The sequence below is a fragment of the Hemibagrus wyckioides genome, linkage group LG24, assembly GCF_019097595.1.
Source record: "Hemibagrus wyckioides isolate EC202008001 linkage group LG24, SWU_Hwy_1.0, whole genome shotgun sequence".
In the NCBI taxonomy this organism is placed as follows: domain Eukaryota; kingdom Metazoa; phylum Chordata; class Actinopteri; order Siluriformes; family Bagridae; genus Hemibagrus; species Hemibagrus wyckioides.
The window spans coordinates 19,002,456-19,062,455 of NC_080733.1; the positions used below are offsets into that span (position 1 = coordinate 19,002,456).

Genomic DNA, 60,000 nt, shown 5'->3' on the forward strand with positions numbered 1-60,000 from the left:
CCTGACCTGTCTCACACACACCCCTGACCTGTCTCACACACACCCCTGACCTGTCTTACACACACCCCTGACCTGTCTCACACCCCCCCCAGATATGTCTCACACACACCCCTGACCTGTCTCACACACACCCCAGATCTGTCTCACACACACCCCTGACCTGTCTCACACACACCCCAGATCTGTCTCACACACACCCCTGACCTGTCTCACACACACCCCAGATCTGTCTCACACACACCCCTGACCTGTCTCACACACACCCCAGATCTGTCTCACACACACCCCAGATATGTCTCACACACACCCCTGACCTGTCTCACACACACCCCAGATCTGTCTCACACACACCCCTGACCTGTCTCACACACACCCCAGATCTGTCTCACACACACCCCTGACCTGTCTCACACATCCCCCCGATCTGTCTCACACACACCCCTGATCTGTCTCACACACACCCCTGACCTGTCTCACACACACCCCAGATCTGTCTCACACACACCCCAGATCTGTCTCACACACACCCCTGACCTGTCTCACACACACCCCTGACCTGTCTCACACACACCCCCGATCTGTCTCACACACACCCCTGACCTGTCTCACACACACCCCCGACCTGTCTCACACACACCCCCGACCTGTCTCACACACACCCCCGATCTGTCTCACACACACCCCTGATCTGTCTCACACACACCCCTGACCTGTCTCACACACACCCCAGATCTGTCTCACACACACCCCTGACCTGTCTTACACACACCCCAGATCTGTCTTACACACACCCCTGATCTGTCTCACACACACCTCAGATCTGTCTCACACACACCCCTGATGTGCCTCACACACACCCCTGATCTGTCTCACACCCCCCCCAGAACTGTCTTACACACACCCCTGATCTGTCTCACACACACACCCCTGATCTGTCTCACACACACCCCTGATCTGTCTCACACACACCCCAGATCTGTCTCACACACACCCCTGACCTGTCTCACACAAACCCCTGATCTGTCTCACACACACCCCAGATCTGTCTCACACACACCCTAGATCAGTCTCACACACACCCCTGATCTGTCTCACACACACCCCTGACCTGTCTTACACACACCCCAGATCTGTCTTACACACACCCCAGATCTGTCTTACACACACCCCTGATCTGACTCACACACACCTCAGATCTGTCTCACACACACCCCTGATCTGTCTTACACACCCCCAGATCTGTCTTACACACACCCCTGATCTGTCTCACACACACACCCCTGATCTATCTCACACACACCCCAGATCTGTCTCACACACACCCCAGATCTGTCTCACACACACCCCTGATCTCTCACACACACCCCAGATCTGTCTCACACACACCCCTGACCTGTCTCACACACACCCCAGATCTGTCTCACACACACCCCTGACCTGTCTCACACACACCCCAGATCTGTCTCACACACACCCCAGATATGTCTCACACACACCCCTGACCTGTCTCACACACACCCCAGATCTGTCTCACACACACCCCTGACCTGTCTCACACACACCCCAGATCTGTCTCACACACACCCCTGACCTGTCTCACACACACCCCAGATCTGTCTCACACACACCCCTGACCTGTCTCACACACACCCCAGATCTGTCTCACACACACCCCTGACCTGTCTCACACACACCCCAGATCTGTCTCACACACACCCCCGACCTGTCTCACACACACCCCCGACCTGTCTCACACACACCCCAGATCTGTCTCACACACACCCCAGACCTGTCTCACACACACCCCCGATCTGTCTCACACACACCCCTGACCTGTCTCACACACACCCCTGACCTGTCTCACACACACCCCAGATCTGTCTCACACACACCCCAGATCTGTCTCACACACACCCCTGACCTGTCTCACACACACCCCAGACCTGTCTCACACACACCCCTGATCTGTCTCACACACACCCCTGACCTGTCTCACACACACCCCCGACCTGTCTCACACACACCCCTGACCTGTCTCACACACACCCCCGATCTGTCTCACACACACCCCTGACCTGTCTCACACACACCCCTGACCTGTCTCACACACACCCCAGATCTGTCTCACACACACCCCTGACCTGTCTTACACACACCCCAGATCTGTCTTACACACACCCCTGATCTGTCTCACACACACCTCAGATCTGTCTCACACACACCCCTGATGTGCCTCACACACACCCCTGATCTGTCTCACACACCCCCCAGAACTGTCTTACACACACCCCTGATCTGTCTCACACACACATCCCTGATCTGTCTCACACACACCCCTGATCTGTCTCACACACACCCCAGATCTGTCTCACACACACCCCTGACCTGTCTCACACAAACCCCTGATCTGTCTCACACACACCCCAGATCTGTCTCACACACACCCTAGATCTGTCTCACACACACCCCTGATCTGTCTCACACACACCCCTGACCTGTCTTACACACACCCCAGATCTGTCTTACACACACCCCAGATCTGTCTTACACACACCCCTGATCTGTCTCACACACACCTCAGATCTGTCTCACACACACCCCTGATCTGTCTTACACACCCCCAGGTCTGTCTTACACACACCCCTGATCTGTCTCACACACACACCCCTGATCTGTCTCACACACACCCCTGATCTGTCTCACACACACCCCAGATCTGTCTCACACACACCCCTGATCTCTCACACACACCCCAGATCTGTCTCACACACACCCCAGATCTGTCTCACACACACGCCTGACCTGTCTTACACACACCCCAGATCTGTCTTACACACACCCCTGATCTGTCTCACACACACCTCAGATCTGTCTCACACACACCCCTGATGTGTCTCACACACACCTCAGATCTGTCTTACACACACCCCTGATCTGTCTCACACACACCCCTGATGTGTCTCACACACACCCCAGATCTGTCTCACACACACCCCTGACCTGTCTCACACACACCCCTGATGTGTCTCACACACACCCCTGATCTGTCTCACACACCCCCAGATCTGTCTCACACACACCCCTGATCTGTCTCACACATACCCCAGATCTGTCTCACACACACCCCTGATCTGTCTCACACACACCCCAGATCTGTCTCACACACACCCCAGATCTGTCTCACACACACCCCTGACCTGTCTTACACACACCCCAGATCTGTCTCACACACACACCTCAGATCTGTCTCACACACACCCCTGACCTGTCTCACACACCCCCAGATCTGTCTTACACACACCCCTGACCTGTCTTACACACACCCCAGATCTGTCTCACACACACCCCAGATCTGTCTCACACACACCCCTGATCCTGTTGTGAAGAGTTCCTCAGAGAGTTCAAGAGCTGAGGAGACTCAGACTTACACAGACACATACAGACTCAGACACAGACTTACACAGACACAGACACTCACAGACTCAGACTTACACAGACTTACACACGCACACACACGCACACACATGTACACACACGCACATACACGTACACGCACACACATGCACACACGTACACACACGCACGCACACGCATGCACACACATGCACACGCACACACACACGCACACGTACTCACACGCACACACACGCACACACTCGTACACACATGTATCCCTCCGGAATGTTCCATTTTATTGGCAAGAAAACTGATCTGTTGTCAACTGGAATGCTAGTTGCTCCACCCACTAATAACCATTATCACTATGGCAACCAGCAACAACTTACACTGCTTAAGCCCAATAAGACTAGCTGCTCAAAAGTAATGGCGCCCTATAAAAGGATGAAGAGTGTGTGTGTGTGTGCATTAGCGGAATGCTGCATTGCTGGCTGAGTTAGCGCATGCCGTGCTAAGGAGGCGCTCTTTCAGCTGTTTTCAGCTCTCTGTGAGCTTCGGCTTTTATGAAGTCTTGTGGGCGTGGCTAAATGTAAATGAACCGTCCTGTGAAGAATTGAACGGTTGATTCTCATTCATCGATATAGACGCAGAAGTGAGTGTGCAGTCATCAGAGCTGCCATGCTTCTGGATGTCTGGCATTAATTAAATGATCGAGGTTTGAAAGTAAGTAACCTCGTTACTAAGTTAAATGATCATGCGCCTAAAACAGAGCCTTGAGGAACACCATACCAGAAAATCTCTACTTCTGTATGATAACAAACTTGTATTGTTCTGTCAGGTCATGAACAGAGAGAAGACGGAAAAATACACCACCACCCCCTCTCGTCTGTGTGTGTGTGAGTGTGTGTGTGTGAGTGTGTGAGTGTGAGGTCATGGAGGTGTTGACAGAAGCGGACCATGGCATTAACACCTGTGCTGCACCATTCTTAAGCTCTGTCCCTCTTTCCAATGTTAGAAGTGTCAAGTTGCACCCGACAAATGCTTCACACACACGTGTACTGTCTAGACGTGTGTGTGTGTTTGTGTAGAGGTCAAATACAGGGCGTACATTCTTTCACTGTGACAGACACAGCCATTTCACATGGGGAGGTGGGGAGTGCTCTCTCTGTCTCACATTCCTACACACACACACACACACACACACACACACACGAGAAGCAGTCTAAACATCTTACTTCAATTGCAGGGGCTGAGATAAACCATGCCTTTCCTAACACTAGCACTGGACACACACACACACAGATAAACGTTATACATAAACATTTACACAGTAAAAGGTACAAGTTTACATTTAGAGATCAGATGATGAAAGGAGCGTTACGTCTAGAAATGAAATGTACACACTTTACTCCAAACACACTCCATCAGCAGAGACGTGCTCACTGTCTAAAGTATAGCTGCGGCTAATCTATATGTGTGTGTGTGTGTGTGTGTATTAAACTTTCTAATAAAAAAATAAAGCCTTATTCAGACTGGATTAGTTTTAATTTTTCCCTTCTAATAAATGAGTAGCAGAAATAAAGGTATAATATATATTGTGTGCTATATCTTGTGTGCTCGCTCTTTTTGATCGTCTCCAAACAAAACCAAAAACTTTAAAAAGGCAGAACAATAAATTATAGCTGACGTGTAAAAGGGTGTGTCAGAGAAACTTCCGGAGGTTTTAGGACAGTTTATAGCACAGACACACACTATAGATGTGCCATGATCATGTGACCTATTGATAATTGAGTGGTTAGAATAGAGGACAGAATGATGGGTGTATTAAACCAGGTGTGTGTAGCACACATGGAGCGTTTGGAGTGATGTGCTAGGCGTGTTTCATGAGGACACACCCATCTGAAGCTCAGAATTACTCCACACATCATCCTGGAAAACTAATCCCATCTGAATAATGCTGCATTCTGATATTTTGTGTTTATGACGATGCTAAACTGGAGGCTATTAGCTTCCACAGTCTGTTAGCTGTGTTAGCCTTAGAGCTCCAAAACCTGAACTCGGTCATTTTTGGTCAAATGGCTTCTTCAGTTTGACCGTAAGCATGACACCTAATGAAGTGTGTGTTCAGTTCTGGTGAATAATGTTTCTGATTTGTTTCTCAAAATGACTTTGTGACTCTTCGAACTTCCCGGTGTTTAGACTAACACGGCCGGATGACCGGAGACAAACAGGACGTGAGTGACCTTGAAGTTTAATAAAGACCTTCGTCATGTGAGACAGATTTACTACACAAACTGTTTATCACTCGATGTGTGTGTGTGTGTCCTACATGCTTCCCCCCTGACGGGAGTTTAATTGAATAGATCCTGGGACCTGGTATGTGAGTGTGTGTGTCTCTGTGTGTGTGTGTGTGTGTGAGGAAATAAAGAAATAAAGAGTGGAAGATATTGAAATGACTAGTATCTGCTTAGACCAGGGATTAAATTATTTACCTGATTTACCTAGATGAGACAGACATAAAAAAAATTATGATAAACAATCATCATTTATATTACAGAGATGAAGCTCAGTCTGATCAAATAAAAGAGTTTTATTTCATAAGGGATTTGAGGTTCTGGATTAGAAATTAGGAAGTAAGGGTTAGGTAGAAGATGTAGGGATTAGGATATAGTATGTAGGGATTAGGGTATAGTATGTAGGGATTATGGTACAGGGTGTAGGGATTAGGGTATAGTATGTAGGGATTAGGGTACAGGGTGTAGGGATTAGGGTATAGTATGTAGGGATTAGGGTACAGGGTGTAGGGATTAGGGTATAGTATGTAGGGATTATGGTACAGGGTGTAGGGATTAGGGTATAGTATGTAGGGATTAGGGTACAGGGTGTAGGGATTAGGGTATAGTATGTAGGGATTATGGTACAGGGTGTAGGGATTAGGGTATAGTATGTAGGGATTATGGTACAGGGTGTAGGGATTAGGGTATAGTATGTAGGGATTATGGTACAGGGTGTAGGGATTAGGGTATAGTATGTAGGGATTATGGTACAGGGTGTAGGGATTAGGGTATAGTATGTAGGGATTAGAGTACAGGGTGTAGGAATTAGAGTATAGTATGTAGGGATTAGGGTACAGGGTGTAGGGATTAGGGTATAGTATGTAGGGATTAGGGTACAGGGTGTAGGAATTAGAGTATAGTATGTAGGGATTAGGGTACAGGGTGTAGGGATTAGGGTATAGTATGTAGGGTTTAGGGTATCTGACATAGGGATTAGGATATAGTATGTAGGGATTAGGGTATCTGACACAGGGATTAGAGTATAGGATGTAGGGGTTAGGGTACAGGGTGTAGGGATTAGGGTATAGTATGTAGGGGTTAGAGTATCTGACATATGGATTAGACTGTAGGATGTAGGGATTAGGGTATCTGACATAAGGATTAGGGTATAGGATGTAGGGGTTAGAGTATCTGACATAGGGATTAGGATATAGGATGTAGGGGTTAGAGTATCTGACATAGGGATTAGACTGTATGATGTAGGGATTAGGGTATCTGACATAGGGATTAGGGTATCTGACATAGGGATTAGTCTGTAGGATGTAGGGGTTAGGGTATCTGACATAGGGATTGGGGTATAGGATGTAGGGGTTAGGGTATCTGACATAGGGATTAGGCTGTAGGATGTAGGGGTTAGGGTATCTGACATAGGGATTAGGGTATCTGACATAGGGATTAGTCTGTAGGATGTAGGGGTTAGGGTATCTGACATAGGGATTGGGGTATAGGATGTAGGGGTTAGGGTATCTGACATAGGGATTAGGCTGTAGGATGTAGGGGTTAGGGTATCTGACATAGGGATTAGGGTATCTGACATAGGGATTAGTCTGTAGGATGTAGGGGTTAGGGTATCTGACATAGGGATTAGGGTACAGGATGTAGGGATTAGGGTATAGAATGTAGAGGTTAGGGTATCTGACATAGGGATTAGGCTGTAGGATGTAGAAGTTAGGGTATCTGACATAGGGATTGGGGTATAGGATGTAGGGGTTAGGGTATCTGACAGGCAATAGGATATAGGATGTAGGGGTTAGGATATCTGACATAGGGATTAGGCTGTAGGATGTAGAGGTTAGGGTATCTGACATAGGGATTGGGGTATAGGATGTAAGGGTTAGGGTATCTGACAGGGAATAGGGTATAGGATGTAGGAGTTAGGGTATATGACATAGGGATTAGGCTGTAGGATGTAGGGGTTAGGGTATAGAACATAGGGATAAGGGTATAGGATGCCAGGGTTAGAGTATATGACATTGGAATTAGGATATAGGGGTTTGGGTATAGATCATATGGATTAGGGTATAGGATGTAGGGGTTAGGGTATCTGACAGGGATTAGGCTGTAGGATTTAGGGATTAGGGTACAGATTGTAGGGGTTATGGTATCTGGCATAGGGATTGATGTAGGGGTTAGGGTATAGGACATAGGGATTAGAAAAATGTAGGGATTAGGGTGCACAAGAAAGGTATTATGGTACAATATGTAGGGATAAGGGTGCATGATTTATGGGCTGCAGATTATGGGACATATGGATTGAGGGAGTAGGGTACAGGTTATTAAAGATACAATGTGTTGGTAACAGTTTAGGGATCTGAAGATTAGAATAGAAGATTAGAGTTTAGGGATTAGAACTGATAGATTAGGTTGTAGGTGGTGTGGATTAGAGATGAGGCATTAAGGGTTAAAGATTTGGGGATTACAGATTTGTGTATTGGTTTAAGAATATAAGTTTATAAATTAGCCATGAGATATTGGGATTAGGTGTTGGGATTAGTGTGAATGCTGGGATTAGGGTGTAGGTGTTGGGATTGGAGTGTAGGTGTTGGGATTGGGGTGTAGGTGTGGGGATTGGGGTGTAGGTATTGGGATTGGGGTGTAGGTGTTGGGATTAGGGTGTAGTTTAAGTGTTAGATATCAGGGATTAGGGTGTAGGCATTAAGGGCGAGAAACCAGGGATTATGGATTTAAAATAAAATCAAGAGGAATTTAGGAAAAAGTCTATTTGATCATCACAGAGAATTTATCAAAAACAAACATCCTGCTGGTGCATGGGAAGAGGAAGAGACATCACTCGCGCTCTGCGTCCTGATTGGACACAACGGCTGCGTATCGGCGGTGTAGCGGAGGCGGCTGCTGCAAGTGTGTGTGTTCTCCTTCACATGTCTGCTCGAGGAGAGAGGGAGGGGGGAGGAGGTGTGCCAGTCTGGGCGGGGCCAGGTGGGGGAAAAAATATCTAACACACACACACACACACACACACACCATGTTAAGGAGAATCTCCTCTCGCTGACACTGGAGACTCCTTCCACAATCCTTAAATAAACGTCTCCTTTAATCTGTTTACGTAGAGGCTCCACCGCCCGAGTCCCTGTGAATGAGCTGTTGCTATAGAAACAGTACAGCAGTAGACGGAGCACATTAATAATTAATGCTGCAGTGTAATACTACTGAGACTTACGTTTCTGTAACTAGTCTCTGACTAAATCAAACTAACCATCAGACACAGCAACAAGAAAACTGTAAAAGAAACGGCATATGTTTCGGATTTAATACGAATTTTCCTCCCAAAATGTTGCACTAACATTCTATTCATAAATTCATAAATAGTGATCTTTTTTTTATCACATACAGGAACAAAAAGTATTAAAGCCAGTACATTATCTACTCAGTGAGGTTTGATCTTTTTATATAACACACTATAACACCATGCTACACACGGGTGCAGAGACGTCAGGTTTAGTGAACACGCCTCATGCTGTAATCACAACACAATCTTTATTTTCTGCACACAAACAAAGCAACAAGCCAAACAATACACAAGGGTTCGGTTGTAAACATATCAGGTACTGATGATGGACCGGTGTGGGACTGACCACCGGGCGTGATGTGCTCTGGGGTTCACCAGTTATGATGAGGGTAGAGTCAGGGTTTAGCAGATAAGATGCATGGGGTTAGGGGTTAAAGGTCAGGGGGTTAGGAATTAGGGGTTAGGGATTAGGGATAAGAGACTAGGGATAAGGGGTTAGGGATTAGGGATAAGAGATAAGGTATAAGGGGTTAGGGATGAGCGATTAGGGATAAGGGGTTAGGGATAAGGAGTTAGGGATTAGGGATAAGGGGTTATGGATAAAGAGTTAGGGATTAGGGATAAGCGATTAGGTACAAGGGGTTAGGGGTGAGCAATTAGGGATAAGGGGTTATGGATAAGGAGTTAGGGATTAGGGATAAGAGATTAGGTATAAGGGGTTAGGGATTAGGGATAAGGGGTTATGGATAAAGTGTTAGGGATTGTGGATTAGGGGTTAGGGATAAGGGGTTATGGATAAAGTGTTAGAAATTAGGGATAAGGGTTTAGGGATTAGAAATTAGGGGTTAGAGATTAGGGATAAGGGTTTAGGGATAAGGGTGTGTGAGTTATTGTGGTGTGAACCTCAGACTTCCACATGATACAGTGACAACATGATCTCATAATGCAACAATTCATTATTTAATGAAAGGATTCCATTCATTAGGTCATGATGTAAACTGATGATTTTGCTGAATCTATATAATGATTTAGATTTTCAGAGGCACTGATTCTTTATTCAATGAACTCAACTCTCAGATTTACAGAATAAAATCCTCTGATCAATACATGACTAATATTGTTCAGAATCTGGAGCAGCCCACAGTGATGATGTAACGCTGGATCTTCGAGCTTGTGGATTACACACTGCTGTGTTACATCATCATCATCATCATCACAAGCCAGGGTGACTGCAGGCTGTTACACAGGAGGCTCAATTAAGAGCTGATGGAAGCCCAAGATGATGAAAATGATGTAATAATAACTGATTTATGATTCTTGGAATTAATAGATGTGGGGATTAAGAATAGAATGAAAGAGTGAATTCAGGGTCAGCTGGAGGACAAGAACTTCAGGAAATAAAGGACAAATCTCTGTGGGGTCTGCAGCAGATCCTCAGGTACAGATTACACACTCACTTCTGGAAAGTATCCAGCAGAAGGAAGCTGACCTGAGACAGCAGGAGAGGTCAGAACATGAGGTCACTTCCTGGTCTGATGAGTGACATGGAGATGCGAGTTGTTTAAAGAGAACTGAACAGAGATGTGTGTGAGACTGAGTGAGAGAGAGAGAGAACAGGTATAGTTTAATTGTGTGTGTGTGCCATTAAGTTTAAGGCTCAGGCAGACACACTGATATAAAGCCAGTGTAGTATGTGTGTAATTAGTATTAAAATTTAATGGATTATTCCAGGGGAGTAAGGAGTGTTGAGGCTGTACAGTGTGTGTGTGAGGAATGTTAAAGCTGTACATTGCTTGTGTGTGTAAGGAGTGAAAGCAGGAGATGAGATGAGCTCAATGTTTCCCTCTGCTGTTAGTGATGAATAACAACAACATAGACCACAGCAGGAAATCCAGCCACACTGCAGGGTGAGGATGAGGGTCTGGGTAACGGTGAGTGAGGATGTGGCTGAGGGTCAGGACAAGGATGAAGGGTGGTGGTGAGTATGAGGGTGATGGGGAGGATGATGGTGAGGAGAGTCAGGATGATGGTCATGGTGATGAGGGTAAGGGTGAAGATGAGGATGAGGGTCAGGGTGAGGATGAGTTTACACAGTAATAAGTGGTACAGAATCCCACAAACACATGAACAATAAAAACAGAGGGGTTTTGATATTTACTGCACCCTAAAAGAGACAGAAATAAACAAAGCGAGTGATCCTCACAGCATCTCTCAGCCTCAGTAAACACAATACCCATGCTCACATGGCTTTGTTAGTAATGTGGTGATGTAACAGAACTGTCTCAACTTCATCACTTACATTACATTTATTATAATAATAATAAACAGATTAAAAAAAATAAAGCACTGAGGAGTATTATTCCTCCAGCTAATGCATTCTTGAAATTATGAATCTTGAAATATTTTGACTTCATTAATTGGATTGTAATTTAAAGTATGAAATAAATAAAATAAAAAAAAGTATGAAACATTTCTTTATAAAGGGTCTTGAACATTTTAATTTTAATGAATTAATTTATGACTTGATTAACAAACAGGTGACAGGAATGAACAGCACAAATGAGTATTTACTCTGGAGTCTTTAAACATTTCCATCAGTGTTAGTGGAACAGTATACACACACACACACACAGTAACAGTGTATGCTCTCATTATTCACGCTCAGCAGTCGCCTCTGTTGGATTAGTGGAGTGAGGATTGAGAATGAGGTGCGACTGTGGAGGGGAATGAAGGTAGGTGTGTGTGTGTGTGTGTGTGTGTCATGCAGCAAACAGTCAATCCCGGTTAGCCTGGCATCAGCTGAGTCTTTTTTCTGTTAAAACAAGACAGACACACAGATTAAACATGGTGTGATGTTAAACACACCCCTCACACATCGCTCATGTTACAGTGAGTCACAGCCTCACTCTCTCCTTCATTCAGGACCGGATTTATTAGTGGTTTCTGCCCTGGAACTGGACTTCCTGGATTTTCTGGACTATAAAACACATTTTTGGTTCTCCGTGAAGAATTTCAGCTTCTACAGATAAAGTGGGTTTGTATCACTCAGTGTTAGTTGTCATGGTGACCAGACACTGTTGTGACACTGGTAGCATCCTCACCTCACTCTCACACCCACTTAACCTTACTCACCTACCTCACCCCACCCCCTCACCTACCCCACCCCACCCCCTCACCTACCTCACTCACCCACTCCACCTTACTCACCTACCTCACCCCACCCCCTCACCTACCTCACCTTACTCACTCACCCACTCCACCTTACTCACCTACCTCACCCCACCCCCTCACCTACCTCACCTTACTCACTCACCCACCTCACCCCACCCCCTCACCTACCTCACCTTACTCACTCACCCACTCCACCTTACTCACCTACCTCACCCCACCCACTCACCTACCTCACCTTACTCACTCACCCACTCCACCTTACTCACCCCACCCCCTCACCTACCTCACCTTACTCACTCACCCACTCCACCTTACTCACCCCACCCCCTCACCTACCTCACCTTACTCACTCACCCACCTCACCTTACACACTCACCCACCTCACCCCACCCCCTCACTCACCCACTTCACCCTACTCACCTTACTCACCCCACCCCCTCACCTACCTCACCTTACTCACTCACCCACTCCACCTTACTCACCCCACCCCCTCACCTACCTCACCTTACTCACTCACCCACCTCACCTTACTCACTCACCCACCTCACCCCACCCCCTCACTCACCCACTTCACCCTACTCACCTTACTCACCCCACCCCCTCACCTACCTCACCTTACTCACTCACCCACTCCACCTTACTCACCCCACCCCCTCACCTACCTCACCTTACTCACTCACCCACCTCACCTTACTCACTCACCCACCTCACCCCCTCACTCACCCACTTCACCCTACTCACCTTACTCACCCCACCCCCTCACCTACCTCACCTTACTCACTCACCCCACCCCCTCATCTTACTCACTCACCCCACCCCCTCACCTACCTCACCCCCTCCTATTGACTAAAGCTGCTGTGCTTCTCATTAGCATAAAATTAAAGTCTGTTTCTGATGACCTGCTCATATACATAATTTCATTCCTATATGAATATCTTTTCTTTTCCTCCTTGTTCTCCTCTGAAGAGCTAACCCCTTATCTGGCAACAGGCTTCAGGATTTTTTCAGATTGTAAAAGTGGTTTCCTCTCTGCATTTGTGTGTGCGCGCTGGGGTTCAGCATCAGAAACATTTAATCACATCACATCACAGGGAGCTTTCTGCAGTTCTACTAAAGAGAGAACCTCGGGAACCTTGGACCACACTAAATGTCTGTTTTTAAATAAACTGAACACGTCTTATCTAACGTATATGGAGAATTATTTGCACCGAGACTCTGAATGCCATCAGCAGCACATGCCTGTCACTTTAGGAAAATCTCATGCTCTTATTTATTTATTTTCAGATATGTCTGTGCATTATAAAAAAACACTTCATGCTTACAACAGCAAAATAAACATGCATCAAATTTAGCACACACACTTCTGAGAGTTCATGCCAGAAGGCTGTCCTACCTGCCCGCACTGGCAGCTCCCACGGTGCTGTTCTGAGCTCCTGATGCCGCGGCGGCGTTCAGAGCTGCAGACGAGATGGAGGAGCCGTTCACCGGACTGCCATCACCACGCAGGATTCCTGTGCACTTCCAGTTATCCATGTAGTTCGCTATAAACACACACGCACAGTAAACACTTAACTAGCTAGCAAATTATCTCACTTCTTTATCATTATCTTACTCCTTACATATTAGCTCTGGAACCAGACCCGAGATGTTCAGCTAGCTCTCCTAGCAGTTCGCCCAGTGCTAGTACTGGTCAGTAAATATTGTCTGGGTGTTTAGCTTCTGAAGTGGTAACTCCTCATGTAACACTATCCAGGCGAGTGAACTTTAACTTCATTAGGATGGTTAGCATGTAAGCTTTTAGGAAACCTGACCTTTCCAGAGTCGGACACAGCCGTCGTCCCCGGACGAGGCGAGCAGCGTGCTAGTGATGTTCCAGCTCACGCGCCACACCTGAGAGTTGTGACTGTCGAACTGAGCCATTAACTGCACCTCGAACTTGGTGGGGCCCGAGCTGGTGGAGCTCTCTCTCCTGGTGGAGCAGACAGAGGAACACTAAACACAGCGCTTCAGAAATATGAGTAGCTGCTAGTCTGTGCTGTGGAGCAAAGAGCTCAACACCACACATGTTCATATCAGTTTAACTCGCTCACCGCAGAGGGACCAGCTTGAATATGCGCACATCTTTGGTTGCTATGGCGAGGACATGGAAGGACCTGCCGAGGTTGGGGGCGAAGGCGATGTCGTGGACCGGATCTGTGACGGTCATCAGGGTCTCTGCCTTAGCGTACTTCCTGTTAGGAGGGACATCAGTAACGACAGTCACAAACACTATTGGGGAAAATATCCCTGTGAACACACTGTACTGAGCTGAGGAAGACACGATGGGATGGTGCGTGCGTGTGTGGGGTTTGGTGTGTGCGCGCGTGGGGTTCGATACGTGCGCGCGTGGGGTTCGGTGCATACGTGCGTGTGTGGGGTTCGGTACGTGCGCGCGTGGGGTTCGGTGCATGCGTGCGGTTTGGTGTGTACGTGTGTGGGGTTCGGTACGTGCGTGCGGGCGGTTTAGTGCATACGTGCGTGCGGTTTGGTGCGTACGTGTGTGGGGTTCGTTACGTGCGTGCGGTTTAGTGCATAAGTGTGTGCGGTTCGGTGCGTACGTGTGTGGGGTTCAGTGCGTGCGTGCGGGCGGTTCAGTGCATATGTGCGTGTGGTTCGGTGCATACGTGTGTGGGGTTCGGCACGTGCGTGCGGGCAGTTCCGTGCATACGTGCGTGCGGTTCGGTGCGTGCGTGTGTGGGGTTCGGTACGTGCGTGCGGGCGGTTTAGTGCATACGTGCGTGGGGTTCGGTACGTGAGTGCGTGCGGTTCAGTGCATACATGCGTGCGGTTCGGTTTTCTGTAATCTGCTTGTTATATCACATCACATATTACAGAGCAGGGTTTATTCTGCAAGAAGCTGCTGTGTGCAGTGTGAGTGTATTTCAACACTATATAATCTTTGATGACATCAGACTGCTCATCTTTATCTCTTCTTCCTTTGAACATCCTAAAGTGTCAAGAAAAACATGATTTTGATAAACCTCTCTCTCACCTGGTGTTCTCGTTGTACTCATAGATCTGGACTTTTCCGGTGTAGGTCACATTGCTGTCATCACTGCCGACTGCGATCATAGGAGAATGTGCGCGTGAGCTGGAACATGAACACACACACACACACACACACACACACACACACACACTAAGAGCATGTAAAATGCAAAGCTCCTGAAAGTTAATCACTCTGACTAATCCCGGTTAACCACCCCGACTTATCACAGTAAATCTCTCCAACTAATCCTGTTAGGTGTGTTTTTTTTAATGGTGCCATTTAATTCCACTGTCCCGCTTTGATGAGTGTTCTAACTGAAAACAACGGCAAGATGTGCATTTACACTAACGCTCACACACCTGGAGGGGTTCCAGGAGATACAGGAGCATGAGAGTTTGCAGGAGATCTCGTGCTGGAGGCTCCACTGGCTCAGGTTCATCACATCTGGGGCTTCATAGATACGAACCACACCATCAGCCGAGCAGGTGGCCAGGACCAGCCCCATGTGCTTCGGAGCGAACTTTACATCAGTCACTGACGTCCTGCTGTCCACCAGCGTCGTCCTCTTAATCTACACACACAGATACTCTTAAGACTTTTTAATGGTACAGGATAATAAACACAAACAAACATTCTTCAGCATTTACTTCAGGTAGCCGTAAACACCTGTGTGTGCGTGTGTCTGTGTGCACATGTTTGATTAAAATGCTTCCAGCTCACCCAGTGACTGAGGCCACGCTGTTTATCGTTAGACTCGCCGACGATCTCCTCCCAAACAGCGGCGGTGCGGTCGAAGGAACAGGACGCTAAAACCTGTCCGAACTCGGGGTGAGCCCACGTCACACGCCACACGGAGCCACTGTGAGTCTGAAAACACCACAACATTAACACAATCATATCACACACCAACAACCACTACCATCACATGGAATTTTCTTTATTGAGGAAAGTAGCTGACCTTCCAGCTCGCAGTGCAGTGCCACTCACCACTGTCACTTTTATCCCAAACCTAGGACAAGAAGAAAACATATGCACATGGGGCTGGTTCATTTCATGCTAACTCCAGACATTGATTTATTTCTGATTTATACCAGTGTTGAAGCTTACGCCATGCTTAAACAAAACCTTGTGACAAAATTGTTTCATTTTCTTGGCTTTCGTTTAAAAGGTCACGAAAAGAAAACCATTTTCTTGCTTATTTCAGAAAAACACCCGGCTCTTTCCTGGGGTCTTAATTTGTTTAATTGTTTAAAAAGCCATCAGGTTGCTATGGCTGGAGCGTCATCTACAGATAAGCGTAATAACGAATGTAGCTCTGCGCATGCGCAAAAAAGCCAGTCAGTTTGCTATGGCTTGCGAGTAAAGACGCCGATTTTCGTTTAAACGTAACGATTAGCGTAGTTTAATTTCCATGTCGACAATCTAACTTTTAACCATCTCCTTTCGCAGTTATCATTTCTAAAGTATTATTTACACATTATGCTCGTGTTTTCCTCTTTAAAAAAAAAAAGCTAAAGCTAGTAGCTACTTCACATGCGCGTGCAGTAGAATTCCGGGCGAGTTTGAAATAACGGTCATTCTTTTAAGTGAAATATATTACTGAAAAAAAAGCGTTGTGTGCTTTATCTCTAAATTAATTCTGACTCTAGATTATATCTATATATATTACTATGAAACAGCTAGGATGTGCAGAATAATAATAATACCTTGACACTTTGGTCACTGGAGCATGTAGCCATCCTGCGGCCGTGGAAATCATACGAAACATCATGAATGAGATCTTTATGATCCGCCGCAATGGTTTTCGCCACAAACATCCTTGATTTCTACGCTTAGAATTCTACAAATGTCACCTTAGCTTGAAGCCAGTTCAGCTACGATGGGAAATAAAGCACATAAATCATGGATATTTAGGGAAACTTTTCATGGGCGCGTGAATTCAAGTCAACTCAAGACGCGCCATTTTGTTCTCTGCGATCCACTGCTTTAAATCCAAATTGGCTGATTGTTAAAGACGGAGTGCACTGTGTAGGGTGTAAAATACAGCGCAGAAAAGTGTGCTCATGAAGGGAGCGAGAGGTGAATCGGAGTGGGTCTTGTTTCTGCGTTAAGTCGAATAATGAGCGTTAAAGAGTTGACTGTTGCCACCTGCTGGTTCGGCGGCGCAATAACAGGATTTCAAAATACTATATAACGTGTCATCGCCACCAGAGGGCGCTCACAACCCGAATTTAGACGCCGGTCACGAGGCTGAATTTAAAACATTAAAAATCTTGTAATTTATGAAAAAAAAATTTGTTGCTATTTTGTTGTTTCTTTCCATTTTCTTATATCATATATGCTTTATGACAAACTTGATAATTCATTCAATAATAATAATAATAATAAGAAAAAGTCACCGTTTATAATTAATATTTATTTATTCGGTTTCAGTCATTAGACATTTAAAGGCGTATACATACAAAGACGCAAACAACTGTATTTAAATAAGATAATTAATTAATTTGTTTATAAATAAATAAACTACTAGGAAAAAATCATGAGAATACATTTATTTTACATTAGTGAATAAAACAATCACCATTATTAATAAAAAACATTCAGGTAAATGTTTTTAAAATTTCAGAAATTTAATTTTAGTTTTTTTGTTTGTTTGTCTTTTAGTGTCAGTGTTATGAATAATTTATAAACATTTCGGGTTAAGTTTCAGTTCGCTTGTTTTTGTCCTTTGTAGGCAGCCTGAAGGACCTCCGCAAATGCGCATGCGCAGATCTTCAGTTTAAACAGACTCGCGCCTGCGCATTGACACGCAGCGTCCGCCGATCTCCAACTCATCGTCTTCCGGAAGTGAGGCGTGTTCAATGTTTGTGGATCTGCGCTAAAGTCTGCGTTAGTCAAAACTCCAACGCCGTCGCTTTTTTCACCACAGATGTCAACTTGGATACGTTTGTTTTCCAAGCTCATGGCTGAAAACATGAGCGGTCATTTTGTATAGTAATGTGTATATTTTACTGGTAATCGATCAAGATAACTGACAGAAGTCCCGCAAAGGGAGGAAGGGGAAAATGGACCACGAATTTGAGGACATGGATTCAGAAGACCGGTGGCAGAACCTCTACCTAGTAAGTTAGCTGGCTAGGCTAGCTAGTTAGCCTTGCGAAAAGCTGTTTGCTGTAACGTCGGGAAGACTCGCTGTTTGGGCTGAGTCCATTTTTAAACCTTTTTAAACCACATGTGTCGTGTTTTACTGTCTCGCAGCTTAGCCACGGCTTCGCTTCTCACATTAACGTGACAGTTGGGCTTTGGAACGGCGTCGAAGTGTGTAGCGGCGATCTGCGCATGCGTAAACACTAGTAACGCACCGTTAGCAGAGGAGCCGACTCTTTGAATTGGCTCTTTTGGTCCAACGTTGAGAATCGAGTCGCTTATGTGATTCAATTTATTATTATTCTTTCTTTTTTCTTCTTTTTTAGTTTACTCTTGTAGAGTGATTTAATATCAGCCTTTTTTAATGGGAATTATTTTTTATTTTAAATTAAGCATTTTGCTGTGTTAGTGCATAATAATACTGCCTTGAACACGTTATCCTTATTTAAATAGATTTAAAAAATCATAATTTCTTAATTATAGGTAGAGAAAGATTTCATGAAGCAATTTCAGCTGAAGGAGAACAATCAGTGGATAAAATTTTGGCATTGATAGCGATGAGCTGAGTGGGAGTCGACTCTTCTTGTCGTGCTGAGTCGAATGATCCGACTCGCTAAAAAGATCCGGAATACCCTTTACTGTCAAACGCTGCTGTGAAAATAATCCTAGCGTCTCAGCACGGGTGATGATGGAGTTTATAGTTTTCCACACTGACAGTAACTAAAGCAGCAATGTGGAAAAAACAATAGGTGAAACCTAAAATTAAAGGGGTCTCGTGGGCAGTTTTGGTTCCTTCTAGCATGCTGTGTGTGGAATTCATCATCTGCAGTTTGCCTGACTGCTGATTCAGTGAAGAAAATGAAAACAAAAGAGACTCTTCTAGATAAATGCCATTTCCTGGAAGTGATGGTCAGGCCTTCTGGGAAAGTGGTCCCTTTCAAGGCGTCAGTGTGGGATGAGCCTCTGACTGTCAGCAGGTCAACAGGACTCGAGTGTAGGGTGAATTTCTGGCTGGAAATATCGGACACGTAGGAGTGAAGGGCTGAAGAGCAGACCGCTGTAAACACGGGGTCTGTTATAGCTCTGACCTCCTCACTGATGAACAGAAACACCTCTGTAATTGTGATGATGATGAGGTGTAAAATGAATCTGTTGTGGTTTTTTTCTCTGTAGGAAATACGTAACCAGTCTCAGGAATGTCCGTTCAAAGTGGCGAAGTTTCCTGAGAACCGCAATCGTAACAGATACAGAGACGTCAGCCCCTGTGAGTGCACACACACACACACACACACACACATACACACACAGTGTCTACTCCTCTGAAAGTGATGGAGATTTTTAAAAAAAATGAGGTAATGGTATTAATGGAGAGAAGGAGAGATGAAGTCACAGTAAGTCCTGAATAGATGAAGAGGGATGGGGGATAGAGGGGTCTGGGGTTAGAGGGATAGCGGGATTAAGGGGTTTGGGGATGGGGAATAGAAGGTTAGAATGTTAGAGGGATGGGGGGTCTGCAGATAGAATGTTAGAGGGATAGAGGGGTCTGGGGATGGCTGAAAGAGGGATAGAAATATAGAGGGATAAGGGGGTCTGGGGATGGAAAGGTAGAGGTATGGGAGGATAGAAGGATAGAGGTCTGGGGATAGAAATATAGAGGGATAGAGAGCTCTGAGGATAGGGGGATAGAAATATAGAGGGGTCTGGGGATAGAGAGATAGAGGGGTCTGAGGATAGAGGCATAGAGGGGTCTAGGGGTAGAGGGGTCTGAGGATAGAGGCATAGAGGGGTCTAGGGGTAGAGGGGTCTGAGGATAGAGGCATAGAGGGGTCTAGGGGTAGAGGGGTCTGAGGATAGAGGCATAGAGGGGTCTAGGGGTAGAGGGGTCTGGGGATAGAGGCATAGAGGGGTCTGAGGATAAAGGGATGGGGTCTGGGGATAGAGGCATAGAGGGGTCTGGGGATAGAGGCATAGAGGGGTCTGGGGATAGAGGCATAGAGGGGTCTGAGGATAGAGGCATAGAGGGATCTGGGGATAGAGGCATAGAGGGGTCTGAGGATAGAGGGGTCTGGGGATAGAGGCATAGAGGGGTCTGGGGATAGAGGCATGGAGGGGTCTGGGGATAGAGGCATAGAGGGGTCTGGGGATAGAGGCATAGAGGGGTCTGAGGATAGAGGGGTCTGGGGATAGAGGCATAGAGGGGTCTGGGGATAGAGGCATAGAGGGGTCTGGGGATAGAGGCATAGAGGGGTCTGGGGATAGAGGCATAGAGGGGTCTGGGGATAGAGGCATAGAGAGGTCTGAGGATAGAGGGGTCTGGGGATAGAGGCATAGAGGGGTCTGGGGATAGAGGCATAGAGGGGTCTGGGGATAGAGGCATAGAGGGGTCTGGGGATAGAGGCATAGAGGGGTCTGAGGATAGAGGGGTCTGGGGATAGAGGCATAGAGGGGTCTGGGGATAGAGGCATAGAGGGGTCTGGGGATAGAGGCATAGAGGGGTCTGGGGATAGAGGCATAGAGGGGTCTGAGGATAGAGCGTGAGTGTGAGTGAGTGTGTGTGTGTGTGTGTGTGAGTGTGTGTAGAGAGATAGAGGGGTCTGGGGATAGAGAGATAGAGGGGTCTGAGGAGAGAGGGATAGAGGGGTCTGAGGAGAGAAGGATAGAGGGGTCTGAGGAGAGAGGGATAGAGGGGTCTGAGGAGAGAGGGATGGAGGGGTCTGAGGAGAGAGGGATGGAGGGGTCTGAGGAGAGAGGGATGGAGGGGTCTGAGGAGAGAAGGATAGAGGGGTCTGAGGAGAGAGGGATAGAGGGGTCTGAGGAGAGAGGGATGGAGGGGTCTGAGGAGAGAGGGATGGAGGGGTCTGAGGAGAGAGGGATGGAGGGGTCTGAGGAGAGAGGGATGGAGGGGTCTGAGGAGAGAGGGATGGAGGGGTCTGAGGAGAGAGGGATGGAGGGGTCTGAGGAGAGAGGGATGGAGGGGTCTGAGGATAGAGGGGTCTGGGGATAGAGGCATAGAGGGGTCTGGGGATAGAGGCATAGAGGGGTCTGAGGATAGAGGGGTCTGGGGATAGAGGCATAGAGGGGTCTGAGGATAGAGTGTGAGTGTGAGTGTGTGTGTGTGTGTGAGTGTGTGTAGAGAGATAGAGGGGTCTGGGGATAGAGAGATAGAGGGGTCTGAGGATAGAGAGATAGAGGGGTCTGGGGATAGAGAGATAGAGGGGTCTGAGGATAATGAGATAGAGGAGTCTGAGGAGAGAGTGTGAGTGTGAGTGTGTGTGTGTGTGTGAGTGTGTGTAGAGAGATAGAGGGGTCTGAGGATAGAGAGATAGAGGGGTCTGAGGAGAGAGGGATAGAGGGGTCTGAGGAGAGAGGGATAGAGGGGTCTGAGGAGAGAGGGATAGAGGGGTCTGAGGAGAGAGGGATAGAGGGGTCTGAGGAGAGAGGGATGGAGGGGTCTGAGGAGAGAGGGATGGAGGGGTCTGAGGAGAGAGGGATGGAGGGGTCTGAGGAGAGAGGGATGGAGGGGTCTGAGGAGAGAGGGATGGAGGGGTCTGAGGAGAGAGGGATGGAGGGGTCTGAGGAGAGAGGGATGGAGGGGTCTGAGGAGAGAGGGATGGAGGGGTCTGAGGAGAGAGGGATGGAGGGGTCTGAGGAGAGAGGGATGGAGGGGTCTGAGGAGAGAGGGATAGAGGGGTCTGGGGATAGAGGCATAGAGGGGTCTGGGGATAGAGGCATAGAGGGGTCTGAGGAGAGAGGCATAGAGGGGTCTGAGGAGAGAGGCATAGAGGGGTCTGAGGAGAGAGGGATAGAGGGGTCTGAGGAGAGAGGGATAGAGAGATAGAGGGGTCTGGGGATAGAGAGATAGAGGGGTCTGGGGATGTAGGAGTCTGAGGATAGAGAGATAGAGAGGTCTGAGGATAGAGAGATAGAGAGGTCTGAGAATAGAGGGGTCTAGGGATAGAGGGGTCTGGGGATTGAGGATAGAGAGATAGAGGGGTCTGAGGATAGAGGGATAGAGGGGTCTGAGGATAGAGGGGTCTGGGGATAGAGGCATAGAGTGAGATGAGAGTAAGAGAGTGGGAGTTGTCAGAATGCTGTGCGTAAACTTTAGAACTGAAAGGACATCACACACCTCACAACACATATAACACACACACACACACACCTCACAACACATATAACACACACCTCACAACACATATAACACACACACCTCACAACACATATAACACACACACACACACCTCACAACACATATAACACACACATACACACACCTCACAACACATATAACACACACACACCTCACAACACATATAACACACACATACACACACCTCACAACACATATAACACACACACACACACCTCACAACACATATAACACACACATACACACACCTCACAACACATATAACACACACATACACACACCTCACAACACATATAACACACACACACACCTCACAACACATATAACACACATACACACACACCTCACAACACATATAACACACACACACACCTCACAACACATATAACACACACACACACACCTCACAACACATATAACACACATACACACACACCTCACAACACATATAACACACACACACACACACCTCACAACACATATAACACACACACACACACCTCACAACACATATAACACACATACACACACACCTCACAACACATATAACACACACACACACACACCTCACAACACATATAACACACACACACACACACCTCACAACACATATAACACACATACACACACACCTCACAACACATATAACACACACACACACACACCTCACAACACATATAACACACACACACACACCTCACAACACATATAACACACACACACACACACCTCACAACACATATAACACACACATACACACACCTCACAACACATATAACACACACATACACACACCTCACAACACATATAACACACACATACACACACCTCACAACACATATAACACACACATACACACACCTCACAACACATATAACACACACATACACACACCTCACAACACATATAACACACACATACACACACCTCACAACACATATAACACACACATACACACACCTCACAACACATATAACACACACATACACACACCTCACAACACATATAACACACACATACACACACCTCACAACACATATAACACACACATACACACACCTCACAACACATATAACACACACACACACCTCACAACACATATAACACACACATACACACACACCTCACAACACAACACATGTAACCCACACACACACACCTCACAACACATGTAACACACACATACACACACACCTCACAACACAACACATGTAACCCACACACACACACCTCACAACACATGTAACACACACACCATAGGTGTAGTTAAATGTTTAAAGGTGTATGTAGTATTTGTAAAGCTCAGTGTGTTGAGATCAGATGCATCTGCTTCCAGCTGAAACTACAGGATCATTTCTATAACAATTAAAATCAATCAGAACATCCAGATTAATACAGTACAACACTCAGCATGTTACTGTGTCAAACCCTGTCCTGAACATGTGGAGCTGTGTGTGTGAGCGAGTGTGTGTGAGCGAGTGTGTGTGAGCGAGTGTGCGTGAGCGAGTGTGCGTGAGCGAGTGTGCGTGAGCGAGTGTGCGTGAGCGTGCGAGCGTGAGCGTGCGAGCGTGAGCGTGCGAGCGTGTGAGTGTGAGCGAGTGTGCGTGTGAGCGTGTGAGTGTGAGCGTGCGAGCGAGTGAGCGAGTGAGTGAGTGAGCGAGTGAGTGAGTGAGTGTGAGCGAGTGTGCGTGAGCGAGTGAGCGTGTGAGCGTGTGAGTGTGAGCGTGCGAGCGAGTGAGCGAGTGAGTGTGTGTGTTCATGCAGTGGTTTCTCTTTTCCTCTGCAGTTGATCACAGCCGAGTGAAGCTCGGGAACTCGGAGAATGACTACATCAACGCCAGCCTCGTGCCTGTGGAGGAAGCCCAAAGAAGCTACATACTAACTCAGGTACACACACACACACACACAGGCTCAATATATAATACCTAAATATATAAATCTTCTTCTTCTTATTATTATTATTATTATTATTATTACTGTAAATAAGAATATAAATAATACAAATTAATATACCAAATTAAAATTAAAAAAAAATTTATTGTAAAATGTAAAGTATAAATAATATAAATTATTATAAAAAATTAAGATATTATTAATGATTGTAGATTAAATGCAAATATTAATTATTCTAAAATTCAAAATGTGAAATTATCATTATAAATAAAAATATAAATAATAATAAATACTTTTAATAAAATTAAGTTAAAAAAGATTAAAAATCAATTATATATTTTATATATAAAATTATAAGAATGTTGCTTTTTATAAAAAAAATCAAATTGTGAAATTGTTATTATTATTATTACTATAAAATGTAAAGTATAAAAAAATCAAAATGTGAATTTATTTTACTATTATTATAAAGTGTAAAGTATAAATCATATATTATTCAAAAATATATGATATAATTAACTAATGTTATTATAAATATATTAATTATTCTATAAAATCAAAATGTGAAATTCTTTTTCTTCTACTTATTATAAATAAAAATATAAATAATACACAATTTTACAGTAATTTGAAATAGAAAAACATTAATTTTATTATATATTAAAGTATATAAATATTGATTATAAAAAATTAAAATGTGAAATTATAAAATGTAAAATATAAATGATATAAATTCTTATAAACAAAATGAAGATATATTTATTATTATTATAGATTAAATGTATAAAAAAATATAAATTATCATGAAAATGTGAAAATATTATTATAAAAATATAAATAAAACAAATTATTATAGTCAATTGAAAAACAATTATTTTTAACTATATATTAAAATGTTAGAAATATTGATTTATTAAAAAAATCAAAATGTGAAATTTGTATTATAAATTAAACTATCAGTAATACAAATTATCATAAATTAAACTAGATAAAACAATTATTTCTATTATATATTAAAGTGTGAGAATAATGATTATTATAAAAGAAATCAAAATATGAAATTATTATTATTGTTATTATTATTATAAAATTTAAAGTGTAAATAATATTAATTATTATACAAATAGGATATAATTAATAATATGTAAATCTATAATATAGATTTAATGTATAAACATTTTAATTATTCTAAAAAATCAAAGTGTGAATGTATCATTATTATAAATAAAAATATAAATAGTACAAATTGTTATAATGAATGAAGCTAGAAAAAACAATTATTTTTATTATATATTAAAGTATAAAAATATTGATTATTCAAAAAAATTGAAATTGTTTGTATTATTATTAGTGGTAGTAGTATAAATAAAAAAATATAAATAAAACAAGTTATTATAATAATTTAAAATTTTAAATTTTGACTTTTATAATATATAATAGAAATATTATTATACTAATACAATTATAATTATTAATAAAAATTTAATTAATATTAATAAAAAATGTATAAATAAATCCCTGGTCAGTAGCTGTAGTGTTGCTCAGCAGAGTTGCTTACAGTCTGTGCGTGTGATTGTGTGTGTGTGTGTGTGGTGAAGCTGTAGGAGGTGTAAAGCGCTGATACACACCACACATTTGCATGGTGTTGTTGAAGTGGTGCTGTGTGCAGATGTGGACGCTGTCTGGACGCTGAAGTGTGCAGCTTGGGGTTTTGTCCCGTTCTGCTGTAGTGCATCACAGCGACCGTCACTGAGTTTACCATCTCTCTTCAGCACTGGTTCTCACCTTCAGAATGTGTGTGTGTGTGGTTTACACCTTCAGCCATCCAGGGTGACGTGTTGCGTAGCTTACACATCCTGAGTTGCGAGAATGTTATAACATCATTATAAACATCCCACTCTAATCACATCTGATGTATAATCCAGTATAAAGGCCATGATGGTATTTTATTGTTTCTTTTTTTCCTTGTATCATGTTTACAATTTAACTAGGATTTTTGCCATGACGACACATTAGACAAGCCCTAACAGCTCCATCAGACAATTTTATTTTTATTAGTATTATTTATTTTTACCTCACAGAGATGTATCTAGAATTATTTGGGTTTTTGAGACTTGATTCTGTGAGCCAATGACAAGCAAGTGGGCAGAGCTCCTGCCTGAAATAGAGGCGGTGCTAATTATTAACAAACACAATGCTTTTGTTGTTGTTTTTACTCCCTGATGATGGTTATGAGGAGGATGATGATGCTGTTGATGGTTGTGATGAGGATGATGAAGGTGTTGATGATGGTGGTGATGATGATGCTGTTGATAATTGTGATGGTGGTGGTGATGATGAGGATGATGGTGGTGGTTATGAGGAGGATGATGATGCTGTTGATGGTTGTGATGAGGATGATGAAGGTGTTGATGATGATGGTGGTGATGATGATGCTGTTGATAATTGTGATGGTGGTGGTGATGAGGATGATGGTGGTGGTGATGATGAGGATGATGGTGGTGATGATGAGGATAATGGTGGTGGTGATGATGAGGATGATGGTGTTGCTGATGGTGGTGGTGATGATGATGGCGGTGTTGCTGATGGTGGTGGTGATGATGATGGCGGTGTTGCTGATGGTGGTGGTGGTGATGATGGCGGTGTTGCTGATGGTGGTGATGATGATAAGGACGATGATGATGAGTGTGTTTGCTTTTCAGGGTCCTCTCAGAAACACTTGTGGTCACTTCTGGCTGATGATCTGGGAACAGAAGTCAAAAGCAGTCATCATGCTGAACAGAGTAATTGAAAAAGGCTCGGTAAGACACACACACACACACACACACACACACTGTCTCTTTTTCTGAAATAGAATCCTTTAAATCATTTAGTCAGTATGTTTATGTTGAATTGTTTAGTCTCCGTTGCCACAGCAATGTGGGGGAGGGTGATTCCTCTAAACCCGGCCTTTCTCATTCTTATCTAAACCAGGAAATCAGAGGCACGGGATGTGAAAGTTCGGTGTTTCTGGTTTCTCTCTAAACTTCACTTTGTGCCAGTTATATGTGGAGTGATGTGATGTGGAGTAATGTGATGTGGAGTGTCCCCACACCACAGATCTGACAGATGGAGCTGCTTCCTCGTGTTTCTGTCTCACTTCACCGCTCTACAGGGTTAGAGTGAAACGCGCGGGGAGGCGTGTCTGTCTCAGCACGTAGACATACAGTGCAGGCAAACACACACAGGAGGTACAGAGTGTAATAGAGCGCATGAAGAAAAGGAAATACCAATTTTTTTTTTTTAACGCATGGTTATTATTGTTTTAAAGAAAAAAAAACAAAAAACATGGTTCACATACGCATATTGAACCATGGAGGTCGTACCGAACGGTTCAATATTATATTGAGTATTGTGGCATCCCTAATGTGGAGTCATGTGATGTGGAGTCATGTGATGTGGAGTCATGTGATGTGGAGTCATGTGATGTGGAGTCATGTGATGTGGAGTCATGTGATGTGATGTGGAGTCATGTGATGTGATGTGGAGTCATGTGATGTGATGTGGAGTCATGTGATGTAGAGTGATGTGATGTAGTGATGTGATATGATGTGGAGTGATGATATGATGTGGAGTGATGTGATATGATGTGGAGTGATGTGATATGATGTGGAGTGATGTGATGATGTGGAGTGATGTGATATGATGTGGTGTGGAGTGATGTGATGTGATGTAGAGTGATGTGATGTGATGTGGTGTGATGTGATGTAGAGTGATGTGGTGTGATGTGGTGTGGAGTCATGTGATGTGATGTGATGTGATGTGGTGTGGAGTGATGTGATGTGGAGTCATGTGATGTGATGTGCTGTGATGTGATGTGGAGTGATGTGATGTGATGTGGAGTCATGTGATGTGATGTGGTGTGGAGTGATGTGATGTGGAGTCATGTGATGTGATGTGGAGTCATGTGATGTGATGTGGAGTGATGTGGTGGTGTGGAGTGATGTGATGTGGAGTGATGTGATGATGTGGAGTGATGTGGAGTCATGTGGTGTGGAGTCATGTGGTGTGGAGTCATGTGGTGTGGAGTCATGTGATGTGGTGTGGAGTGATGTGTGGAGTCATGTGATGTGATGTGGAGTGATGTGATGTAGAGTGATGTGATGTAGAGTGATGTGATATGATGTGGAGTGATGTGATGTGGAGTCATGTGATGTGATGTGGAGTCATGTGATGTGGTGTGGAGTCATGTGATGTGGTGTGGAGTGATGTGATGTGATGTGGAGTGATATGATGTGATGTGGTGTGATGTGATGTAGAGTGATGTGATGTAGAGTGATGTGATATGATGTGGAGTGATGTGATGTGGAGTCATGTGATGTGATGTGATGTGGAGTCATGTGATGTGGTGTGGAGTCATGTGATGTGATGTGGTGTGGAGTGATGTGATGTGATGTGGAGTGATATGATGTGATGTGGTGTGATGTGATGTAGAGTGATGTGATATGATGTGGAGTGATGTGATGTGGAGTCATGTGATGTGATGTGGTGTGGAGTGATGTGATGTGGAGTCATGTGATGTGATGTGGTGTGGAGTGATGTGATGTGGAGTTATGTGATGAGTCATGTGATGTGATGTGGAGTCATGTGATGTGGAGTCATGTGATGTGATGTGGTGTGGAGTGATGTGATGTGGAGTCATGTGATGTGGTGTGGAGTCGTGTGATGTGGTGTGATGTGATGTGATGTGGAGTGATGTGGTGTGATGTGGAGTGATGTGGTGTGATGTGGAGTCATGTGATGTGGTGTGGAGTGATGTGGTGTGGAGTGATGTGATGTGGTGTGGAGTGATGTGGTGTGGAGTGATATGATGTGATGTGGTGTGATGTGATGTGATGTGGTGTGGAGTGATGTGATGTGATGTGGAGTGATATGATGTGATGTGATGTGGTGTGGAGTGATGTGATGTGATGTGATGTGATGTGGAGTCATGTGATGTGATGTGGAGTCATGTGATGTGATGTGGAGTCATGTGATGTGATGTGGTGTGGAGTGATGTGGTGTGGAGTGATGTGATGTGATGTGGTGTGGAGTGATGTGATGTGGAGTCATGTGATGTGATGTGGTGTGGAGTGATGTGATGTGGAGTGATATGATGTGATGTGGTGTGGAGTGATGTGATGTGATGTGATGTGGAGTGATATGATGTGATGTGGTGTGGAGTGATGTGATGTGATGTGATGTGGAGTCATGTGATGTGATGTGGAGTCATGTGATGTGATGTGGAGTCATGTGATGTGATGTGGTGTGGAGTGATGTGGTGTGGAGTGATGTGATGTGATGTGGTGTGGAGTGATGTGATGTGGAGTCATGTGATGTGATGTGGTGTGGAGTGATGTGGAGTGATGTGGTGTGGAGTGATTTGATGTGATGTGGAGTGATGTGGTGTGGAGTGATGTGATGTGGAGTGATGTGATGTGATGTGGAGTGATGTGATGTGGAGTGATGTGGAGTGATGTGATGTGATGTGATGTGGAGTGATGTGATGTGGAGTCATGTGATGTGATGTGGTGTGGAGTGGTGTGATGTGATGTGATGTGGAGTGATGTGGTGTGATGTGGAGTGATGTGGTGTGGAGTGATGTGATGTGGAGTGATGTGATGTGATGTGGAGTCATGTGATGTGATGTGGTGTGGAGTGATGTGGTGTGGAGTGATGTGATGTGGTGTGGAGTGATGTGGTGTGGAGTGATATGATGTGGTGTGATGTGATGTGATGTGGAGTGATGTGATGTGATGTGGTGTGATGTGATGTGGTGTGGAGTCATGTGATGTGATGTGGAGTCATGTGATGTGATGTGGAGTCATGTGATGTGATGTGGAGTCATGTGATGTGATGTGGTGTGGAGTCATGTGATGTGGTGTGGAGTGATGTGGTGTGGAGTGATGTGATGTGGTGTGGAGTGATGTGATGTGGAGTCATGTGATGTGATGTGGAGTGATGTGATGTGGAGTGATTTGATGTGATGTGATGTGGAGTGATGTGGTGTGGAGTGATGTGATGTGGAGTGATGTGATGTGATGTGGAGTGATGTGATGTGGAGTGATGTGGAGTGATGTGATGTGGAGTGATGTGATGTGGAGTGATGTGATGTGGAGTGATGTGATGTGGAGTGATGTGATGTGATGTGATGTGGAGTGATGTGATGTGGAGTGATGTGATGTGATGTGATGTGGAGTGATGTGATGTGATGTGGACTGGAGTGATGTGGTGTGATGTGGACTGGAGTGATGTGATGTGGTGTGATGTGGTGTGGAGTGATGTGGTGTGATGTGGAGTGATGTGGTGTGATGTGATGTGATGTGGAGTGATGTGGAGTGATGTGATGTGATGTGATGTGGAGTGGAGTGGAGTGATGTGATGTGGAGTGATGTGATGTGGAGTGGAGTGGAGTGGAGTGATGTGATGTGGAGTGATGTGATGTGGAGTGGAGTGATGTGATGTGATATGGAGTGATGTGATGTGGAGTGATGTGGTGTGATGTGGAGTGATGTGATGTGGAGTGATGTGATGTGATGTGGTGTGATGTGATGTGGAGTGATGTGATGTGATGTGGAGTGATGTGATATGGTGTGATGTGATGTGGTGTGGAGTGATGTGGTGTGGAGTGATGTGGTGTGGAGTGATGTGGTGTGGAGTGATGTGATGTGGTGTGATGTGATGTGATGTGGAGTGATATGATGTGATGTGGTGTGATGTGATGTGGTGTGGAGTCATGTGATGTGATGTGGTGTGGAGTGATGTGGTGTGATGTGGTGTGGAGTGATGTGGTGTGATGTGGTGTGGAGTGATGTGGTGTGATGTGATGTGGAGTGATGTGGAGTGATGTGATGTGATGTGATGTGGAGTGGAGTGATGTGATGTGGAGTGGAGTGATGTGATGTGGAGTGGAGTGATGTGATGTGATGTGGAGTGATGTGATGTGGAGTGATGTGATGTGGAGTGATGTGGAGTGATGTGGAGTGATGTGGTGTGATGTGATGTGATGTGGTGTGGAGTGATGTGGTGTGGAGTGATGTGATGTGGTGTGGAGTGATGTGGTGTGGAGTGATGTGATGTGGTGTGATGTGATGTGATGTGGAGTGATATGATGTGATGTGGTGTGATGTGATGTGGTGTGGAGTCATGTGATGTGATGTGGAGTCATGTGATGTGATGTGGAGTCATGTGATGTGATGTGGAGTCATGTGATGTGATGTGGTGTGGAGTCATGTGATGTGGTGTGGAGTCATGTGATGTGGTGTGGAGTGATGTGGTGTGGAGTGATGTGGTGTGGAGTGATGTGATGTGGAGTGATTTGATGTGATGTGATGTGGTGTGGAGTGATGTGATGTGGAGTGATGTGATGTGATGTGGAGTGATGTGATGTGGAGTGATGTGGAGTGATGTGATGTGGAGTGATGTGATGTGGAGTGATGTGATGTGGAGTGATGTGATGTGGAGTGATGTGATGTGATGTGATGTGGAGTGATGTGATGTGGAGTGATGTGATGTGATGTGGACTGGAGTGATGTGGTGTGATGTGGACTGGAGTGATGTGATGTGGTGTGATGTGGTGTGGTGTGATGTGGTGTGGAGTGATGTGGTGTGATGTGATGTGATGTGGAGTGATGTGGAGTGATGTGATGTGATGTGATGTGGAGTGGAGTGATGTGATGTGGAGTGATGTGATGTGGAGTGATGTGATGTGGAGTGGAGTGATGTGATGTGGAGTGATGTGATGTGGAGTGGAGTGATGTGATGTGATATGGAGTGATGTGATGTGGTGTGATGTGGAGTGATGTGATGTGATGTGGTGTGATGTGGTGTGATGTGATGTGGAGTGATGTGATGTGGAGTGATGTGGAGTGATGTGGAGTGATGTGATATGGTGTGATGTGATGTGATGTGGTGTGATGTGGTGTGATGTGGTGTGATGTGGTGTGATGTGGAGTGATGTGATGTGATGTGATGTGATGTGGAGTGATGTGATATGGTGTGGAGTGATGTGATGTGGTGTGATGTGGAGTGATGTGATGTGGAGTGGAGTGATGTGATGTGATGTGGAGTGATGTGATGTGGAGTGATGTGGAGTGATGTGATGTGATGTGGAGTGGAGTGATGTGATGTGGAGTGATGTGATGTGGAGTGATGTGATGTGGAGTGATGTGGAGTGATTTGATGTGATGTGATGTGGAGTGATGTGGTGTGGAGTGATGTGATGTGGAGTGATGTGATGTGATGTGGAGTGATGTGATGTGGAGTGATGTGGAGTGATGTGATGTGGAGTGATGTGATGTGGAGTGATGTGATGTGGAGTGATGTGATGTGGAGTGATGTGATGTGGTGTGATGTGGTGTGGAGTGATGTGATGTGATGTGGTGTGGAGTGGAGTGATGTGATGTGGAGTCATGTGATGTGATGTGGTGTGGAGTCATGTGATGTGGTGTGGAGTGATGTGGAGTGATGTGGTGTGGAGTGATGTGGTGTGGAGTGATGTGGTGTGGAGTCATGTGATGTGGAGTCATGTGATGTGATGTGGTGTGGAGTGATGTGGAGTGATGTGGAGTGATGTGGAGTGATGTGATGTGGAGTGATGTGATGTGATGTGGAGTGATGTGGTGTGGAGTGATGTGGTGTGATGTGATGTGATGTGGTGTGGAGTGATGTGGTGTGATGTGATGTGATGTGGAGTGATGTGGTGTGGAGTGATGTGATGTGGAGTGATGTGGTGTGATGTGATATGGTGTGGAGTGATGTGATGTGATGTGGAGTGATGTGGTGTGGAGTGATGTGGTGTGATGTGATGTGGAGTGATGTGATGTGGAGTGATGTGGAGTGATGTGGTGTGGAGTGATGTGGTGTGATGTGGTGTGATGTGATGTGATGTGGAGTGATGTGGTGTGGAGTGATGTGGAGTGATGTGGTGTGATGTGATGTGGAGTCATGTGGTGTGATGTGATGTGGAGTCATGTGATGTGATGTGGAGTGATGTGATGTGATGTGGTGTGATGTGATGTGGAGTGATGTGATGTGGTGTGATGTGATATGGAGTGATGTGATGTGATGTGGAGTGATGTGATGTGGAGTGATGTGATGTGGAGTGATGTGATGTGGAGTGATGTGATGTGATGTGGAGTGATGTGATGTGGAGTGATGTGATGTGGAGTGATGTGATGTGGAGTGATGTGATGTGGAGTGATGTGGAGTGATGTGGTGTGATGTGATGTGGAGTGATGTGTGATGTGATGTGGAGTGATGTGGAGTGATGTGGTGTGATGTGATGTGGAGTGATGTGGTGTGATGTGATGTGATGTGGAGTGATGTGATGTGATGTGGTGTGATGTGGAGTGATGTGATATGGAGTGATGTGATATGGTGTGATGTGATGTGATGTGGAGTGATGTGATGTGGAGTGATGTGATGTGGAGTGATGTGATGTGGAGTGATGTGATGTGGAGTGATGTGATGTGGAGTGATGTGGTGTGATGTGGAGTGATGTGATGTGGTGTGATGTGGAGTGATGTGATGTGGAGTGATGTGGTGTGATGTGATGTGGAGTGATGTGGTGTGATGTGATGTGGAGTGATGTGGTGTGATGTGATGTGGAGTGATGTGGTGTGATGTGATATGGAGTGGTGTGGAGTGATGTGGTGTGGAGTGATGTGGTGTGGAGTGATGTGGTGTGGAGTGATGTGATGTGGTGTGGAGTGATGTGATGTGGAGTGATGTGATGTGGTGTGGAGTGATGTGGAGTGATGTGATGTGGAGTGATGTGATGTGATGTGGAGTCATGTGATGTGATGTGGAGTGATGTGATGTGGAGTGGTGTGGAGTGATGTGATGTGGAGTGGTGTGGAGTGATGTGGAGTGATGTGATGTGGAGTGATGTGATGTGATGTGGAGTCATGTGATGTGATGTGGAGTGATGTGATGTGGAGTGATGTGGTGTGATGTGGTGTGGAGTGGTGTGGAGTGGTGTGGAGTGATGTGATGTGGAGTGATGTGGAGTGATGTGGAGTGATGTGATATGGTGTGGAGTGATGTGATGTGGAGTGATGTGGTGTGATGTGGAGTGATGTGATGTGGAGTGATGTGGAGTGATGTGGTGTGATGTGATGTGGAGTGATGTGGTGTGATGTGATGTGGAGTGATGTGATGTGATGTGGTGTGATGTGATGTGGAGTGATGTGATGTGGAGTGATGTGATGTGGTGTGATGTGATATGGAGTGATGTGATGTGATGTGATGTGGAGTGATGTGATGTGGAGTGATGTGATGTGATGTGGAGTGATGTGATATGGAGTGATGTGATGTGATGTGGAGTGATGTGATGTGGAGTGATGTGATGTGGAGTGATGTGATGTGGAGTGATGTGGTGTGATGTGATGTGGAGTGATGTGGTGTGATGTGATGTGGAGTGATGTGGTGTGATGTGGTGTGATGTGATGTGGAGTGATGTGGTGTGATGTGATGTGGAGTGATGTGGTGTGATGTGATGTGGAGTGATGTGGAGTGATATGGAGTGATGTGATATGGTGTGATGTGATGTGATGTGATGTGATGTGATGTGATGTGGAGTGATGTGATGTGGAGTGATGTGATGTGGAGTGATGTGATGTGGAGTGATGTGATGTGGAGTGATGTGGTGTGATGTGGAGTGATGTGATGTGGTGTGATGTGGAGTGATGTGATGTGGAGTGATGTGGTGTGATGTGATGTGGAGTGATGTGGTGTGATGTGATGTGGAGTGATGTGGTGTGATGTGATATGGAGTGGTGTGGTGTGGAGTGATGTGGTGTGGAGTGATGTGGTGTGGAGTGATGTGATGTGGTGTGGAGTGATGTGGAGTGATGTGATGTGGAGTGATGTGATGTGATGTGGAGTCATGTGATGTGATGTGGAGTGATGTGATGTGGAGTGGTGTGGAGTGATGTGATGTGATGTGGAGTGGTGTGGAGTGATGTGGAGTGATGTGATGTGGAGTGATGTGATGTGATGTGGAGTCATGTTATGTGATGTGGAGTGATGTGATGTGGAGTGGTGTGGAGTGATGTGATGTGGAGTGGTGTGGAGTGGTGTGGAGTGATGTGATGTGGAGTGATGTGGAGTGATGTGGTGTGATGTGGAGTGATGTGATATGGTGTGGAGTGATGTGATGTGGAGTGATGTGATGTGATGTGATGTGGAGTGATGTGATATGGTGTGGAGTGATGTGATGTGATGTGGAGTGATGTGATGTGGAGTGATGTGGAGTGATGTGATGTGATGTGGAGTGATGTGATATGGTGTGGAGTGATGTGGTGTGATGTGATGTGGTGTGATGTGATACGGAGTGATGTGATGTGATGTGGAGTGATGTGGTGTGATGTGATACGGAGTGATGTGATGTGATGTGGAGTGATGTGATGTGGAGTGATGTGATGTGGAGTGATGTGATATGGTGTGGAGTGATGTGATGTGGAGTGATGTGATGTGGAGTGATGTGATATGGTGTGGAGTGATGTGATGTGATGTGATGTGGTGTGATGTGGTGTGATGTGGTGTGGAGTGATGTGGTGTGGTGTGGAGTGATGTGGTGTGATGTGATATGGTGTGGAGTGATGTGATGTGGAGTGATGTGATATGGTGTGGAGTGATGTGATGTGATGTGGAGTGATGTGATGTGGAGTGATGTGATATGGTGTGGAGTGATGTGATGTGGAGTGATGTGATATGGTGTGGAGTGATGTGATGTGATGTGGTGTGATGTGATGTGGTGTGATGTGATGTGGAGTGATGTGGTGTGATGTGGTGTGATGTGGTGTGATGTGGTGTGGAGTGATGTGATGTGGTGTGGAGTGATGTGGTGTGATGTGATATGATATGGAGTGATGTGATGTGATGTGGAGTGATGTGATATGGTGTGGAGTGATGTGATGTGATGTGGAGTGATGTGATGTGGAGTCATGTGATGTGATGTGGAGTCATGTGATGTGATGTGGAGTTATGTGATGTGGAGTGATGTGATGTGATGTGGAGTCATGTGATGTGATGTGGAGTCATGTGATGTGATGTGGAGTGATGTGATGTGGAGTCATGTGATGTGATGTGGAGTCATGTGATGATCGGAGCCTTGCGGCAGAAAATGAAAGCAAAGACCAGACACTTTCTCTTTCTCTTTCCCGAGTCTGATACTGAAACCTTTTAAATAACTGAAGAACGTAAAGATGTACAGGAAAAAATACATGCGCTGTGTTTAAGGCGCTCAAACACACACACAGTGCAGATATCATACCCTATAAAGATCATAAGCGTCAGTTAGATCAGTGTTTATTTTGTTCCTCTTTTCTGAGCTGATGATGATATTCTCACACTGCAGCTCTTTCACATTTTGTGTGTGTGTGTGTGTATGTATGTATATGTGTATATATGTATATATATATATATATATATATATATATATATATATATATATATATATATATATATATATATATAAAGAAAGAGAGAGAGAGTTTAATACACACTTGTGGTTTGATGACTTGTGTCATTAGTGTGGAACACAGTATTATATTGTGTCAAAAAATATAATTTTCTGAAGTGAAAAGATAATAATAATAATTTATTATTATTATTATAATTTTAATATTTCCATGGTAGCTTAAACACTTCAAAATATTTTTTTGTATATCAGATTTTATTATTAATTTTTATAATTAAATATACATATTTTATTTTTATTTATTTATTTTTATTTGTGTTTTATGTTGTCTTTATATGTCTCATACATTTCCACACAGTGAAACTCCTTCTTCACATATCCCATCCTTGGGGGTTGGGGGGGTTAGAGCAGGGTGGGGTCGGGGGCCTTGCTCAAGGGTCCAACAGTTGCCTGTGACCTGATCTTCGGTCAGCACCCCAGAGCCTTAACCACTTGAGCCACCACCACTGAAATATCTAACTACTCATAGATTTACTCCATTTATTATTCTCACAGATGTCACAGGGAAGCACGAGGAAGCCGTTCTGTGTGGTTTAATAGCTTTTGACAGGATTTTGTGATCTCTCTGAACAACACTCTGATCTCCCCTTCGTCCACTCCCCGGGGTACCCATGGACAATCAACTGTCCTTTTCCTCCCATGTTAATGTCGGTTTCTTCTCTACAACATCAGAGGAATTCAGCTGTTTGTATCCTCACAGGCTGCTCAGGTGCTTGTTCAGTGTCTGGTCATTTCCAGAATGGACTACTACAACTCTCTACAGACAGGTCCACCTCTGAACACAACACTGTCCACTACAAAGTTATCCAAAATGCAGCTGTGTGACTTGTTCTCAACCTGCCCCAGTTCTCCCACACCACCCCACTGCTGCTCCTCCTCCACTGGCTTGTAGCTGCATCAGATTCAAAACACTTACCTACACAAACTGAACATCTGACCTCAAAGCTCTTATTACTCCTCATACCTCAGATCCACTAGCACTGCTGGACTGGTCCACCTCTCTCAGGGTCAGAGGTAGGTCTACATCTAGACTCTTCTCTGTTCTGGCACCGAGCTGGTGGAATGAACTTCCCCTAGATGTCCGAACAGCCGAGTCACTGACCATCTTCAAACGACGGGTGAAGACCTACCTCTTCCTGAAACACTAGCTCTTATTTTCTCTGTTTTAGCTGAGGTCAGCTGTCTAGATTTGATGAATCAGATGTAATGACTAGATGAATCAGATTTAATCAGATATAATGATCGGATGAATCATATATAATGAATCAGATTTAATGGTCAGACATTAAATGTGTGTTGATGTGGATGGATGTAACGAGGGGTGTGGTCTGTCCTGCAGGAGAAATGTGCGCAGTACTGGCCCACGCAGCAGAAACAGGAGATGGAGTTTCAGGACACACACTTTGTTGTGAGGCTGCTATCAGAGGACGTCAAGTCTTACTACACCACACGCTTACTGGAGCTGCAGAACACAAACGTGAGATTCACACAACATCCTCCAATGATTTCTTTATGAAGACAGAAAAAAACCTGTGTGTAAATGAGTGTGTGTGTGTTTATGGGCATGCGTGTGTGTGTTGTGTTGAACTTCAGACGAAAGAGAAGAGAGAAATCTACCACTTTCATTACACCACATGGCCTGACTTTGGTGTCCCAGAATCCCCGGCGTCTTTCCTCAACTTCCTGTTTAAAGTGCGTGAGTCGGGATCGTTAGGGGCGGATCACGGGCCGGCGGTGGTGCACTGCAGCGCAGGGATCGGCCGATCCGGAACCTTCTCCCTGGTCGACACCTGTCTCGTACTGGTGAGGAGTGTGTGTGTGTGTGTGTGTGTGTGTGTATGTGTGTGAGATAAACAGGATTGACCTGTTCCCACAGATGGACAAAAGGAAAGACCCGTCATCTGTGGACATTAAGAAGGTGCTGCTGGACATGAGGAGGTTCAGGATGGGTCTGATTCAGACTCCTGACCAGCTCCGCTTCTCCTACATGGCCGTGCTGGAGGGAGCCAAGTGCATCATGGGAGATTCTTCAGTACAGGTGAGAAAAGATAGCAGCACATAAAGAAGCCACCAGACAGAGAGACAGACTGAAAACAGTGAAGAGTGATGAAGAGATGAGATAAATCGATACAGAGGCTGAGAGATGGGTTAGTAGACAGACAGAAGACCAGACAGACAGATGGACAGAACTCAAGTGGATAGAAGCGCAGACAGACAGAAATGCAGACAGACAGACGGACACGTGTAGATAAACAGACTGATAAAACTGCAGGAAGACAGACAGAAATGCACAGACAGACACAGATATGTAGACAGACAGACACACAGATATGTGGACAGACAGACTGATAAAACTGCAGGAAGACAGACAGAAGTGCACAGACAGACACAGATATGTAGGCAGACAGACAGAAATGCAGACAGACAGACAGAATTGGAGGCAGACAGACAGACACAGATATGTAGACAGACAGAATGATAAAACTGCAGGAAGACAGACAGAAATGCAGACAGACAGACACGGATATGTAGACACTTGTTTTAAAGCTCAGACAGACAGGCTGATAGAGAGCACATGCAGAAGTACAGACAGCCAGGTGGACAGATAGAAGAGCAGACAGCCAGGTGGACAGATAGAAGAGCAGACAGCCAGGTGGACAGATAGAAGAGCAGACAGCCAGGTGGACAGAGGGAAGAGCAGACAGACGACAGGTTTGGGGGCAGAGACAGACAGATAGAAGAGCAGACAGGCAGAAGGATAGATGGAAGAATTTAAACAGGTGAAAAGATAAATAGATGCAGGTAGACAGACAGAAGTGCAGACAGACAGACAGGTGTGTGTGTGCAGTGTGGCAGTTAGATTTGTATGTATAGAGTACAGAAGGATGGACAGACAGACAGATATTGAAAAATAAATAGATGAATAACCACTGTGTGTGTGTGTGTTTTTTCCAGAAACGGTGGCAGGAGCTCTCCAGAGAGGATCAGGTGTGTGTGTCCGAGTCTCCTTCACCACCCAAATGTCCATCAGAGCGCTACAACGGCTCGCTGAAGCCGCGACCGGACGGAGACACGGGGGAGACGGAGGGAGCGAAAAAAAACACAAAAGACGAAAGAGAAGCAGACGGAGACACGTGCCCGGCCAAGTGAGTGATCAGCCTCGTTTACCCACGTGAACGTGTGATTTTAATCCTCTCTAACCTCCAGCGTGAGGTTCTTCACTCGTTTTCTCTTCCTCTGTTCCAGCGCACGAAAGAGACAGAGAGACGAGAAGATCTCCATTTCTACACAGAAGACTCCTCAGAAGCAGCCGAAGCCCAGGACAAACGAGGGAGAGAAGAAGAGGAAAAGGTGAAGCTCACATCACACACTGCTTAATCCTATACATCACGTCTGATTATTTATTATTAGATTAGACTGTGATAATGATTCACTCTGTTAATGCCACATCGCCCTCTACTGGTCTCATTCGAATCTGCTGTAATGAACATGTTTAAAACCACGCCTGATCACGAAACCGTGAGCGTGTGAAACGCTGCTCAGTTCAGCTGAAGGTTTCTGGATCAGATAAACGCTCTGCTGTAATTCTTGTGTCCTGTAGGATCCCTGAACGTATGACTTTTTCAGTGTAACCCCAAAGATTCACCTTAAATAAACACCAGGCTGACCGTGAAGCAGAAACGGTCCAAGCTGAAGTAAGATCACCATGTAGCCAGGTGTTGTTTTTCAGGGGTTGGGCTCGGCCCCTTAGTACCAGTGAAAGGAACTCTTAATGCTTCAGCTTCATACCAAGACATTATGGACAATTTCATGCTCTTTGTGGGAACAGTTTGGGGATGACCCCTTCCTGTTCCAACATGACTGTGCACCAGTGACCAAAGCAAGGTCCATAAAGACATAGATGAGTGAGTTTGGTGTGGAGGAACTTGACTGGCCTGCACAGAGTCCTGACCTCAACCCCATAGAACACCTTTGGGATGAATTAGAGTGGAGACTGAGAGCCAGACCTTCTTGTCCAACATCAGTGCCTGACCTCACAAATGCGCTGCTAGAGGAATGGTCAAAAATTCCTATAAACACACTCCTAAACCTTGTGGAAAGCCTTCCCAGGAGAGTTGAAGCTGTTATAACTGTAAAGGGCGGGACAACTCCATATTACATTCATGTGCATGTAAAGGCAGATGTCCCAAAACATTTTGCCTGGCTCACAGTCTCCGCTCTAATTCATCCCAAAGGTTGGGATGAGGTCAGTACTGTCAGTACTAATTGGAGGGGTGTCCCAGAACTTTTGGCTATATAGTGTAGTAGCTTCATGAATGAGGCAGAAAAAAATGACTTAAGGCTGAGCGAGTGTATAAATCTTAGCTTTGAGTGTTCTGCTGCGTGTGTGTGAGCCGTGACCCTGCTGGAGAAAGTGGAGGAGAACATCTCAGAGGAAGAGTCAGGTGTAGGAGCCGTTCCACTCCCTCACATGGTTACAGATCTGATGTGAAGACAGAGTTGAGTATGACCTCTATCATTTCTGAGGGATTTTTGAGTGTTTAGGATCCGACTCATCATCTAGTCATTACATTTCTTGGTGGATGGAAGTGAAGGAAGCAGATGGTTCATATGAAGGTCCTCTGCAAATGAGGGAAAGTAAAGGCCATGTGTTTCTGGGACATAGGTAGTAGTGATGTAGTAGAGTGTGTGTGTGTTTGGAGGCTAACATCTATCCTAACACCTTACTCAGCTACCTCAGGTCCTTTAGAACAGAACACCGCATCCATTCTACTCGTCTGACCGGATTGTGGTCAGTTAAATATTTTGCTCTTTTATAGCGTCTGAAATGATATTTGCTCAAGAGTCCAGTTTTTCCAGCTGACCCGGACGTGTTACGCCTCTTTCACACAGCCTGGGCTGCATCTGCTGTACATGAGAATGGCGAGCTCTGACCCCTCCCCTTCTCCCTCCTCTCCTCTCTCCTGCCCCCGAGGCCGAGGCGGCGCCGCGAGCCTGGGCTCACCCAGGCCTCTGTGCACAAACCCAGGCTGTATGTGAGGAGATTAGCCACGAGGCTACAGCGTGCTGTGTGGCGCTTGATGCTAATTCCCCTCACGCTAATCATGGCTTTGAGTTTGGAGTGGTTAAACACAGCATGGTGTGACGCTAGCGTGCGGTTAAAGAGCAAACCATCACAACACACTCCGCGTTATTCCAGAGGTGTGTGTAACACTCACAGGACTGAAGGAAGTGCCAAAACATTAGTGGAGTCTTGGTGCAGAAGCAGACACTGATCATCCGTATCATTACACATGACTGTTTACACGAGAAGTAACGTCACACATCTTCACCAGTCATCTGATTGATGGTTTAAATGTGTCTGTCTGTGTGTGTGTCTGTCTGTGTGTCTGTCTGTGTGTGTCTGTCTGTGTGTGTGTGTCTGTGTGTGTGTGTGTGTGTCTGTGTGTGTGTGTCTGTGTGTGTGTGTCTGTGTGTGTGTCTGTGTGTGTGTGTCTGTGTGTGTGTGTTCAACAGCTTATAAACAGATGTGTTTAAATGTCTGTGCTGATCAGGTTCAGGGCAGCGAGTAGCAGTCATGCTGAAGATTAAGGAGCTTCCTGAGGTTCTCCAAGACCTTCACCTTAATCCTGTCAACATAACAGCTTTACTAAAGTGCAGGTAGAAACTTCTGGAACCAGACAGATGATCTCAGACTAGTGATACAGAAAGGAAGAGAGAAGAGAAGGCAGCAGAAGCAACACAAAGAACAATAAACACCACAGTCATCTCTGGTTTCTATGTCACACATGTGATCTCAGTAACCCTGAAGCACAGTGGTGGGAGCATCAAGAGCTGGAGCTTTACACACACCCACACACACCCACACACACACACACACACACACACACACCAACCACTAGAGCCTGGCAGAGAGCCTGGGGAGAAGATGGTCATTTCAGATGATGGTCCAGATGTGGATCATCAGTGAAGATGATTTTCTAAGAGGAACTGAACCACAAGTGCTGCTGAAAAGATTTAGCAACAAAGCGCTATCATTCGCTATTGTTTGTATCTGTAGAAGAACACAAAGTGTGAAGGAAATAAGCCCCGCCCCCTGAACCTGGTCTGTGACTCGGGTCCGAAGCCAACATGCCACTTTGTATGTTTTTCATGAGATGAGAGAACTGACCTTCATGACTGTTCTGTAGACCATGGAGTTGCTCTTTAACCGTTACGTTGATCATCTTCATCTTCTTCTTTCTTAGTGTTTATTATCTCTGTGAGTAGGGATAAATGAGCCTCGATGGACGCAGGCTCGTGTTAGCTGAGTGTGCCGTGTGTCTAATCTGCACTTTCACTACTGACCCCACAGCCTGACCGCATGAGTGTGTCCATTTTTATTTACTGATTAGGTTTTTATTTCATCGCCTCAGCATCAGTGCTGGTTCTGATCACGTTGTCCACATTCACACGTCACCGTCTGATGACATCACAGCGAGGGTCTGGGAAAGGAAGCTGCCGGAACGTCTCTCAGGCCAAGTTGATGATGTCAAATAACGACTCCTCCCACATTCTGGGTTTTTATCCAAACATGCTGCTGTGCATATGAAATTAGTCTCTTATTCTGCAAGTGTTGATGAGAACCAGTTCCCTGTAGAACCTCACCAAGCCTCATCATCATTATCAGGGACGATGTCCAGGTCCTGAGGTTCTCTCCATAATTCTGCAGTCCTGACTGATTTAAAGGTCAGGATTTGAGCTTTAGTGGTTAAGCAGGTAATATCACGAGAAGGCCTGGTCAGTGTTTATTCACCTTCTAAGCAGTGATCCAGACTGCTGCGGTCCTCACGGAGCTCCACCCATCCCAGCATCTGTTTCTGACATCATACTGAGATGGGGGCGTAGTTATACACTGACTGACTGAAGTCATTAAACTCCTTTTCTCAGCTACATTATATATATATATATATATATATATATATATATATATATATATATATATAATATATATATATATATATAATATGATAGAGAGAGAGCGCGCACTAGTATCGATTTAGATTATTTTAAACAGATTGCTCTGGGGATCAGTCTGACCCCTGGACACGCCTCCTGGACGCTTGTTGAAGCTTGTGTGGATCCTTCGTTTTTCTCTCTTTGTCCTGGATGATAGTTTGTTTGCTTCTTGTATCTATGAGGCTAATAATGCTAACAGGTAAAGGAAGCGTATGGCCTCCAGATTAGCATAGTGTCTGATTCTGCATGCCAAAATCTATAAAGATGGACCAATGTACGAGTTCATTAGTCTGAGAGGGGGCGTGGCCTGAAGGGGGGCGCAGAAACTGTAGAAATCTCGCTCATATCATTCTGCTTTAAGGTGTTTAGTTTACACCATGCTAGACTGGTGGCTATAAGAGTCCGTTACTTGTTAGCGACGTTAGCCTTGACGTACTTTCCAATAAAATGAAAGACATTTAAACGTTTTTTTACTTTCTGTTTCCAGAGCGAGAATGACCAGCGACACCTAACGCCTCGGCAACCAGAGCAGGGATCCAGACCATAATACTCCTCTACACTGTTTACAGCATGGACTCGAGTGAGGAGCGAGTGTGCCCTCACACACACACACACACACACACACCAGCAGAGCAGCGCTGGACTGGAGCGCACTGCCGTGGCTTCGATCTTTTAATGATACTATCTATTTTTTTATTTGGTTTGGATTTCACAGACGTAGTTCTCTATGCATCACCGATTTGTACCATCCTATTTTTTATTAGAAGATCACGATTATTTCTGAAATACTCTATTTTTTATAGCAGACAACGACTCTGAAGATTCTCGGCTCGTATCCGAGACACGCTGCGCTTTTTTCGTGGTACTGAAGCATTCGAGTATTTTTGATAAGACGACGCGCTCGCTTTCACGAGAAACGTCATAAAAAAACGGAAGAAGCAAAAAAAGGTCTTAAAGAATTTCCTTCAATTTCCTTAAACAGAACGCTGCGTTGTCTGGTTTGTGTATCATTTGTCCTGCGTGATCGTCTCATGTACATTAATTTTTTTTTTTTAGAGAGAATAAACGTCTCGGAAGAGTGTTAATGAGTGGGTGTGGAGTATGCAAATAACCATAAATATGCAACTCAGCATATTATTAATGAGTGGGTGTGGAGTATGTAAATAAGTACAAATATGCAAATGAATATATAACTCGTCAGAGTGTAAATGAGTAGGTGTGATGTATGCAAATGAGCATGAAAATGTAACTCAGCAGCGTCGTAAACAGTGGGTGTGGCATATGCAAATGAGCATGTATATGCAAATCAACATGCAACTCAACGGTGTTAAGTGGGTGTGGCGTATGCAGATGAGCTCGTTCTGTCTGCTTGTTGTACCATAATCATTTCAATATTTTCACACACACTACTCTGTAGGGCTGTTTCTTCTAAAGTGACGTTATATTTAAACAACTGTAAATATTTGAATACATTTGAATATTAATGAGCGTTGGCTTAAATCACACCATTACTGATTGATATAACTCTACCGAGAGCTCGACTACACACTTAAGTGAAAAATAAACATGCTCTTTATTCCCAGCTTTTTTACGATCCGTCGTTAGAGATAAAGATTAAAGATTTAAACCGATTTAAAGATAACTTGAGTGGAGTGAGCAGCTGGATCTCCACACAGGAACAGGAAACCTCACGGCTCTGGCTACTGATACATGGATAAAACCCAGAGATCTGAAATTCTGAGTGAAAATCCTTCGTGAGTCAGCCAATAGGAGATGGCGTGGGACGGAGCTTACCGGTCACATGATTCACGGTTACGGAAGGAAAGAAAAGCCAAGAGAAAGAGGGAGAGAGACAGAGATTAATCATCACTTTCTGACCAATCAGAATCCAGAGGACATCAGAATGATTAGTGTGTAACGGTTCTTCAGCCAGAGATCACGTCTCCTTCAGACTTTAATGAAATAAATAAAAGCTTGAGGTTTGTAGAAGTCGAGTGTTTAATTCTACTCCAGTGTCTGAACCCAAAACAGACAGAACCCAGAACTGATCTAACCTGAGCCATAAAAACACACTGACATCTCAGAGAAGTGGGCATGTTTAATGAGAATCAGACACTTCACTGATGTTATTCCCTCAATGTACAGACTAGAGATGTAGAGTGTTCTGTGACTGTCACACACACACGGTCCAGACTTCAGTGATGTTTCACACTCGTGTCTCAGTGGAGTTCAGAAGATCAGGGGAGGAACACCGCTTCCAAACAGCAGTCTCCAGGAGGATGGGGTTCTCCACGGAACACAGCCCTGGACCTGAGACAGGAAACACAGTCCATCATAATCATCATCAACATCATCATCATCATCATACAGTGAATAAACCCGAAACATCACACAAGAACATAAAACATCCTGATTAATCATCATCATCAGTATACAGTAACATTAATCCCATTGACCAAACACACATACACACTGAGTCACTGACCGGTTTGTCCAGCAGGTGGAGCCAGTCGTTCAGGTGATTGACGAGAGTGAAGGCGTCAGGGACGTTGTCTCCCTCAGAGCAGAAGAGAAGCAGAACCACCATGGAAATGTTCTCACTGCAGCTGAACACCACACACACACACACACACACACACACACACACACCAGTCCCCTCAGCCTTTATCAATATTCAGCTTTTACAACACACTGGATCACTAAACAGAGAGGGAGAGAGACAGTGTGTGTGTGTGGTCAGTATGTGCGGTGGTCAGTATGTGCGGTGGTCAGTATGCGTGCGGTGGTCAGTATGCGTGCGGTGGTCAGTATGTGTGGTGATCAGTGTGTGTGCGGTGGTCAGTATGTGTGGTGATCAGTATGCGTGTGGTGATCAATATGTGTGGTGATCAGTATGCGTGTGGTGGTCAGTATGCGTGCAGTGGTCAGTATGTGTGCGGTGGTCAGTATGCATGGTGATCAGTACCAGTCGTTGTAGAGAGCTTTAGTGATGCCTCCTCCTGGGATGTAGAGACGCTGTGTGTCTGAATCAGTGACTCCAGGGAAAGCGCTCACTCTCTCCATCTCCCTCCATCCCAGCCTCTGCAGCATCCCCTCTGTCCCCTCTGTCCCTTCTGTCCTCAGACCTGGGGTGAGCAGGTATCTTAGAGGAGAGCTGCATCACCATGGCAACAAGTAAATACACAACATTAAAGCCAGAACATTCGCACCATTTATGTGTAATATGAAGAGACTTCCTGTCTGTCTATATGGAAGCAGCTGAGATGATGGATTAGATAGCTGGTTTGAACCTGAGGAGCTGCTGGTCATCTCGCTGGTGAGCGTGACAGCTGGACAGCAGCACCGTCCTGGAGAACCCACTCGCCTTAATCCAGGACACCAGCAACTTACGGAAAGACTTCATCTTCATCTGGAACAGGAAGGTGTAAATAAATCACCATCATCATCTTAATAAACATCAACATCATTACGATCTTCTTCACCATCATCCTTATCATCACCTTAATCTACATCATCACCACCATGTTCTTCACCATCATCTTCATCACCCTCATCATCATCAATATGTTCTTCTTCATCTTCATCGACACCATGCTCATCTTCACCATCTTCATTACCATCATCTTCACCATGATCATCATCATCTTCTTCATGTTCATTATCTTCATCATCATCACCACTATGTACGTCATCATAATCATCACTCTCATTATCTTCATTATCATCACCATGGTCTTCATAATCATTATCATCACCATGTTCTTCATCATCTTCATCACCACCATGCTCATCTTCATTATCTTTATCATCATCATCATCATCATCATCATGCAAAAATAAATAAATAAATAAATAAATAAATTAGCTAGTTAGTTATTTACCCATCATACTATTTGTTATCCAAACCCGTAGAAGTGCTAAGTGTCTGTGTGTTGCCACAGTAACGATTCAAATCCGACAGAAAGTGGACGAGTTCCTGTTCTCTCTTCTATTAGAGCAGCAATAAACATTCCTTCCAATCTAGTTATGTGGTGCACGCCCCCTGTGAAGGAGCAGTTGCTATGAAAACAATAAGGTGTGAGTGAGAAGATCAGACTGACCGGTAAAATGGGCGTCCGGATCTGTAGCACGGCCAGCTGCAGGTCAGTGCGGCAGTAAACTAGAGGAGAGAAAGCGTCAGTGTTCAGCATCACACAGGAAAAGACGATAGGGTGACACTGTGTGACATGAGGCTGTGTGATTTGAGACTGTGAGGCTGTGTGATTTGAGACTGTGAGGCTGTGTGATTTGAGACTGTGAGGCTGTGTGATGCAAGTCTGTGAGGCAGTGTGACGTGAGGCTGTGTGAGATAAGGCTGTAAGGCAGTGTGACATGAGGCTGTAAGGCTGTGTGATGTGACGCTGTGATGTGAGGCTGTGTGACGTGAATCTGTGAGGCTGTGTGACGTGAGGCTGTGTGATGTGAGGCTGTGTGACGTGAGGCTATGAGGCTGTGTGACGTGAAGCTGTGAGGCTGTGTGACGTGAAGCTGAGAGGCTGTGTGACGTGAAGCTGAGAGGCTGTGTGACGTGAAGCTGAGAGGCTGTGTGACGTGAAGCTGAGAGGCTGTGTGACGTGAAGCTGAGAGGCTGTGTGACGTGAGGCTGTGAGGCTGTGTGACGTGAAGCTGTGTGACATGAGGCTGTGTGACATGAGGCTGTGTGATTTGTGGCTGTGTGACGTGAGGCTGTGTGACGTGAGACTGTATGACGCGAGGCTGTGTGACGTGAGGCTGTGCAACGTGAGGCTGTTAGGCTGTGTGATTTGTGGCTGTGTGACGTGAGGATTGTGTGACGTGAGGCTGTTAGGCTGTGTGATTTGTGGCTGTGTGACGTGAGGCTGTGTGACGTGAGGCTGTGCAACGTGAGGCTGTTAGGCTGTGTGATTTGTGGCTGTGTGACGTGAGGATTGTGTGACGTGAAGCTGTGAGGCTGTGTGACGTGAGGCTTGTGTGACGTGAAGCTGTGAGGCTGTGTGACGTGAGGCTTGTGTGACGTGAGGCTGTGTGACGTGAGGCTGTGAGGCTGTGTGACGTGAGGCTTGTGTGACGTGAAGCTGTGAGGCTGTGAAGCTGTGTGACATGAGGCTGTGTGACGTGAGGCTTGTGTGACGTGAGGCTGTGAGGCTGTGTGACGTGAGGCTGTGTGACGCGAGGCTGTGTGACGTGAGAATGTATGACGCAAGGCTGTGTGACACGAGGCTATGAGGATGTGAGAATGTTAGTGAGTGATTTGATCAGACCTTCAGCGTTAGTGCTGAGCAGAGCCGCGTCCTGGTCTCCTCTGCTGTAGGGATTATTCCCCGCCATGGGGATCAGACAGTCTGTGTGGAAGTGTCCAGCTCTCACCATGTCCAGTGTGGAGATGATCAGATCTACAGCCAGCTGTCCCACGTTCCCCACTGACACCGCAGGCTGAAAAACAATTTAAACACCACCATTACACCACCATTACAACCACACACCACCACCACAACATCACCGTTACACCAACACAACACCACCATTACAACCACACAACATCACCACAACATCACCGTTACACCACCACCGTTACAACCACACAACACCACCGTTACACTAACACAACACCACACTACACCACCATTACACCACCACAACACCACCATTACACCACCACCATTACAACCACACAACACCACCATTACACTAACACACCACACCACCACAACACCACCATTACAACCACACAACATCACCATTACAACCACCACCACACCACCGTTACACCACCACCACACCACCGTTACACCACCACTAATGTTACACGCCGATGTTACACACCACTAATGTTACACACTACTAATGTTACACACCACTAATGTTACACACTACTAATGTTACACACCACTAAGGTTACACACCGATGTTACACACCACTAATGTTACACACCGATGTTACACACCACTAAGGTTACACACCGATGTTACACACCACTAAGGTTACACACTAATGTTACACACCAATGTTACACACTGATGTTACACACCACTAATGTTACACACCACTAAGGTTACACACCACTAAGGTTACACACCACTAAGGTTACACACTGATGTTACACACCACTAATGTTACACACCGATGTTACACACTGATGTTACACACCGATGTTACACACCACTAATGTTACACGCCGATGTTACACACCACTAATGTTACACGCCGATGTTACACACCACTAATGTTACACGCCGATGTTACACACCACTAATGTTACACGCCGATGTTACACGCCACTAATGTTACACGCCGATGTTACACGCCACTAATGTTACACGCCGATGTTACACGCCACTAATGTTACACGCCGATGTTACACACCACTAATGTTAGACACCACTAATGTTACACACTGATGTTACACACCACTAAGGTTACACACCAATAATGTTACACGCCGATGTTACACACTAATGTTAGACACCACTAATGTTACACACTGATGTTACATACCACTAAGGTTACACACCAATGTTACACACCACTAATGTTACACACTGATGTTACACACTGATGTTACACACTGATGTTACACACCACTAATGTTACACACCACTAATGTTACACGCCGATGTTACACACTACTAATGCTACACACCACTAATGCTACACACCACTAATGCTACACACCACTAATGCTACACACTGATGTTACACACCACTAATGTTACACGCCGATGTTACACACCACTAAGGTTACACACCAATGTTACACACTGATGTTACACACCACTAATGTTACACACCACTAATGCTACACACCACTAATGCTACACACCACTAATGCTACACACCGATGTTACACACTAATGCTACACAACACTAATGCTACACAACACTAATGCTACACACCGATGTTACACACTAATGCTACACAACACTAATGCTACACAACACTAATGCTACACACTGATGCTACACACTGATGCTACACACCACTAATGCTACACACCACTAATGCTACACACTGATGTTACACACTGATGCTACACACTGATGCTACACACCACTAATGCTACACACCACTAATGCTACACACCACTAATGCTACACACTGATGTTACACACCACTGTTACACACCACTAATGCTACACACCACTAATGCTACACACTAATGTTACACACTAATGTTACACACTAATGTTACACACCACTAATGTTACACACTGATGTTACACACCACTAATGCTACACACCACTAATGCTACACACCACTAATGCTACACACCGATGTTACACACCACTAATGCTACACACTGATGTTACACACCACTGATGTTACACACCACTGATGTTACACACCACTAATGCTACACACCACTAATGCTACACACTACTGATGTTACACACCACTGTTACACACCACTAATGTTACACGCCGATGTTACACACTAATGTTAGACACCACTAATGTTAGACACCACTAATGTTAGACACCACTAATGTTAGACACTGATGTTACACAACACTGATGTTACACACCACTAATGCTACACACCACTAATGCTACACACCACTAATGCTACACACTGATGTTACACACCACTAATGCTACACACCACTAATGTTACACACCACTAATGCTACACACCGATGTTACACACTAATGCTACACAACACTAATGCTACACAACACTAATGCTACACAACACTAATGCTACACACTGATGTTACACACCACTAATGCTACACACCACTAATGCTACACACCACTAATGCTACACACCGATGTTACACAACACTAATGTTACACAACACTAATGCTACACACCACTAATGCTACACACCACTAATGCTACACACCACTAATGCTACACACTGATATTACACACTACTAATGTTACACACCGATGTTACACACCACTAATGTTACACGCCGATGTTACACACCACTAATGTTACACACCACTAATGTTACACGCCGATGTTACACACCACTAAGGTTACACACCAATGTTACACACCACTAATGTTACACACTGATGTTACACACTGATGTTACACACCACTAATGTTACACACCACTAATGTTACACACTGATGTTACACAACACTGATGTTACACACCACTAATGCTACACACTGATGTTACACTCCACTAATGTTACACACCACTAATGCTACACACCACTAATGCTACACACTGATGTTACACACCACTAATGCTACACACCACTAATGCTACACACCACTAATGCTACACACTGATGTTAGACACCACTGATGCTACACACCACTAATGTTACACACCACTAATGCTACACACCACTAATGCTACACACCACTAATGCTACACACTGATGTTACACACCACTAATGTTACACACTGATGTTACATACTACTGATGTTACACACCACTAATGCTACACACCACTGATGTTACACACCACTAATGCTACACACCACTAATGCTACACACTGATGTTACACACCACTAATGTTACACACCACTAATGTTACACACCACTGATGCTACACACCACTAATGCTACACACCACTAATGCTACACACCACTGATGTTACACACCACTAATGCTACACACCACTAATGCTACACACCACTAATGCTACACACTGATGTTACACAACACTAATGTTACACACCACTGATGTTACACACCACTGATGTTACACACCACTGATGCTACACACCACTAATGCTACACACCACTAATGCTACACACTGATATTACACACTACTAATGTTACACACCGATGTTACACACCGATGTTACACACTAATGCTACACACTAATGCTACACCACTGATGTTACACACCACTGATGTTACACACCACTGATGTTACACGCCGATGTTACACACTAATGTTAGACACCACTAATGTTAGACACCACTAATGTTAGACACCACTAATGTTAGACACCACTAATGTTAGACACTGATGTTACACAACACTGATGTTACACACCACTAATGCTACACACCACTAATGCTACACACCACTAATGCTACACACCACTAATGCTACACACCACTAATGCTACACACTGATGTTACACACCACTAATGCTACACACCACTAATGTTACACACCACTAATGCTACACACCGATGTTACACACTAATGCTACACAACACTAATGCTACACAACACTAATGCTACACAACACTAATGCTACACACTGATGTTACACACCACTAATGCTACACACCACTAATGCTACACACCACTAATGCTACACACCGATGTTACACAACACTAATGTTACACAACACTAATGCTACACACCACTAATGCTACACACCACTAATGCTACACACCACTAATGCTACACACTGATATTACACACTACTAATGTTACACACCGATGTTACACACCACTAATGTTACACGCCGATGTTACACACCACTAATGTTACACACCACTAATGTTACACGCCGATGTTACACACCACTAAGGTTACACACCAATGTTACACACCACTAATGTTACACACTGATGTTACACACTGATGTTACACACCACTAATGTTACACACCACTAATGTTACACACTGATGTTACACAACACTGATGTTACACACCACTAATGCTACACACTGATGTTACACTCCACTAATGTTACACACCACTAATGCTACACACCACTAATGCTACACACTGATGTTACACACCACTAATGCTACACACCACTAATGCTACACACCACTAATGCTACACACTGATGTTAGACACCACTGATGCTACACACCACTAATGTTACACACCACTAATGCTACACACCACTAATGCTACACACCACTAATGCTACACACTGATGTTACACACCACTAATGTTACACACTGATGTTACATACTACTGATGTTACACACCACTAATGCTACACACCACTGATGTTACACACCACTAATGCTACACACCACTAATGCTACACACTGATGTTACACACCACTAATGTTACACACCACTAATGTTACACACCACTGATGCTACACACCACTAATGCTACACACCACTGATGTTACACACCACTAATGCTACACACCACTAATGCTACACACCACTAATGCTACACACCACTAATGCTACACACTGATGTTACACAACACTAATGTTACACACCACTGATGTTACACACCACTGATGCTACACACCACTAATGCTACACACCACTAATGCTACACACCACTAATGCTACACACTGATATTACACACTACTAATGTTACACACCGATGTTACACACCGATGTTACACACTAATGCTACACACTAATGCTACACACTAATGCTACACCACTGATGTTACACACCACTGATGTTACACACTGATATTACACACTACTAATGTTACACACCGATGTTACACACTACTGATGTTACACACTGATGTTACACACTGATGTTACACACTGATGTTACACACCACTAATGCTACACACCACTAATGCTACACACCACTAATGTTACACACCACTAATGTTACACACCACTAATGTTACACACTGATGTTACACACCACTAATGTTACACACTGATGTTACACACCACTAATGCTACACACCACTAATGCTACACACTGATGTTACACACCACTAATGTTACACACCACTAATGTTACACACCACTAATGTTACACACCACTAATGCTACACACTGATGTTACACACTACTAATGTTACACACTACTAATGTTACACACTACTAATGTTACACACTACTAATGTTACACACTACTAATATGTTACACACTGATGTTACACACTGATGTTACACACCACTAATGCTACACACCACTAATGCTACACACCACTAATGCTACACACTGATGTTACACACCACTGATGTTACACACTAACGTTAGACACCACTAATGTTACACACCACTAATGCTACACACCACTAATGTTACACAACACTAATGTTACACACTGATGTTACACACCACTAATGTTACACACCACTAATGCTACACACCACTAATGCTACACACCGATGTTACACACTGATGTTACACACCACTAATGTTACACACTGATGTTACACACCACTAATGCTACACACTGATGTTACACACCACTAATGTTACACACCACTAATGTTACACACCACTAATGCTACACACTGATGTTACACACTACTAATGTTACACACTACTAATGTTACACACTACTAATGTTACACACTACTAATATGTTACACACTGATGTTACACACTGATGTTACACACCACTAATGCTACACACCACTAATGCTACACACCACTAATGCTACACACCACTAATGCTACACACTGATGTTACACACCACTGATGTTACACACTAACGTTAGACACCACTAATGTTACACACCACTAATGCTACACACCACTAATGTTACACACCACTAATGTTACACACCACTAATGCTACACACTGATGTTACACACCACTAATGTTACACACCACTAATGCTACACACCACTAATGCTACACACCGATGTTACACACTGATGTTACACACCACTAATGTTACACACTGATGTTACACACCACTAATGCTACACACTGATGTTACACACCACTAATGTTACACACCACTAATGTTACACACCACTAATGTTACACACCGATGTTACACACTAATGTTACACACCACTAATGTTACACACTGATGTTACACACCACTAATGTTACACACCACTAATGTTACACACTGATGTTACACACCACTAATGTTACACACCACTAATGTTACACAACACTAATGTTACACACTAATGTTACACACCACTAATGTTACACACTGATGTTACACACCACTAATGCTACACACCACTAATGCTACACACCACTAATGTTACACACCACTAATGTTACACACTGATGTTACACACCACTAATGTTACACACTGATGTTACACACCACTAATGTTACACACTGATGTTACACACCACTAATGTTACACACTGATGTTACACAACACTAATGTTACACACTGATGTTACACAACACTAATGTTACACACTAATGTTACACACCACTAATGTTACACACTGATGTTACACAACACTAATGGTACACACTGATGTTACACAACACTAATGGTACACACTGATGTTACACAACACTAATGGTACACACTGATGTTACACAACACTAATGGTACACACTGATGTTACACATCATTAAGTTACACGGAACTGCACCGTCACGTGACTTTATATCAGTTGAAACTCACCGTGATTAATGTAAAGCCATTAAACACCGGAGCGCGCTCTCCCACTGGCACAAACATGACTCCTGATCTCTTTATTTTTTGTGAGATAATAAACCCGGCTAAAAGCAGGATCTCTTCTAACCCGCGTGTTTTACTTTCACAACTAAACCCGGAATCACTGATTTCCACATAAATTACCGGTGCAGGTCGCCCTTCTGTCTGCCTGATCAAAACATTAATCCGCAAAACAAAACATACACGTATATTAAATATAAAATTACGATTATAAACAGTAATGCCTATACAATGGTATAGATGTCGATTTTAATGAATGATGATACATTTTTAAGTAGAAAGAGTTTCTTTACAGATTGAATTTAATTTCAGACAGGCAGCTGGCTGTGAGTTAGAGCCCGAGAAAGATGTGACAAAATAAAAGTCCCCGCTTCACAACACCACAGTTACTGAGACTCTTAAAAAAACAACAAACCGTTTTAAAATAAACAATAAATTTATCCAGCTCTCCAAATGAAGAAAGAATCTCATTTACACCTTTCTTTTCTTTTCTTTTCTTTTCTTTTTTTCAGAGTAGGTTAGTAGGTTAGATGAAATGTTAGCTCAGAAATATTAGCTAGCTGCAGTGCAGACTTCTTTTTGCTTTTTGTTTGTTTATTTGTTTGTTTTCTTTGTTTGTTTGGGGTAGTGTTTATTAACTTGTTTGTTTTTTTAAGTCTTTATTTGTTTAAATGTGTATTTTTAATCTTTCTTTAGATATTTGTTTTTCTTTCTTTCTTTCTTTCTTTCTTTCTTTCTTTCTTTCTTTCTTTCTTTCACACACTTTCTCTGTGTGTGTGTTATTTATGTTTGTGTTTATGTGTGTGTGTGTTTATGTTTGTGTTCATGTGTGTGTGTGTGTTTGTTTGTGTGTGTGTGTGTTTGTTTGTTTGTGTTCATGTGTGTTTGTGTGCGTGTTTGTGTGTGTGTTTGTTTGTGTGTGTGTGTGTGTTTATGTTTGTGTTCATGTGTGTATGTGTTTGTGTGTATTAGTGTGTGTGTGTGTGTGTTTATGTTTTTGTTCGTGTGTTTGTGTGTGTTCGTATATGTGTGAGTGGGTGTGTGTATGCATGTGTGTGTTTTTGTGTGTGAGTGAGTGTGTGTGTGTGTGTGTGTGTATATGAGTGTGTGTGTTTTTGTGTGTGTGTGTGTGTGTGTATATGAGTGTGTGTGTGTATGTGTGTGTGTATCTGACTGTAGAGGACTGTAGCACGTCAGTAAAATCATTGGAATGGTCATTGTTTGTCCCGTTGTTTATTGTGTTGTTTATCATGTGTGTTGTTTACTGTGTTGTTTATCGTGTTTACTGTGTTGTTTACTATATTGTTTATCATGTTTACTGTGTTGTTTATTGTATTTACTATGTTGTTTATCGTGTTTACTGTGTTGTTTATTGTGCTTACTGTGTTGTTTATTGTGTTTACTGTGTTGTTTATCATGTTTACTGTGTTGTTTATCGTGTTTATTGTGTTGTTTATCATGTTTACTGTGTTGTTTATTGTGTTGTTCTGAGTTTATTCTCAGTGTTAGTTGCTGCTGCAGTCGGCTTTGATTTTTTCCTCCTGGTTTTTCGACTCGTTCGCTCTTTGAAGACGCACAAAAGTAAATGCATTGAGAGCCATGACTCATCCAGTTCAGTTATTGTTATTACAGAGTGTGCACACCCACACACACACACTCATACACACTCACACACCCACACACACATTCCATTAATTCTGCTCCAATGTGTGTTGAAGTATTTCGTCTGTCTGTTGCTTTCTGACCCCTGATGTCACAGAGAGACTCTTTAAAATGTCAGTGTGTGAGTGTGTGTATGTGTGTGAGTGTGTGTGAGAGAGAGAGTGTGTGTGTGTGAGTGTGTGGCTGTGTGTGTGTGTGAGTGTGTGTGTGTGTGGCTCTTAATGGACTGTATGAAATGAACACACACTCTGTGATAAGACAGCAGGTGATGAAGCTTCATTTATTTGCTTTGTGTACTGAAAGAAATCACTGAACACTGCAGTGCATTATGGGTAATAACAGGAAAATGTGCAAAAATCTCCTGTGTGTGTGTGTGTGTGTTGTTGTTGTATAAGTTGTTGTTCATGTTGTTGTTGATGTTTATGTTGTTGTATTTGTATTTGTTGTTGTAGTTGTTGTTTATGTTGTAGTTGTTGTTGTTTATGTTGTAGTTGTTGTTTATTTTGAAGTTGTTGCTATTTCTGTTGTAGTTGTTGTTGCTGTTTCTGTTGTAGTTGTTGTTTGTTGTATTTGTTGTTTATTTTGTAGTTGTTGTTTATGCTGTAGTTGTTGTTCATGTTGTAGTTGCTGTTTATGTTGTTGTATTTGTATTTGTTGTTGTAGTTGTTTATGTTGTAGTTGTTGTTTATGTTGTAGTAGTTGTCGTTTATGTTGTAGTTGTTGTTTATTTTGAAGTTGTTGCTATTTTTGTTGTAGTTGTTGTTGCTGTTTCTGTTGTAGTTGTTGTTTATGTTGTATTTGTTGTTCATGTTGTAGTTGCTGTTTATGTTGTTGTATTTGTATTTGTTGTTTATGTTGTAGTTGTTGTTTATGTTGTTGTAGTTGTTGTTTATGTTGTTGTAGTTGTTGTTTATGTTGTAGTTGTTTTTATGTTGTAGTTGTTGTTTGTTGTATTTGTTGTTTATTTTGTAGTTGTTGTTTATGCTGTAGTTGTTGTTCATGTTGTAGTTGCTGTTTATGTTGTTGTATTTGTATTTGTTGTTGTAGTTGTTGTTTATGTTGTAGTTGTTGTTTATGTTGTTGTAGTTGTTGTTTGTTGTAGTTGTTTTTATGTTGTAGTTGTTGTTTGTTGTATTTGTTGTTTATTTTGTAGTTGTTGTTTATGCTGTAGTTGTTGTTCATTTTGTAGTTGCTGTTTATGTTGTTGTATTTGTATTTGTTGTTGTAGTTGTTGTTTATGTTGTAGTTGTTGTTTATGTTGTTGTAGTTGTTTTTATGTTGTAGTTGTTGTTTGTTGTATTTGTTGTTTATTTTGTAGTTGTTGTTTATGCTGTAGTTGTTGTTCATGTTGTAGTGGCTGTTTATGTTGTTGTTGTTGTAGTTGTTGTTTATGTTGTTGTAGTTGTTGTTGTTTATGTTGTAGTTGTTGTTTATGTTGTAGTAGTTGTCGTTTATGTTGTAGTTGTTGTTTATTTTGAAGTTGTTGCTATTTCTGTTGTAGTTGTTGTTGCTGTTTCTGTTGTAGTTGTTGTTTATGTTGTATTTGTTGTTCATGTTGTAGTTGCTGTTTATGTTGTTGTATTTGTATTTGTTGTTTATGTTGTAGTTGTTGTTTATGTTGTTGTAGTTGTTGTTTATGTTGTTGTAGTTGTTGTTTATGTTGTTGTAGTTGTTGTTTATGTTGTAGTTGTTGTTTATGTTGTAGTTGTTTTTATGTTGTAGTTGTTGTTTGTTGTATTTGTTGTTTATTTTGTAGTTGTTGTTTATGCTGTAGTTGTTGTTCATGTTGTAGTTGCTGTTTATGTTGTTGTATTTGTATTTGTTGTTGTAGTTGTTGTTTATGTTGTAGTTGTTGTTTATGTTGTTGTAGTTGTTTTTATGTTGTAGTTGTTGTTTGTTGTATTTGTTGTTTATTTTGTAGTTGTTGTTTATGCTGTAGTTGTTGTTCATGTTGTAGTGGCTGTTTATGTTGTTGTTGTTGTAGTTGTTGTTTATGTTGTTGTAGTTGTTGTTGTTTATGTTGTAGTTGTTGTTTATGTTGTTGTAGTTGTTTTTATGTTGTAGTTGTTGTTTGTTGTATTTGTTGTTTATTTTGTAGTTGTTGTTTATGCTGTAGTTGTTGTTCATGTTGTAGTGGCTGTTTATGTTGTTGTTGTTGTAGTTGTTGTT

At 43.9% G+C, this 60,000-nt stretch overlaps 3 protein-coding genes across 4 annotated transcripts; 1 reads left to right on the forward strand and 2 right to left on the reverse strand.

Annotated features, from left to right (window-relative positions):
* Window positions 1-11,464: 11,464 nt before the first annotated feature.
* Window positions 11,465-17,159, reverse strand: seh1l (SEH1-like (S. cerevisiae)). The gene is made up of 9 exons (XM_058377215.1): window positions 16,885-17,159; window positions 16,137-16,187; window positions 15,899-16,045; window positions 15,538-15,749; window positions 15,182-15,280; window positions 14,241-14,381; window positions 13,962-14,119; window positions 13,544-13,691; window positions 11,465-11,791 (listed from the first exon to the last, which is right to left on the reverse strand). Exons 1-9 carry the CDS (start codon window positions 16,993-16,995, stop codon window positions 11,764-11,766), a joined length of 1,095 nt encoding a protein of 364 aa, XP_058233198.1. The 5' UTR covers window positions 16,996-17,159; the 3' UTR covers window positions 11,465-11,763.
* Window positions 17,160-18,045: 886 nt separating this feature from the next.
* ptpn2b (protein tyrosine phosphatase non-receptor type 2b) lies at window positions 18,046-44,950 on the forward strand. 2 transcript variants are annotated; one of them, XR_009203374.1, is made up of 11 exons: window positions 18,046-18,300; window positions 19,499-19,589; window positions 24,262-24,362; window positions 27,071-27,169; window positions 38,210-38,347; window positions 38,464-38,673; window positions 38,747-38,908; window positions 39,826-40,016; window positions 40,117-40,221; window positions 41,764-41,902; window positions 44,357-44,950. XR_009203374.1 is itself a non-coding variant. In XM_058377210.1 (10 exons), exons 1-10 carry the CDS (start codon window positions 18,244-18,246, stop codon window positions 44,379-44,381), a joined length of 1,179 nt encoding a protein of 392 aa, XP_058233193.1. In that variant the 5' UTR covers window positions 18,047-18,243; the 3' UTR covers window positions 44,382-44,950. The 2 variants fall into 2 exon arrangements, 1 of the variants encoding a protein (XP_058233193.1); XM_058377210.1 differs by lacking the exon at window positions 41,764-41,902 and having other exon boundaries at window positions 18,047-18,300.
* A 999-nt stretch (window positions 44,951-45,949) lies between these two features.
* Window positions 45,950-56,303, reverse strand: psmg2 (proteasome (prosome, macropain) assembly chaperone 2). The gene is made up of 7 exons (XM_058377220.1): window positions 56,116-56,303; window positions 49,149-49,320; window positions 47,970-48,028; window positions 47,160-47,278; window positions 46,835-47,023; window positions 46,355-46,475; window positions 45,950-46,179 (listed from the first exon to the last, which is right to left on the reverse strand). The coding sequence occupies exons 1-7, from the start codon at window positions 56,170-56,172 to the stop codon at window positions 46,099-46,101; spliced, it is 798 nt and encodes a 265-aa protein (XP_058233203.1). The 5' UTR covers window positions 56,173-56,303; the 3' UTR covers window positions 45,950-46,098.
* Window positions 56,304-60,000: the final 3,697 nt, after the last annotated feature.

Excerpts from the sequence above, each read along its gene's own strand:
- seh1l (XM_058377215.1), bottom strand. The coding sequence starts at position 16,995 with ATGTTTGTGGCGAAAACCATTGCGGCGGATCATAAAGATCTCATTCAT. Across the intron at positions 15,750-15,898 it reads AGCGTGGCCTCAGTCACTGG|ATTAAGAGGACGACGCTGGT; the intron begins GTGAGCTGGAAG and ends CTGTGTGTGTAG. Across the intron at positions 13,692-13,961 it reads CTGTGTCCGACTCTGGAAAG|CGAACTACATGGATAACTGG; the intron begins GTCAGGTTTCCT and ends GTGTGTTTATAG.
- ptpn2b (XM_058377210.1), top strand. The coding sequence starts at position 18,244 with ATGGACCACGAATTTGAGGACATGGATTCAGAAGACCGGTGGCAGAAC. Across the intron at positions 38,909-39,825 it reads TGGGAGATTCTTCAGTACAG|AAACGGTGGCAGGAGCTCTC; the intron begins GTGAGAAAAGAT and ends TGTTTTTTCCAG. Across the intron at positions 40,017-40,116 it reads GGAGACACGTGCCCGGCCAA|CGCACGAAAGAGACAGAGAG; the intron begins GTGAGTGATCAG and ends CCTCTGTTCCAG.
- psmg2 (XM_058377220.1), bottom strand. The coding sequence starts at position 56,172 with ATGTTTGTGCCAGTGGGAGAGCGCGCTCCGGTGTTTAATGGCTTTACA. Across the intron at positions 47,279-47,969 it reads TCCGGACGCCCATTTTACCG|ATGAAGATGAAGTCTTTCCG; the intron begins GTCAGTCTGATC and ends TTCCTGTTCCAG. Across the intron at positions 46,476-46,834 it reads AAAGCTCTCTACAACGACTG|CTGCAGTGAGAACATTTCCA; the intron begins GTACTGATCACC and ends TGTGGTGTTCAG.